The sequence below is a fragment of the Sprattus sprattus genome (assembly GCF_963457725.1).
Source record: "Sprattus sprattus genome assembly, chromosome: 1".
Lineage (NCBI taxonomy): Eukaryota > Metazoa > Chordata > Actinopteri > Clupeiformes > Clupeidae > Sprattus > Sprattus sprattus.
In genome coordinates, this window is record NC_137920.1 from 1,766,606 (window position 1) to 1,838,694 (window position 72,089).

At 41.9% G+C, this 72,089-nt stretch overlaps 1 protein-coding gene and 1 long non-coding RNA gene across 2 annotated transcripts; both read right to left on the reverse strand.

The window, feature by feature from the left end:
• Positions 1-15,515: 15,515 nt before the first annotated feature.
• Positions 15,516-17,667, reverse strand: LOC308369079 (uncharacterized protein; the record flags this gene model as incomplete). The annotated part of the gene is made up of 4 exons (XM_080843416.1): positions 17,467-17,667; positions 16,378-16,519; positions 15,751-15,896; positions 15,516-15,658 (listed from the first exon to the last, which is right to left on the reverse strand). Exons 1-4 carry the CDS (start codon positions 17,468-17,470, stop codon positions 15,516-15,518), a joined length of 435 nt encoding a protein of 144 aa, XP_080699542.1. The 5' UTR covers positions 17,471-17,667.
• Positions 17,668-38,627: 20,960 nt separating this feature from the next.
• LOC308363577 lies at positions 38,628-40,002 on the reverse strand. The gene is made up of 3 exons (XR_013968601.1): positions 39,935-40,002; positions 39,134-39,219; positions 38,628-38,827 (listed from the first exon to the last, which is right to left on the reverse strand). It is a non-coding gene; the product is annotated as an uncharacterized lncRNA (long non-coding RNA).
• Between the last annotated feature and the right edge of the window lie 32,087 nt (positions 40,003-72,089).

The following is a 72,089-nucleotide window of genomic DNA, read 5'->3' on the forward strand; positions in this document are numbered from 1 at the left end:
CGGCAATGTCAGTCAAATTAATCGTCACCAGCCAGGTACACCCCACCTGTACAGGAAGTTGTTTGGGATAGACGTTTCTGATAATAACAGAGGTAATGTGAATGAATGTAGAATATTTGTGTTGCCCTACAATTTCACTACAAGGTGTAAAATAATCAAAGTCAAGAGTAAAATAATCAAATGCTTGGTTTCTTCACATTCCACTTTATTCTGTATCTTTGTTGGCAGGAAGGTTACACAACATGCATAGACAGCGTAGAGAAACACATAAGAGTGCTGTGTTATTTCTGGGGTTTGTAGTTTTTTTCATACCTCTGCAGATAAGGGCAAACAGACAGAAGACTACATTTATACTCAATGCGTTTCACAATTTCTGTGAGAATGAGAAGGAAGGTGTGAATCTATGGAATCAGATCAATGCCATAAATATTTTGTAATCTGTAATATAGATTTTGTAGCCTGGATACCAGCCTGAACTCCGCCCACAACATTTTTGGTCTGGGAGATTCAGTCTGGAATCGAGTTAGTTGGGAGAGATTTAACGTTTCAAAAAGGTTGAAACGCAATCTAAACCAATCAAATTGTAAGGGCGGGCTTTATACGTTGATGGACAGATATAGATAGAATATACCGGAATATACATCGAACAAAGATGGCGCCGTCTCGGGAGCTTAGTGGGACATATTTTATATGATTTAAGCTATCTACACGACTTTTTTATGTCTACATTGACTCGCTTAGTTGTGTATACGCAAAACGAGTGTTGCCGAGGATTTTAGGTCCTAACTAAAGCACTCTAGACCATTATTGATCGGTTATGCTAACGCGTTGGCCAAAAAAATCATTGAAACTAATGGTAGCTTCTAGCCTTGAGTGCTAATTAAGTAACGTGAGCAGGCATATCTCAGCAGATATTGACAGCGCATTCATTTTGAAAGAGGAACAGAGAAACGCGATCAAGGCATTTGTCGATTGAAAAGATGTTTTTGCCGTCCTTCCTACGGGAGCAGGTAAAAGTTTAATCTGTCAGATGGTAATACTACGTTGCGCTGATTGGTTCTAGGTATCCAATTCAGCGAAGAGGAATTTTCTTTCCTGGTTCGTTGAAACACGCCCCATAATCACAGCCCAATTGTCCGGTCTCAGACTCATATTCTGACTAGAATTATGAGTATGACATCGTCAGGCTATAGATTTTGTATATGTAACATAGATTTAGTATCTGTGAAACCATCTACACTTTCAAAACTTATCTTCACTTTCAAATGTATTTACAGATACAGATTTCAAATACGAAATGTATCTACACTTTCAAAAATTATCTACACTTTCAAAAACTATTTACACTTTCAAAAACTATCTTCACTTTCAAAATCTATTTGCAGATACGGATTTCAGTTACGCATTACGGATAGGGATACGGATTTCTGTTACGAATTACAAAATCTTTTTGGCAATGTCTTTACTGCCTTTCTAAAGAGCCAATCAGAGCTTTTGGCAGATTTTCTAAAGCGCCAATCAACACATTGTATCCTCTACTGCAGTGGTTCTCAACCTTTTTTCAGTATTGTACCCCCTGTGAAATATTTTTTCAGCCAAGTACCCCCTAACCAGCGCAAAGCATTTTTGATTGAAAGAAATGTTATACACAGCGCTATGCCATCATTGTCTGATTTATTAAACTGTCAGCACTGAAGATTGAACATGGAATATTGTTGTATTGAACTGAGTGCGTTTGCAATTACATTTTAGTAAGAAACTTGTGCTTGTGCTTAGCTGAAAATCTTTGTCAGTCTTGGTGGCAAGGAGGCAACTGCTGTGATCAAGCTCTTCTCCAGGCACAGTCTGTTTCTCTGCTTTGTTTTGATCACAGTCATTGCAGAGGAGGAGGCCTCACATAAATATGTGAAGGCATAGGGTAGTAGCTGCTCCAAAGCTTTCTCTCCCAGGTCAGGGTGCTCCTGCTTCACACACATCCAAAACTGTGTGAGTGTGGATGTGGCAAACTTCATCTGGAGTCCACGGTCAGATGACACTTCCATGAGTGTTTCCTGATTAGTGACAGAGCTTCCACATGCTTCGGACAAGAGAAATGGGTTTTTCACCCAATCCAGCTGTGTAGATTTCTCCTCCATGTCAGGAAAGTAGGAAATTGAAAATTATAAAATGTAATCAAATTGGTCTAATGTCCCACAATGACCAACTGGACTGGAGCTCTGTCCACATCCTCACTAGAGAGAAAATCATCCATCTGCACCAAAGCAGGTAAAATCCCCCTGTGCAGAGGCTCTTCTCCACAGCTCTGCTTTCTTCAGGAAGCCTCCCACCTTGTCATACAGGTTTAAAATGCTGATGTCCTTTCCCTGCAGACATATTCAGTTCGTTCAGTTTGCTGAATATATCTGCCAGATAGCACATATTTGCAAGCCAGTCTGTGTGGCATTGGGGGATCTGTGCTCAATCAGAAAGGTCTGTACTTCAGATCGTAATTCCAACAGCCGTTTGAGTATTCTCCATCGAGAGAGCCAACGCACTTCTGTGTGCAGCAGCAGTTGTGTGTGTTCAGCTCCCATGTTTTTGCGAAAAAAAATCGCGCTTATTATACAGTTACTTGCCAAAACGATAGAAGACATTCCTCCAGAATACCTCTTTTGAATGAGTTTGTTGCCATTTCGTGATTTCCGCTAAGAAAAAAATAGTTCTGCACGCAAATGCTGAGCAATCCACCTTCTGACTTCAAGTTTCAATGACCTTCCGTTCCGTTTACTACGTTACTTGCGGAATGATATGCAAGGTGAATTAGAAGCAAAAAACCCGTTGCCAATGACAGCGGTGATAAACTTTCCGCAGCAGTTAATATCTAGGAATTACAAACCTGTGAACGCAGACATTTAACCCACATATGGCCCATACAAATCAACGTACATTTTGGAACATTCTGAAGAGCCGTATAATAAGTATTTTTAAATGATTTTTGAATGGAGGCTTATTTTAAATATATCTTTTTAAAAATCTCAAGTACCCCCTGGACTACCTTCACGTACCCCCAGGGGTACGCGGACCCCCGGTTGAGAACCACTGCTCTACTGACTAGCCAATCAGCGCTAGCTTGCTAGCAACTGCTGCTGGCCCGCTCATTATTCAATAGTTATAACCTAAAACTGCCACCGCTCTGCCTAGGGAGAGATCTGGGGTCTCCCCCGCACGGTTTGAATACAATTCGGTGTACGAACACCGTGGGGGAAGTTAAACAAGCATGCCTTATGTCTGGCCCAAAGGGCTGATGAACACCTGTACTATTTAGTTAATCTTAGGCTCTGGCGATTCAGAGATCGCTTGGCTGCAGAACGCATTGTAATTAAGAAATTGGTCTCATATATCTCTTCCACTGAGACGCTAGAAAATTCGCTTCCACACAAAATACACAATAAAACGTTTTCAAGGACTTCAGAAAAGGGTTACAAATAGCCTACCCCAAAGTGCCATGAAAAGAAACGAAAATGACATTACAAGGTGGTTTTGAAATCAGGCTGGTCATTATCCAGCTGTTGAGGATGCACTTAACGGTATACCCCCACCATCACTTTGCATGTGTCTGGAGAACAAGACAATAGCAGTCTGTCTGCTAAATGTTCTCATCGTGATAATTGGTCATATGAATACTGTTCATTGTTAACTTAATTAAATGTGAATAGGAGATCGGTCACGAAAATGCTAACGTTAGCTTTCGTTAGCTACCAAAGCAGATCCTAATATCTTCCATACAACGACAAGGATCTTTGAAACAGGTGTAACGAAGTGTGGAGTGAAAACCACTGACTATGATTGTGCGTTTTACAATGACTTTATTAACAACTCCAAATATAGGACTTCTTACTTGTGCCATTTCTCGGTCTCTGATCCATGATTGCTGCATACACCGTTTCACTCAACTTTCCCAGTTACCAGCAAGCTAGCGCCGCTGATTGGCTAGTCAGTACAGGATACAATGTGTTGATTGGCGCTTTAGAAAGGAAGTAAAGACAGTGCCAAAAAGATTTTGTAATTCGTAACAGAAATCCGTAACTCGTACTTGAAATCCATATCCGTCTCCGTATCCGTAATGCGTAACTGAAATCCGTATTTGAAATCCGTATCTGTAAATAGATTTTGAAAGTGAAGATGGTTTTTGAAAGTGTAGATACATTTCGTATTTTAAATCCGTATCTGTAGATAGGTTTTGAAAGTGTAGATGTTTTCACAGATACAAAATCTATATTACAGATTACAAAATATTTATGGCATTGATCTGATTCCATATGAATCCTAACTGGTCAGTGGAAGCGGACACACTTGCATCAGACCTGCCACAGCCAGGTGTACGTACGTGCCAACAATCATACAGACAACACAAACTTCCCCCTGCGCCGACCATACCTTTAGACGTCTTGGTATTCATTAATTAAAAGCCAGTTTTTATATAGTTTGATACAATTCTTGTTCAGTTCACGTGTTATCATTCCACAAATAAGAAACTCACAGAAGTTTTAGTTAAGTGTTTGATTACAGCCTACAGGCAGAAACTAAAATCTGCAAAGCCTGTGGTGAAAGCTGGAAAAGGACCAACCAGACAAGGCTGGAATTACAGGCCTGCTTTGACTACACTGACGGGTGTGTTTGAAGCTGCATCTACATCACTGGACGAACTCACTGACACTGACGTCATAGATCAGTTTTAAGTGTTTTATTTATACGAAATATTAAGAGAAGTAACCAATATCCTCATCGTGTGGTGATGGTTGATGATGATGATGATGTTGTGGTGGTGGCGCTGGTTGATGATGATGTTGTGGTGGTGGCGGCTGTTGTTGTTGATGATGCTGTGGTGGCGCAGGTTGATGATGTTGTTGATGTTGTGGTGGTGGCGGCTGTTGATGATGAAGTTGTGGTTGTGGCGGTGAGAATGTGTTTGGTTGAGGTAGAATGTTATCTATTCTCTGCATCAGCTTCTCAACCATACGGTCAGTGCTCTGGAGGATGCTGGCGATCATCCGTTCCTCCCGAGCCTCACTTCTTTCCATGTCCTCCATCCATTCTTGATACATGACCTGCATCTGGTTCACAAGCACATCCACGTCTCTCCTTTGCCCTGCTGGGTCCTTGTCCCTTAAGAAACAGCAGGTATACATACGGTCATTTGCCAATTAGGCACATGGTAGCAACACATACCATCTCTGTATTTTCTGTATTTATTATTCTGTGTACTGTTGATGTATATATTGTTTCTCAGGGAAGTACTTTAATCTATTCCACGGAACTTTTGTTGTAAGTACTTCATAATGATGCACTAAGAGCTTTGTTCAATTGTCAATTAATGAAGCTGTTCCTACTGTTTTTAGATAGTTGTAATATTGTTGAGTTATATGTTGTTGTGTTACATGTTGTCCCTCTTCGCACCAAAAAGAGAGCACTCCAAATTTCGTTGTATGCAAAAACAATGACAATAAAGGCATTTCTATTCTATTCTAACAGCCATGACATCAGCTGTTTGTGAGACTACACAGGATGAGTGGATGCATCGCATGAAGATTTTTTGTGATGCCCATATGTTATATTATGATTATTATAATATTGCATAACCTACCAGGTAGATACGCTGTAGTTGTAGTAGGCAGTGGAGTTCTTGAAGGTGGAGGAGTGCCAGATGGAGTCGCCCTAGGTGAGGAGGATCCAGGTGAGCCTACAAGAAGCCTGGTCTCAGTCTCTACCGGGTCCATTGTAGTATCTATAAGATGGTACAGCACAAAACGTTCATGATCAAAGTACACTTTATTACGTTTGTAACTAGCTTGCATCCTAAATTGAATTCCTTGCAAGTTAGGGGGAAGGTCTACGACACGTAAACACATTTGCTCAAACAATGGGCCAGCTAGCATGTGGCATCCATCAGTCAAAGTCAAAGTGTACTTTATTGTCAAAAATCTATGTAACAGGGTTAGCACAGAAGTTTGAAATTGCGTTTGACCAGTCTCCAATGTGCAGTTTAACTAAAAAACATTTAAATAAGACATTGACAATAATCTCTCTCTCTCTCACACACACACACACACACACACATAGCAGCAGAAGTACAATCAGTGGTCACAAGGTGCAACAGTAAAGTGCCAGTGGCATGGTGAAGTGACTTTGGAATGTTCATGTGGTTTTCTTCAGTGTTGATGAGTCTGATGGCTTGTGGAAAGAAGCTGTTACTCAGTCTGCCTGTGCGGGACCGCTGGCGTACGACTTACGTTTTATGATTGTACCTTGTTCACATCGTCGGTTTAATTCTGTAAGTTAGGGGATGGTACACGTGTTTCAAAACATATTTAGAACTGCTAACACGTTTTTCAAAATCAATGGGCCAGCTAGCCAGTGGCACCCCACGTCAGCTTCGAAAGTTGGGGTTAGCAAGTGGGACCTAGCCTTATGTTTTACGATTGTACCTTGTTTTCATCGTCGGTTTAATTCCTCGCAAGTTATAGGAATGTACACATGTTTCAACGCATATTTAGCACTGCTAACACGTCTCACAAACTCTATGGGTCAGCTAGCATGCACTTTTTTAGTGTGATGCAACTGAATCTAACTTACCCATGGTAGTTGCCAACTGAACACCCGAAACTACGCGGTTGTGCCTGACTAGGGGCCGGGGTAGGCTCACAAGAAGTTCATCAAGGACATCGTAGAACGGGCACGTAGTGCTACCACGGCCACTTGTCCCGTTTAGCCTTCAAGTACGCCTTCTTCAAATTCTGCCAGCGAAACAAGACCTGTTCATGGGCCCTGGCTGGAAAGCCGGCTTCCATCATCTTCAGAGCCGGCTTCCACCATCTTCAGAGCCGGCTTCCACCATCTTCAGGGCCACCTTCTTAGATATTTCGCCATTTCTGGTCAACCTCCCATCCAATAACCTTTAGATTTTCATCTCCTTTAGTTGATTGAGCATGAATCGCGTCTGTTCATCGGTCCAGAAATCCCTGTAGCCTCTTGGGTGTTCCATTGCGTTGTTTGTGTATCTCCCGGCCGCGACAACTTATCGTCTCTTTGAAGTCCCGTACAGTTTTACAGTGAAGATCTGCAACAGGCGTTTCTTCATCTCGGCATACTCATATGTCCTTATTCATCTTCGTTGATGTCCTATTCTGTCACTGTCAGCGTCAGGGGTAACTTTGTGTTTCATCACGGCTATACGGCAGTCCAAGATTCATGTTAGCAACGGGGCAGAAATGATCCCGTCCAGAGTTTACTATAAAGTCCGGAGAACAAAAAGGGAAACGGATGTTAAACTCTGTTTTCATAGATTAAAATGATAAAAAAGAACACAATAACAAACATTGCCACATTGCATTTCAGTATTATGGTTAGGTAACGATGTAGGTTAGTTATGATACTGTGACTAAAACGTACCTTACCTAAAGTCGCACACGGAGATTTGTTCATTTAGTGTAGTGATTATTCGTCTGACAGGACCTCGAGCAGTGTTTAACAAAATCGATGAAACTCAGTTTTTCTTCAACAAACAACGACGAAACTCCATAGGACACACGACTCTTCTGAAATGTTGTTACTTGTGAACATCCGGTAGTGGGCAAGCCAACCAGAAACCTATGCATTACTGCCACCGTCTGGATGGGAATGTGACCATAGACATGAATGTAGTTAAACGAGAGAGCGTACTGCAGTAACGCTCCTGTCCAGACAGTGGCAGTAATGTATATGTTTCTGGTTGGCTTGCCAGCTACCGGATGTTCACAAGTAAGAACATACACACTAGCATAGATATCTTGCACACATTCACAAGTAAGAACGTACCGGATACACACTGCTTGTCGTAAACGCTAACCTAACTAATCTTTATGTGATATCTTACTGCGACAATATAGAAGTGAATTCCTCCGTGAAAAATACGACGTGCCAGTCGATCTATGGAACTTTTGCAAAGAAGGAAGAACCCCGAGCCTGAAAGCCATTGTTTTTTTCTTTGTGGTGTTCCCCTGACCATATAGGGAACTCAGCACGGAATCATCTCTGGTTCTTTTTTTAACATGAATCTGGGACTGCCGTTGAGTCCTGGCTTTCATGAAACACACCAGGTACCCCTGAGACTGATTGTGAAAGAAGAGGACATAAAAGAAGAGGAATATGGACACATGATTACATGCCAAGATGAAGAAGAAAAGCCCATTGCAGATCTTCACTGTAAAACTGAATCAGACTGCACAGAGTCACTAAGCTCCGCTCATAATGAAACACTACAGACAGTCGAGGTTAAAGTGAAGAAAGAGGAGGATGAGCAGAAACACAATGATTGTCTTCTGGAAAGTAAGTTCTTCATAATGATTCACTAAGAGCTTTGTTCAATGGTCAATTAATGATGACGTCAGACTGCTGGCAGGGTCTAATACATAGACATGTATAGATAAATGTATAGATGCATTAAAGGCAATTTGATTGGCTGACGCTTGCTATGCCTCTCATGCTTGCGTTTCATTCATGATCTGGCAACTTTAGAACATTGACACACATTTTGATTTGATTATTAATAAAATACGTTTGTAACTCGTGAAATACGGGAGATTACCGGGAGATAGGACAAAACGGGAGGGCGGCAGGAGATGGATCAGAAAACGGGAGAAACCCGGGAAAAACGGGAGAGTTGGCAGCTCAGGGCAGAGGTACTCTTTGCCTCCAGTCTCTGGGCTTTTTCACTGCCGTCTTATGTAAGGTCAGCCATTCTAAATAGGTTCTACACGTGAAATACATTCCCTATTTAATGGATAGAGAGCAGCGCTCCCAGCATTACTCCATAGCAAATTAGAATGATTTAGAATGTTGAGGCCTGTTTAAATGAAATATAATTGTGTTGAAAGTGTCCCGTTGTCATTTTTGTTATTTTAATTGAAACTGTGAAATGAGCAATGTGACTGCATTAGATGGTGCGAGATCTAGCAAGGAGACCTGTGATGTTTTCAGACGACGCACAAATTAATGTCGATCTCCTAGCTAATCATCAACAAACTTTTGGTGCTAGGCTAACAAATGTGAGGATTCCATTGTATAGAAACAGACATACAGAGGGGGGATTATTTTCTCTGGGCTACTGAAATGCGATACACTGATACAACTATTTTGTCCTAAAAGGTAGCTTACTATTTATAATGTGGCTGGCAACCGTATTATAAAAGCAATAAGGTACTCGAGGCAGTACTGTATCGTCAATAATGTACTGTTCAAGGGTTTGCCGGCCCTCGGCTACGTGTCGGGCCTAACAAGTAGTGTAGTGGTGAAGGATTCTGGGAAAACCCCAGGTCACATGGGTGTTTCTGGTGTAGTGTCAATAAGGGGGACTGGGAGTGGAAAGAAGGTTGTTAATGAAGTCATTACTATTACAGGTTAAGGGGATAGAGTGGATGACTACATTTTGGCTCTTGGTTAGGCAGGGAATTGGGTTGAAGAGGAAAAGTGGAGAACGATTTATTTGTTTTTTTTGAATTATATAGGAATAATAAGTAGTGTTACCAAGATTCATCATTAGCGAAAGTAAAGACCTGGACATGCAGTATGCCATCTGCAAAAAATGGCACATGGAAATTAAGTACCGATGGAATACGACAAACTTTAGAGCCCATCTAACAAGGTACCATTTGGAGTTAGCGGTCCCTATACGGATAAATAGGATAGCAAAACAGAATGAGAACGGCAGAAACTAATTCAGGCCGTCAGACGATGAGACAGATCACAGTGACACAGGCTGTTTTTTTTCTTTATATGGGAAGAATGAGACGTTCATACCATTTAATTCGTTTAGCTGGTGGTCCTTTTGTATCAATGTAATGTTAGCGAACAAGGGGTGAGAAGCATAACTTCTAACTTCTAGCTATCACAATACTATCGAATCGTCACATTTTTGACGATTCTCACCCCTACTGGTTACTATGCCAATTAGTGTGGCGACTATGACAAATGCACAGTCAATTAGGGATGCACCGATCCGATATTTGTATCGGTATCGGTACCGATATTGAAGACATTTCTAGATCGGGTATCGGTGACAATGGGCCGATCCATATTTAAAAAAAAACAAAAAAAAAACTTTTTTTTTAATGTTTATTTTATGTATTTACATCGAGGCTTTGTTTAATTCATATCATGCTCTGGTATCATTGTTTTAAACGGACTGTTATTATATTGAAACACGCACATTCAAAGATTTAGGGTGGCGGGATGGCGGACAATCCAGAGAACAGCCATCAAAAGCCTTCCTGCACGTTAACGTGTATGAAAAACTATCTGTTGATAGTGACGTTGCCTAGTCACATTTTTGCCGATTCCCACCCCTACTGGTTACTATGCCAATTAGTGTGGTGACTATGCCAAATGCTAGCACAGTCAATGTGAGTAAGAAAATTGATTTTGTTTTACTAGTGAAGGGGTTAAGCCAGAAAAGCAAGTTTAATAATGACCAATGTAACTCTTCTAGGTATATCAAAACATCCAAACAATGGAATATTTCCTCATCGGGTAACAATGAATTGCTGCATCTACAACATCTGTCTGTCATTCTAAATCCATATGAATCTCTTTCAGGTGCAGAACATTCAGATGGAACCCAACAGAAGCTCCATGGACAGAATGATGAACTCAACCAGCAACTCAATGAAAGGCCTTACCACTGCACAGTCTGCAGGAAGTGTTTCACGGTCCTGAGAGAACTCGAGGAACACCAGGAAACACACACTCTTAGTGTTTATCAAAAGCAGAACACTGGTGAGAAGCTTCATAAATGTGCCCAGTGTGGGAAAGCATTTTCACAGTTTTCAAATCTTAAAACCCACATGCGAATACACACTGGAGAGAAGCCTCATAAATGTGTGCAGTGTGGAAAAACATTTAAATGTTCCTCAAGTCTTCAAAGGCATATACTAATACACACTGGTAAAAAGCGTCATGTATGTGCCGAGTGTGGGAAAGCATTTTCACACACTTCAAATCTTCAAACCCATATGTTAATACACAGTGGAGAGAAGCCTCATGAATGTGCCCAGTGTGGAAAAGCATTTTCACAGATTACATATCTTAAAACACATATGTTAATACACACTGGAGAGAAGCCTCATACATGTGCCCAGTGTGGAAAAGCATTTTCACAGATTCCACATCTTCAAACCCATATGTTAATACACACCGGAGAGAAGCCTCATAAATGTGCCCAGTGTGGAAAAGCATTTTCACAGTTTATAAATCTTAAACAGCATATGTTAACACACACTGGAGAGAAGCCTCATAAATGTGCCCAGTGTGGAAAAGCATTTTCACAGATTTCAAATCTTAAAATCCACATGCGAATACACACTGGAGAGACGCCTCATAAATGTGCCCAGTGTGGACAAACTTTTTCACAAACTTCAAGTCTTAAAATCCACATGCAAATACACACTGGAGAGAAGCCTCATAAATGTGCACAGTGTGGAAAAGCATTTACAAAGGTTTCAAATCTTAAAACACATATGTTAATACACACTGGAGAGAAGCCTCATAAATGTAACCAGTGTGGAAAAACATTTACATTTTCCTCTAGTCTTCAAAGGCATATACTAATACACACTGGAGAGAAGTCTCATGTATGTGCCGAGTGTGGAAAAGCATTTTCACAGATTTCAAAACTTAAAATCCACATGCAAATACACACTGGAGAGAAGTCTCATAAATGTGCCCAGTGTGGAAAAGCATTTTCACACACTTCGAGTCTTAAAACACATATGTTAATACACACTGGAGAGAAGCCTCATGTATGTGCCCAGTGTGGAAAAGCATTTTCACAGATTTCAAATCTTAAAACCCATATGCTAGTACACACTGGAGAGAAGCCTCATAAATGTGCCCAGTGTGGAAAAGCATTTTCACAGATTTCAAGTCTTAAAACCCATATGTTAAAACACACTGGAGAGAAGCCTCATAAATGTGCCCAGTGTGGAAAAGCATTTTCACAGATTTCAAATCTTAAAACCCATATGCTAGTACACACTGGAGAGAAGCCTCATAAATGTTCAGAGTGCGAGAAAACATTTGCACACCTTAATAACCTCAACAGGCATATGCTAACACACACTGAAGATAAAGCTCATAAATGTGTGTAGTGTGGAAAAGCATTTACAACCTCAAATCTTAAAACCCATGTATTAATACACACTGGAGAGGAGCAACATAATCTTAAGATCACACAGTATGAGGCTTGATCTTTCCCCTGTATTCTCTCAACCGACTGAATGGTATAAATGCCAACTCCTTCCTGCTAGCAACACCCCAAAGAAGCCCCATTAATGCACTCAGGAACTGATTTACTAACATTGAGACCGCATCTCAATCAGCGTCTTTGCCAAACCGCATTTGGCACACAGTGTTTTTCCCCATTTTGTGCGGTATTTTTCAAACCAGATCCTCGTTTGGCAATCAGTGCCTTACTCCGCCGTTGGGCAATCAGCTCCTTGTTCCGCCCATTGGCTTTGCATCCTGGCCTTCTGGCCCTTTTCTAGTGCAAAGACCTGCTGCCCATCAGCTCTCAAAGCACAATGGTGCCACACTGGTGGCTTTCTATCAATTTTATCCCTGCCTGTTATTTTGTACTGTAGTTCACAAAAACGCCCTGAAACTATTTGTATCTCACATTCTTATGCCACCAACAGAATAGGCAGGCCAATGGCAACCTAGCGCGCAGTCCTTCCTCCCTCACTTTAAAAACCACCAGCTGCCACTGATATACAGTGACAGGTACCTGCTTTTGTATTTGGTGAGGTTGGAGAGGTTCTGAGAACCTTATAGACGTCATGATATAACTGGAAATATGGTTGTTATTATTATAGTAATAACATTTACTGCTTGCTCTGTATCTGCAACTCACTTTGGCTGTGTACTCTGTCTCTCACTGAGATGCAAATTACATGTGACCCTCCCCTCCCCCTCTTCCTGCTAGAGACCTTTGTGTACTGGCATCAACCCCATCCCCCCAGAGGTCCAGTCTTCAACTTTAGCGTGCTTATTAATATTCTATCAGTCTCAAGACACCATATGGAAACTGATGTGTAACACTTGTAAACTTTTGTCAATCCGTTTCAAATTTTTACACACACTGTCAAGATGTTGGTGCATCGGGAAATGTTATTGTTAGTTTCCCCATGACATTCATTTTCTGACAAATGTTTAAGTTTTGCTGCTCTGAAATGTAAACTAAAATGACATAATAAAACAGTTTAACTGATTGCATTTGATGGACCAAGTGCCTTCTTTAATTTAAGCCAACCAATGTGTAGAACCATATATATTCAGGTAATTTAGACATTTCTAAAGGTTTCAAAAGCCTGCAGAAAGTGACATCAAATCTATTAGTCAACCAATGAGGACATCAGACTAATAGATTTGACTCAAAGATCTACAATAATGAATTGACCTTTGAACACAGCTCTGTTTTCTTATTTGTTAAATTTCCAGAGAGCGACTGGCAGTTAGAGTTGGAATAAAGATTTGTCCCAGTTCACTTTATTTGGCAGATCTACCAGACAAAATTGTCCAGAGACACAGGAAGGGTAAGGGGACACTCACCAGGTGCTGGACACAGGAAGGGTAAGGGGACACTCACCAGGTGCTTGACACAGGAAGGGTAAGGGGACACTCACCAGGTGCTGGACACAGGAAGGGTAAGGGTAAGGGGACACTCACCAGGTGCTGGACACAGGAAGGGTAAGGGGACACTCACCAGGTGCTGGACACAGGAAGGGTAAGGGGACACTCACCAGGTGCTGGACACAGGAAGGGTAAGGGGACATCCAAAAATGATGCAGATGAAGTTAAGGATTTGTCAGATAGCTGATATATTTAATGATGATGACTTGAGGGCTGTAATGTTGCACGTTCAACATTTTTGCAGTGCAAGTACAATGCGTGGATAGTTAACCTTTTAACAAAAAAAAATAAAATGATTTGAGTACAACATGCCATGTAAACCCATTTGTCTGATGGTAAGTAACCTTCATCTGGAAGACTTAACTCATATGAACCTTCACCCTGTGGTAACTATGGCGATTTCAGTCAAATTAATCTTCACCCTGTGGTAACTGTCGCTGCCAAATGTGAGTCCCTGCCTGATGTGAGTCCGCATGCGCAAACACAAACGGTTCACGCATAATGTGGGTTTATTTACTGGTATATTTAATTGTGTTGTAAACGGTGACAAGCGCATTTGTTTACGTTTGAAATCCACCAAGGTTTATGATGTTACGCTTCAAGTTGATTGAATTATTAGTTAAGCAGTGCATTCATTACTAGTAACAGTAATACAACATAGCCCCATATGTTGACGTTGAGCCTTATGCTGTTAACCGTTTACAACACAAATATAACATTAAATGTAAAGGTATTATGCGTTAAAACCAGCCCCATATGTTGACGGTGAGCCTTAGCTGGTCACCGTTTACAACACAATTAAATATACCAGTAAATAAACTTTAGGATATAAAACATGTCTTTACTAGGTAAATACATTTTTTTTCATACCTCTGCAGATGAGGGCAAACAGACAGAAGACTACATTTACACTTAAGGGCAACACAGACACTAGACTGTTTTAAGACTGGCCTAAAAACCTTTTTATTCATAAAGGCATTTCCTACTTTTTAAAAAATGTATATATTTTCTTAAACTGTCCTTTTGTCCTTTTGCACTCTGAGATTCTGCCTAGAATGAAGAGTGCTTAACAAATAAAATGAATTATTATTATTATTATTATTACTCAATGCGTTGCACAATTTCTGTGAGAATGAGAAGGAAGGTGTGAATCCTAACTGGTCAGTGGAAGCGGACAAATTTGCATCAGACCTGCCACAGCCAGGTGTACAATACCTGACAAAAGTCATGTCACTTATCCAAGTTGTAGGAACAACAGATAATAACTTGACTTGTAGTTGATCAATTGGAATCAGAAATTGGAAAGGCAAAGGCCTCTAGATTATGCTTATTATACCAACATAAAGTTGTGTATCATTAATTGAGTTTTATCATGTAATAAGGACAGACAGGTCAGATTGGGTTTGGACAAAAGTCTTGTCGCATACACAAAAATATTTTTTTTTTAAACTTCCCCCTGCGCCGACCAAACTTTTAGACGTCTTGGTATTCATTAATTAAATGACAGTTTTTATATAGTTTGATACAATTCTTGTTCAGTTCACGTGTTATCATTCCACAAATAAAGAAACTCACAGAAGTTTTAGTTAAGTGTTTGATTACAGGCTAAAGGCAGAAACTAAAATCTGCAAAGCCTGTGGTGAAAGCTGGAAAAGGACCAACCAGACAAGGCTGGAATTACAGGCCTGCTTTGACTGCACGGACGGGTGTTTTAGAGGCTGCATCTACATCACTGGACGAACTCACTGACACTGACGTCATAGATCAGTTTTAAGTGATTTATTTATACAAAATATTAAGAGAAGTAACCAATATCCTCATCGTGTGGTGATGGTTGATGATGATGATGATGTTGTGGTGGTGGCGCTGGTTGATGATGTTGTGGTGGTGGCGGCTGTTGTTGATGATAATGTTTTGGTGGCGCAGGTTGATGATGATGATGATGTTGTGGTGGTGGCGGCTGTTGATGATGAAGTTGTGGTTGTGGCGGTGAGAATGTGTTTGGTTGAGGTAGAATGTTATCTATTCTCTGCATCAGCTTCTCAACCATACGGTCAGTGCTCTGGAGGATGCTGGCGATCAACCGCTCCTCCCGAGCCTCACTTCTTTCCATGTCCTCCATCCATTCTTGATACATGACCTGCATCTGGTTCACAAGCACATCCACGTCTCTCCTTTGCCCTGCTGGGTCCTTGTCCCTTAAGAAACAGCAGGTATACATACGGTCATTTGCCAATTAGGCACATGGTAGCAACACATACCATCTCTGTATTTTCTGTATTTATTATTCTGTGTACTGTTGATGTATATATTGTTTCTCAGGGAAGTACTTTAATCTATTCCACGGATCTTTTGTTGTAAGTACTTCATAATGATGCACTAAGAGCTTTGTTCAATGGTCAATTAATGAAGCTGTTCCTACTGTTTTTAGATAGTTGCAATATTGTTGAGTTATATGTTGTTGTTGTGTTATATGTTGTCCCTCTTCGCACCAAAAAGAGAGCACTCCAAATTTCGTTGTATGCCAAAACAATGACAATAAAGGCATTTATATTCTATTCTAACAGCCATGACATCAGCTGTTTGTGAGACTACACAGGATGAGTGGGTGCATCGCATGAAGTTTTTTTGTGATGCCCATATGTTATATTATGATTATTATAATATTGCAGAACCTACCAGGTAGATACGCTGTAGTTGTAGTAGGCAATGTAGTTCTTGAAGGTGGAGGAGTGCCAGATGGAGTCGCCTCTAGGTGAGGAGGATCCAGGTGAGCCTCCCAGCAGCGTATTCTCAGTCTCCTCCGCGTCCATTGTAGTATCTATAAGATGGTACAGCACAAACAATCATGATCAAAGTACACTTTATTACGTTTTTAACGAGCTTGCATCCTAAATTGAATTCCTTGCAAGTTAGGGGGAAGGTCTACAACACGTTAACACATTTGCTCAAACAATTGGACAGCTAGCATGTGGCATCCATCAGTCAAAGTCAAAGTGTACTTTGTCAAAAATCTATGTAACAGGGTTAGCACAGAAGTTTGAAATTGCGTTTGACCAGTCTCCAATGTGCAGTTTAACTAAAAAACATTTAAATAAGACATTGACAATAATCTCTCTCTCACACACACACACACACACACACACACACACACACAAACAGCAGCAGAAGTACAATCATTTAAATAAGACATTGACAATAATCTCTCTCTCTCTCACACACACACACACACACACTCACACACACACACACACACACACACACATAGCAGCAGAAGTACAATCAGTGGTCACAAGGTTCAACAGTAAAGTGCCAGTGGCATGGTGAAGTGACTTTGGAATGTTCATGTGGTTTTCTTCAGTGTTGAGTCTGATGGCTTGTGGAAAGAAGCTGTTACTCAGTCTGCTTGTGCGGGACCGCTGGCGTACGACTTACGTTTTATGATTGTACCTTGTTCACATCGTCGGTTTAATTCTGTAAGTTAGGGGATGGTACACGTGTTTCAAAACATATTTAGAACTGCTTCAAAATCAATGGGCCAGCTAGCCAGTGGCACCCCACGTCAGCTTCGAAAGTTGGGGTTAGCAAGTGGGACCTAGCCTTATGTTTTACGATTGTACCTTGTTTTCATCGTCGGTTTAATTCCTCGCAAGTTATAGGAATGTACACATGTTTCAACGCATATTTAGCACTGCTAACACGTCTCACAAACACTATGGGTCAGCTAGCATGCACTTTTTTAGTGTGATGCAACTGAATCTAACTTACCCATGGTAGTTGCCAACTGAACACCCAAAACTACGCGGTTGTGCCTGACTAGGGGCCGGGGTAGGCTCACAAGAAGTTCCTCAATGACATCGTAGAACGGGCACGTAGTGCTACCACGGCCACTTGTCCCGTTTAGCCTTCAAGTACGCCTTCTTCAAATTCTGCCAGCGAAACAAGACCTGTTCATGGGCCCTGGCTAGAAAACCGGCTTCCACCATCTTCAGGGCCACCTTCTTAGATATTTCGCCATTTCTGGTCACCCTCCCATCCAATAACCTTTAGATTTTCATCTCATTTAGTTGATTGAGCATGAATCGCGTCTGTTCATCGGTCCAGAAATCCCTGTAGCCTCTTGGGTGTTCCATTGCGTTGTTTGTATGTATCTCCCGGCCGCGACAACTTATCGTCTCTTTGAAGTTCCGTACAGTTTTACAGTGAAGATCTGCAACAGGCGTTTCTTCATCTCGGCATGTACTCATATGTCCATATTCATCTTCGTTTATGTCCTATTCTGTCAGCGTCAGGGGTAACTTTGTGTTGCATCACGGCTATGATCCCGTCCAGAGTTTACTATAAAGTCCGGAGAACAAAAAGGGAAACGGATTTTAAACTCTGTTTTCATAGATTAAAATGATAAAAACGAACACAATAACAAACATTGCCACATTGCATTTCAGTATTATGGTTAGGTTACGATGTAGGTTAGTTATGATACTGTGACTAAAACGTACCTTACCTAAAGTCGCACACGGAGATTTGTTCATTTAGTGTAGTGATTATTCGTCTGACAGGACCTCGAGCAGTGTTTAACAAAATCGATGAAACCCTGTTTTTCTTGAACAAACAACGACGAAACTCCATAGGACACACGACTCTTCTGAAATGTTGTTACTTGTGAACATCCGGTAGTGGGCAAGCCAACCAGAAACCTATGCATTACTGCCACCGTCTGGATGGGAATGTGACCATAGACATGAATAGGTTAATCCTATGTAATGTAGTTAAACGAGAGAGCGTACTGCAGTCACGCTCCTGTCCAGACAGTGGCAGTAATGCATATGTTTCTGGTTGGCTTGCCAGCTACCGGATGTTCACAAGTAAGAACATGCACACTAGCATAGATATCTTGCACACTAGTATGTGTATGTTCACAAGTAAGAACGTACCGGATACACACTGCTTGTCGTAAATACTAACCTAACTGATCTTTATGTGCTATCTTACTGCGACAATATAGAAGTGATTTCCTCCGTGAAAAATACGACGTGCCAGTCGATCTATGGAACTTTTGCAAAGAAGGAAGAACCCCGAGCCTGAAAGCCATTGTTTTTCTCTTTGTGGCGTTTCCCTGACCATATAGGGAACTCTGGACGGGATCATCTCTGGTTCTTTTTTTAACATGAATCTGGGACTACCGTTGAGCTTTTGCGGTGATGAAACACACCAGGTACCCCTGAGACTGAGAGTGAAAGAAGAGGACATAAAAGAAGAGGAATATGGACACATGATTACATGCCAAGATGAAGAAGAAAAGCCCATTGCAGATCTTCACTGTAAAACTGAATCAGACTGCACAGAGTCACTAAGCTCCGCTCATAATGAAACACTACATACAGTCGAGGTTAAAGTGAAGAAAGAGGAGGATGAGAAGAAACACAATGATTGTCTTCTGGAAAGTAAGTTCTTCATAATGATTCACTAAGAGCTTTGTTCAATGGTCAATTAATGATGACGTCAGACTGCTGGCAGGGTCTAATACATAGACATGTATAGATAAATGTATAGATGCATTAAAGGCAATTTGATTGGCTGACGCTTGCTATGCCTCTCATGCTTGCGTTTCATTCATGATCTGGCAACTTTAGAACATTGACACACATTTTGATTTGATTATTAATAAAATACGTTTGTAACTCGTGAAATACGGGAGATTACCGGGAGATAGGACAAAACGGGAGGGCGGCAGGAGATGGATCAGAAAACGGGAGAAACCCGGGAAAAATGGGAGAGTTGGCAGCTCAGGGCAGAGGTACTCTTTGCCTCCAGTCTCTGGGCTTTTTCACTGCCGTCTTATGTAAGGTCAGCCATTCTAAATAGGTTCTACACGTGAAATACATTCCCTATTTAATGGATAGAGAGCAGCGCTCCCAGCATTACTCCATAGCAAATTAGAATGATTTAGAATGTTGAGGCCTGTTTAAATGAAATATAATTGTATTGAAAGTGTCCCATTGTCATTTTTGTTATTTTAATTGAAACTCTGAAATGAGCAATGTGACTGCATTAGATGGTGCGAGATCTAGCAAGGAGACCTGTGATGTTTTCAGACGACGCACAAATTAATGTCGATCTCCTAGCTAATCATCAACAAACTTTTGGTGCTAGGCTAACAAGTGTGAGGATTCCATTGTATAGAAACAGACACACAGAGGGGGATTATTTTCTCTGGGCTACTGAAATGCGATACACAACTATTTTGTCCTAAAAGGTAGCTTACTATTTATAATGTGGCTGGCAACCGTATTATAAAAGCAATAAGGTACTCGAGGCAGTACTGTATCGTCAATAATGTACTGCTCAAGGGTTTGCCGGCCCTCGGCTACGTGTCGGGCCTAACAAGTAGTGTAGTGGTGAAGGATTCTGGGAAAACCCCAGGTCACATGGGTGTTTCTGGTGTAGTGTCAGTAAGGGGGACTGGGAGTGTAAAGAAGGTTGTTAATGAAGTCATTACTATTACAGGTTAGAGGGATAGAGTGGATGACTACATTTGAGCTCTTGGCTTAATTAAGTACCGATGGAATACGACAAACTTTAGAGCCCATCTAACAAGGTACCATTTGGAGTTAGCGGTCCCTATACGGATAAATAGGATAGCAAAACAGAATGAGAACGGCAGAAACTAATTCAGGCCGTCAGACGATGAGACAGATCACAGTGACACGGGCTGTTTTTTTTCTTTATATGGGAAGAATGAGACATTCATACCATTTAATTCGTTTAGCTGGTGGTCCTTTTGTATCAATGTAATGTTAGCGAACAAGGGGTGAGAAGCATAACTTCTAACTTCTAGCTATCGCAATACTATCGAATCGTCACATTTTTGCAGATTCTCACCCCTACTGGTTACTATGCCAATTAGTGTGGCGACTATGACAAATGCACAGTCGATTAGGGATGCACCGATCCGATATTTGTATCGGTATCGGTACCGATATTGAAGACATTTCTAGATCGGGTATCGGTGACAATGGGCCGATCCATATTTAAAAAAAAAAAAAAAAAAAAAAAAACTTTTTTTTTAATGTTTATTTTATGTATTTACATCGAGGCTTTGTTTAATTCATATCATGCTCTGGTATCATTGTTTTAAACGGACTGTTATTATATTGAAACACGCACATTCAAAGATTTAGGGTGGCGGGATGGCGGACAATCCAGAGAACAGCCATCAAAAGCCTTCCTGCACGTTAACGTGTATGAAAAACTATCTGTTGATAGTGACGTTGCCTAGTCACATTTTTGCCGATTCCCACCCCTACTGGTTACTATGCCAATTAGTGTGGTGACTATGCCAAATGCTAGCACAGTCAATGTGAGTAAGAAAATTGATTTTGTTTTACTAGTGAAGGGGTTAAGCCAGAAAAGCAAGTTTAATAATGACCAATGTAACTCTTCTAGGTATATCAAAACATCCAAACAATGGAATATTTCCTCATCGGGTAACAATGAATTGCTGCATCTACAACATCTGTCTGTCATTCTAAATCCATATGAATCTCTTTCAGGTGCAGAACATTCAGATGGAACCCAACAGAAGCTCCATGGACAGAATGATGAACTCAACCAGCAACTCAATGAAAGGCCTTACCACTGCACAGTCTGCAGGAAGTGTTTCACGGTCCTGAGAGAACTCGAGGAACACCAGGAAACACACACTATTAGTGTTAATCAAAAGCAGAACACTGGTGAGAAGCTTCATAAATGTGCCCAGTGTGGAAAAGCATTTTCACAGTTTTCAAATCTTAAAATCCACATGCGAATACACACTGGAGAGAAGCCTCATAAATGTGTGCAGTGTGGAAAAACATTTAAATGTTCCTCAAGTCTTCAAAGGCATATACTAATACACACTGGTAAAAAGCGTCATGTATGTGCCGAGTGTGGGAAAGCATTTTCACACACTTCAAATCTTCAAACCCATATGTTAATACACAGTGGAGAGAAGCCTCATGAATGTGCCCAGTGTGGAAAAGCATTTTCACAGATTACATATCTTAAAACACATATGTTAATACACACTGGAGAGAAGCCTCATACATGTGCCCAGTGTGGAAAAGCATTTTCACAGATTCCACATCTTCAAACCCATATGTTAATACACACCGGAGAGAAGCCTCATAAATGTGCCCAGTGTGGAAAAGCATTTTCACAGTTTATAAATCTTAAACAGCATATGTTAACACACACTGGAGAGAAGCCTCATAAATGTGCCCAGTGTGGAAAAGCATTTTCACAGATTTCAAATCTTAAAATCCACATGCGAATACACACTGGAGAGACGCCTCATAAATGTGCCCAGTGTGGACAAACTTTTTCACAAACTTCAAGTCTTAAAATCCACATGCAAATACACACTGGAGAGAAGCCTCATAAATGTGCACAGTGTGGAAAAGCATTTACAAAGGTTTCAAATCTTAAAACACATATGTTAATACACACTGGAGAGAAGCCTCATAAATGTAACCAGTGTGGAAAAACATTTACATTTTCCTCTAGTCTTCAAAGGCATATACTAATACACACTGGAGAGAAGTCTCATGTATGTGCCGAGTGTGGAAAAGCATTTTCACAGATTTCAAAACTTAAAATCCACATGCAAATACACACTGGAGAGAAGTCTCATAAATGTGCCCAGTGTGGAAAAGCATTTTCACACACTTCAAGTCTTAAAACACATATGTTAATACACACTGGAGAGAAGCCTCATGTATGTGCCCAGTGTGGAAAAGCATTTTCACAGATTTCAAATCTTAAAACCCATATGCTAGTACACACTGGAGAGAAGCCTCATAAATGTGCCCAGTGTGGAAAAGCATTTTCACAGATTTCAAGTCTTAAAACCCATATGTTAAAACACACTGGAGAGAAGCCTCATAAATGTGCCCAGTGTGGAAAAGCATTTTCTCAGATTTCAAATCTTAAAACCCATATGCTAGTACACACTGGAGAGAAGCCTCATAAATGTTCAGAGTGCGAGAAAACATTTGCACACCTTAATAACCTCAACAGGCATATGCTAACACACACTGAAGAGAAAGCTCATACATGTGTGTAGTGTGGAAAAGCATTTACAACCTCAAATCTTAAAACCCTTGTATTAATACACACTGGAGAGGAGCAACATAATCTTAAGATCACACAGTATGAGGCTTGATCTTTCCCCTGTATTCTCTCAACCGACTGAATGGTATAAATGCCAACTCCTTCCTGCTATCAACACCCCAAAGAAGCCCCATTAATGCACTCAGGAACTGATTTACCTCCATTGCGACCATAGCCCAATCAGCGTCTTTGCCAAACCGCATTTGACGTTCAGTGTTTTTCCCCATTTTCTGCAGTATTTTTCAAACCAGATCCTCGTTTGGCAATCGGTGCCTTACTCCGCCGTTGGGCAATCAGCTCCTTGTTCCGCCCATTGGCTTTGCATCCTGGCCTTCTGGCCCTTGTCTAGTCCAAAGACCTGCTGCCCATCAGCTCTCAAAGCACAATGGTGCCCCACTGGTGGCTTTGTATCAATTTTATCCCTGCCTGCTATTTTGTACTTTAGTTCACAAAAACGCCCTGAAACAATTTGTATCTCACATTCTTATGCCACCAACAGAATAGGCAGGCCAATGGCAACCTAGCGAGCAGTCCTTCCTCCCTCACTTTAAAAACCACCAGCTGCCACTGATATACAGTGACAGGTACCTGCTTTTGTATTTGGTGAGGTTGGAGAGGTTCTGAGAACCTTATAGACGTCATGATATAACTGGAAATATGGTTGTTATTATTATAGTAATAACATTTACTGCTTGCTCTGTATCTGCAACTCACTTTGGCTGTGTACTCTGTCTCTCACTGAGATGCAAATTACATGTGACCCTCCCCTCCCCCTCTTCCTGCTAGAGACCTTTGTGTCCTGGCATCAACCCCATCCCCCCAGAGGTCCAGTCTCAAGACACCATATGGAAACTGATGTGTACCACTTGTAAACTTTTGTCAATCCGCTTCAAATTTTTACACACACTGTCAAGATGTTGGTGCATCGGGAAATGTTATTGTTAGTTTCCCATGACATTCATTTTCTGACAAATGTTTAAGTTTTGCTGCTCTGAAATGTAAACTAAAATGACATAATAAAACAGTTTAACTGATTGCATTTGATGGACCAAGTGCCTTCTTTAATTTAAGCCAACCAATGTGTAGAACCATATACAGCCGCGGAAAAAATTAAGAGACCACTTCAAAATGATCAGTTTCTCTGGTTTTACTATTTATTGGTATGTGTTAAAGTAAAATGTACATTTTTGTTTTATTCTATAACCTACTGGCAACATTCCTACCAAATTTCAAATACAAATATTGTCATTTAGATCATTTATTTGCAGAAAAATGACAATTGGTCAAAATAGCAAAAAAGATGCAGTGTCTTCAGATCTCGAATAATGCAAAGAAAACAAGCTCATATTCATTTTTAAACTACACAATACTAATGCTTACACTTAGGAAGAGTTCAGAAATCAATTTTATGGTGGAATAACCTTGATTTAAAATCACAACTTTCATGTGTCTTGGCATGCTCTCCACCAGTCTTTCACATTGCCGTTGGGTGACTTTATGCTACTCCTGGTGCAAGAATTCAAGCAGCTCGGCTTCTTTTCATGGCTTGTGACCATCCATCTTCCTCTTGATCACATTTCAGAGGTTTTTTATGGGATTCAGGTCTCGAAATTGGGCTGGCCATGACAGGGTCCTGATCTGGTGGTACTCCATCCACACCTTTACTGGCCTGGCTGTGTGGCATGGAGCATTGCCCTGCTGGAAAAAACATTTCTCAGAGTTGGGGGACATTGTCAGAGCTAAAGGAAGCAAGTTTTTCTTCCGGGACAACGTTGTACTTTGCCTGGCTGAGGTTTGTAAAAGACCATAAGGATTGAAAAAAGCGGACTGGAGGGTCTTCTAGTTCGTCTTACGGTCAGTGCTCTGGAGGATGCTGGCGATCAGCCGTTCCTCCCGAGCCTCACTTCTTTCCATGTCCTCCATCCATTCTTGATACATGACCTGCATCTGGTTCACAAGCACATCCACGTCTCTCCTTTGCCCTGCTGGGTCCTTGTCCCTTAAGAAACAGCAGGTATACATACGGTCATTTGCCAATTAGGCACATGGTAGCAACACATACCATCTCTGTATTTTCTGTATTTATTATTCTGTGTACTGTTGATGTATATATTGTTTCTCAGGGAAGTACTTTAATCTATTCCATGGAACTTTTGTTGTAAGTACTTCATAATGATGCACTAAGAGCTTTGTTCAATGGTCAATAAATGAAGCTGTTCCTACTGTTTTTAGATAGTTGTAATATTGTTGAGTTATATGTTGTTGTGTTATATGTTGTCCCTCTTCGCACCAAAAAGAGAGCACTTCAAATTTCGTTGTATGCAAAAACAATGACAATAAAGGCTTTTCTATTCTATTCTATTAGCCTTGACATCAGCTGTTTGTGAGACTAAACAGGATGAGTGGATGCATCGCATGAAGATTTTTTGTGATGCCCATATGTTATATTATAATTATTATATTATTGCAGAACTTACCAGGTAGATCAGCTGTAGTTGTAGTAGGCAGTGGAGTTCTTGAAGGTGGAGGAGTGCCAGATGAAGACGCCCTAGATGAGGAGGATTCAGATGAGCCTCCCAGCAGCATAGTCTCAGTCTCCTCCGGGTCCATTGTAGTATCTATAAGATGGTACAGCACAAAACGTTCATGATCAAAGTACACTTTATTACGTTTGTAACTAGCTTGCATCCTAAATTGAATTCCTTGCAAGTTAGGGGGAAGGTCTACAACACGTAAACACATTTGCTCAAACAATGGGCCAGCTAGCATGTGGCATCCATCAGTCAAAGTCAAAGTGTACTTTATTGTCAAAAATCTATGTAACAGGGTTAGCACAGAAGTTTGAAATTGCATTTGACCAGTCTCCAATGTGCAGTTTCACTAAAAAACATTTAAATAAGACATTGACAATAATCTCTCTCTCTCTCACAAACACACACACACACACAGCAGCAGAAGTACAATCATTAAAATAAGACATTGACAATAATCTCTCTTTCACACACACACACACACACACACACACACACATAGCAGCAGAAGTACAATCATTAAAATAAGACATTGACAATAATCTCTCTCTCACACACACACACACACACACACACACACACACACACACACACACACACACACACACACACACACATAGCAGCAGAAGTACAATCAGTGGTCACAAGGTGCAACAGTAAAGTGCCAGTGGCATGGTGAAGTGACTTTGGAATGTTCATGTGGTTTTCTTCAGTGTTGATGAGTCTGATGGCTTGTGGAAAGAAGCTGTTACTCAGTCTGCTTGTGCGGGACCGCTGGCGTACGACTTACGTTTTATGATTGTACCTTGTTCACATCGTCGGTTTAATTCTGTAAGTTAGGGGATGGTACACGTGTTTTAAAACATATTTAGAACTGCTAACACGTTTTTCAAAATCAATGGGCCAGCTAGCCAGTGGCACCCCACGTCAGCTTCGAAAGTTGGGGTTAGCAAGTGGGACCTAGCATTAAGTTTTACGATTGTACCTTGTTTTCATCGTCGGTATAATTCCTCGCAATTTATAGGAATGTACACATGTTTCAACACATATTTAGCACTGCTTACACGTCTCACAAACACTATGGGTCAGCTAGCATGCACTTTTTTAGTGTGATGCAACTGAATCTAACTTACCCATGGTAGTTGCAAACTGAACACCCGAAACTACGCGGTTGTGCCTGACTAGGGGCCGGGGTAGGCTCACAAGAAGTTCATCAAGGACATCGTAGAACGGGCACGTAGTGCTACCACGGCCACTTGTCCCGTTTAGCCTTCAAGTACGCCTTCTTCAAATTCTGCCAGCGAAACAAGACCTGTTCATGGGCCCTGGCTGGAAAGCCGGCTTCCACCATCTTCAGGGCCACCTTCTTAGATATTTCGCCATTTCTGGTCACCCTCCCATCCAATAACCTTTAGATTTTCATCTCATTTAGTTGATTGAGCATGAATCGCATCTGTTCATCGGTCCAGAAATCCCTGTAGCCTCTTGGGTGTTCCATTGCGTTGTTTGTATATCTCCCGGCCGCGACAACTTATCGTCTCTTTGAAGTTCCGTACAGTTTTACAGTGAAGATCTGCAACAGGCGTTTCTTCATCTCGGCATGTACTCATATGTCCATATTCATCTTCGTTTATGTCCTATTCTGTCAGCGTCAGGGGTAACTTTGTGTTTCATCACGGCTATACGGCAGTCCAAGATTCATGTTAGCAACGGGGCAGAAATGATCCCGTCCAGAGTTTACTATAAAGTCCGGAGAACAAAAAGGGAAACGGATTTTAAACTCTGTTTTCATAGATTAAAATGATAAAAACGAACACAATAACAAACATTGCCACATTGCATTTCAGTATTATGGTTAGGTTACGATGTAGGTTAGTTATGATACTGTGACTAAAACGTACCTTACCTAAAGTCGCACACGGAGATTTGTTCATTTAGTGTAGTGATTATTCGTCTGACAGGACCTCGAGCAGTGTTTAACAAAATCGATGAAACTCTGTTTTTCTTGAACAAACAACGACGAAACTCCATAGGACACACGACTCTTCTGAAATGTTGTTACTTGTGAACATCCGGTACATCCGGAAACCTATGCATTACTGCCACCGTCTGGATGGGAATGTGACCATAGACATGAAAAGGTTAATCCTATGTAATGTAGTTAAACGAGAGAGCGTACTGCAGTCACGCTCCTGTCCAGACAGTGGCAGTAATGCATATGTTTCTGGTTGGCTTGCCAGCTACCGGATGTTCACAAGTAAGAACATACACACTAGCATAGATATCTTGCACACTAGTATGTGTATGTTCACAAGTAAGAACGTACCGGATACACACTGCTTGTCGTAAATACTAACCTAACTGATCTTTATGTGCTATCTTACTGCGACAATATAGAAGTGAATTCCTCCGTGAAAAATACGACGTGCCAGTCGATCTATGGAACTTTTGCAAAGAAGGAAGACCCCGAGCCTGAAAGCCATTGTTTTTCTCTTTGTGGCGTTTCCCTGACCATATAGGGAACTCAGCACGGAATCATCTCTGGTTCTTTTTTTAACATGAATCTGGGACTACCGTTGAGCTTTTGCGGTGATGAAACACACCAGGTACCCCTGAGACTGAGAGTGAAAGAAGAGGACATAAAAGAAGAGGAATATGGACACATGATTACATGCCAAGATGAAGAAGAAAAGCCCATTGCAGATCTTCACTGTAAAACTGAATCAGACTGCACAGAGTCACTAAGCTCCGCTCATAATGAAACACTACAGACAGTCGAGGTTAAAGTGAAGAAAGAGGAGGATGAGCAGCAACACAATGATTGTCTTCTGGAAAGTAAGTTCTTCATAATGATTCACTAAGAGCTTTTGTAACGGTTCTATTGCAGTCAGGGACGGAGACGGATTTGCAGCTTTTCAACTTTATTCTGATGATAAACAAACAACGGATGACATACGAGTATCGCTGACAGGCATATTTCTTCTGTCCCGCTATATACACATTATCACACAAAAGCAAACCAGTGCACAAACAAACAATTAAAACAACAATGCACGCATAACACACACATGTTGGCATTGGAGCGTCATACCTGATGATAAACAAACAACGGATGACATACGAGTATCTGCACAAGTGAAACAAAATAGAAAACACGTCAGGTTCAGTATGGCTATTAGTATACTATTCTATATTTAGCTAGCTTCGGAACGTGAGTAGTGGAAGGTTCCCAGTGTTCTAGCTTGCTAATCTCCGTGTGAACAATGAACCTCGTGTTCAAGAAATATTATATAATCAAACTTTCTGCCCATTAACAAACTTACATTACAAATCATCACATTACATACTTATTATAGAAAATACAAATTACATGTCGAACTTCTCGACATTTATTGCATCTAGCTATCTAAAAATGTACAAATTGTGATGGTCATTTTTCGTTATGGACCTACCGCTGACAGGCATATTTCTTCTGTCTGATTATGACAACGACATATGAATATAATAACTTGCAGACCTGCAGTACGTCACATCCCCAAAGGTGGCTCCAAAACACCAACAGTAATAAAACACCCTTATTTATGGCGAAACTCAAACTCTATTTACATTTAATCTATTTGCATTTATAACTCCGTTACACCCACCCCCTCTGAAATTCGCCAAATACAATCAGTGACCGCAAAGCATTTCCAAAGGGAAACCAGTACATTCCCTGTCAACACTAGTCAAAGGGTCACCAATTACAGGACAGCCAACCACGAAGGTATCCAAGACGGATGAAGTGGAGGAAGAGCGCATAAACTCTCCAACCAACCACTGGCAGCAGGGTGCCTTATACACCCCACAAGACCCATTTACAGTGTACTTAAAGTCAATAGCCAAGCCAATCTCCTCAAAACTATCCAGACTTGGACTACATCACATTACTAAATGTGTTTGAACATGACTTCAAACGACACTGACTAGTCATGAAATACCTGAAAGACTGACCTGCAAACAGTCTGCATGGATGGATGTGTGTGAACGATGTCTTGTCTTGACATAGTTTGGATCAGTCTGTCAACTGGCTTGATAATGCGGCCAAACCTAGATCTCACCTGTGTGGATAAACTGGGATTTTGAGACTGTGAGACAGTAGCTAAAGTGTCAATACTATGTGTGTCGGTAGCCTTGTCTGTCTGTGTCACAACAGTCCGTCCATCAGTCTGTGTAGGTGTGAGCATGTCTGAGTCACAACTATCTGACTGTCCATCTGTGTGTCTAACAACATCTGTACAAACATCAGTGTCGGTCACTAGTCTTGGGCCAGAGGTGACAGAATGGTCTGTGGGGCCTTCAGACATCTCTGGATTGTTCTGAGGGATAAGGGGGGCTGGTTCTGTTCCTCCATTTCCAACTGACTCAACTTCAGATGGTTCGGGGAATGGTGATTGAACGACCCACTCGACAGTTCTTCCCTCAGCATCCACAGGCTCTTGACCAGTCTTCCTCTGCGTTCGCTCAGATCCTGAGCTAGGAACCCGACCATCACGGTCTCCATCCATACCATCCGGCAAGGAGTCTTGTCCATTAACTGAGGCAGAGTCGTCGCTTGACTTGGACACTTGAACAGAAGGCAGGGATGAACCTGGGTCAGAGAACACACTTGTGTCGTCTACAGGCAGGAAATTCACCAACATCAAGAGGTTTCGGTGGACCACTCTTTCCCGTCTAGTGACCGTGTCCTGTATCTTGTAAGTGTGCGTTTCAGTGTTCCTACCCACCACGGTATACACAGTTGATTCCCAGCGATCAGCAACCTTTCTCTTTCCTCTCTCCCTCTTGTTGGCTACCAACACACGGTCACCAACATCGATGGTGGGCCCTTTTGCTCTCTTGTTGTAGAGCTCAGTGTGACGGTGCTGTTCTTTTGTGACGTGTGCCTGGGCTATCAGCATGGCATCCTTTAGATCTTTTGTAAGGGACACCACATACTTGTCATAACTGACCACAGCTGAATCATTCAGGACAGTGCGGAAAAGCACATCAACTGGTAGACGAGGAGTCCGTCCGAACATCAAAAAGAAAGGAGCATATCCTGTTGTCTCATGAACCGTGCTGTTGTACATGAATGTCAACGTCTGAAGACGCCTTGGCCAGTTGGCTTTCGTGACAGGAGTCAGTGCACGGATCATGTTGCCTAGAGTCCTGTTAAAACGTTCCACGCTTCCATTGCCCATAGGATGATAAGGGGTGGTATGTGATTTCCTTATACCAGACACTCTGAGCAGCTCACTGATCAGCTGACTCTCAAAGCTGGCCCCTTGGTCGCTATGGATACGCTCTGGGAACCCGTACACACAGAAGAACTTGTCCCAGAGAATTCTGGCCACCTGCTTGGCTGACTGGTCTTTGCAGAGGAACGCCTGGGCCATTCTTGTAAAATGGTCGGTCAACACCAGTACATCGACCGACTTGTTGCTTGCATCTTCAGCCGACCAAAAATCAATGCAAACGAGCTGGAGTGGCCTGGTGGACGTGATGCTCTCCAGGGGCGCCCTGTCAGCAGGTTCGGCTGCCTTGCTGACAATGCAACGCTTGCAGCTGCGGACATAGTCCCTCACCTCTCTGTCGAGACTGAGCCAAAAGAATCTCTGCCTAGCCAGCCCGAGACTTCTGAATTGGCCCTGGTGACCAGCATCGTCGTGGATACCCCTGAGGACAGCAGCTTTAAGTGACTCAGGAACCACGTATTGATGACGTTTAGTCTTGTTAGACAGGTCTCTTGAAACTCTGAAGAGTATTCCATTGTTCAAAACAAGCTTCTCCCAGTGCTTCAGGTATCTTAAAGCTGTGACTGATTCTCTAGCTCGTTCTCTCCTCGAGGGTCTACGACGTCTTTCTACATAATACAAGACTCGAGAAAGGGGTCTGTCTTTGAGCTGTTCATCACGTAGTTCCTTCTCTGTATAGGCCGGGAGTGAATCTTGACCTCCTGGGATCAGCTGTGGCACATGGTGCAGAGCAGCAACGGCACGGGTTCTTGCTCCAGTCTCCCACTCGTTGTGTGACTGCAGAACAGCAGATATCTCATCCCTTCCAATGGACTGAGTGTAGACCTGTAGAGCAGCGGGCATACTCTCAGAACTGTCTGGTTGTGGGTCCCCATCACGGGCAGCAGAGCAGCGGAAGGTGTCCTGAACAGAATCACTTGTCACACCCTGGACCTCAGAAAGAAGACTTCTGAAAGGCTCTTGAACAAGTCTGAGACCGACTCTCTGCTTCACAAAGGGCACACGGCTTAGAGCATCTGCAACAACATTCTGTGGACCTGGAACGTACTTGATATCGAAGTTGTAGCCGGCTAACTTGGCCACCCAGCGTTGCTCACAGCAATCCAACTTTGGCTTTGTCATGATGTGAGTCAACGGATTGTTGTCTGTCCACACCGTGAATGTATGGCCTTTCAACCAATGGCTGAACTTTTCGCAAATGGCCCATTTTAAGGCTAAAAATTCTAAACGGTGTGCTGGGTAATTTTTCTGAGACTGAGAGAGTGACTTGCTGGCAAATGCAATGGGCCTTGCCCTGGTTTCTCCCTCCCTGATCTGTGACAAGACGGCGCCAATGCCGTCAAGGGATGCATCGACAGACAACATGAAAGGACGGGTAAAGTCAGGGTGGGCCAATACAACTGTGTCAGCCAGTGACGATCTCAGCTTCTGGAAAGCCTGTTCCATGTCGGGGGTCCAGTCAGATGCACTTAACTTCCTGCTTTGTGATCTTTGTTTATGTTTCTGTTTATCTTTACTTTTACGTTTCTGTCCTGACAACAGAGAGAAGAGGGGTTTGGCAATGGCAGAGTAATTGGGTACAAAGTGTTGGTAATAATTGATCATTCCCAGGAAAGACCTGACCCGTTTTGCTGAGGGCGTCACGCCATCTGCTTCCATGAGGTCAGCACTCGCCATCTTCATGATGCCCTCAATCTTACTAGGGTCAGTTGACACACCTGATTCATCAACTATGTGGCCAAGGAATTTTACAGACTTGCGCAGGAAAAAGCACTTCTTGGGGGCTAGTTTCAAGTTGTGGTTGCGCAGTCTGCTAAACACCATCTCCAAGCGTTGCAGAGCAGTCTCCTCATCTGGAGCGAAGACAAGCAAATCATCTAAGTAGCAAAGCAGACTCAGATAGTTTTGATCCCCAAAAATGCTAGTCATCATGCGCATAAAACTTCCAGGGCTGTTGCAGAGCCCTTGGGGCAAACGATTGTACTCATACAAGCCTGTTGGAGTGGTGAAGGCAGAGTACTTTTTGTCATCTTCGTGCAACGGCATGTTGTAGAACCCAGAGGTCAAGTCCATTGTACTGAAAAGTGAGTTTCCCCCAAGCGCCGCTAAGCAGTCTGCCTGGTGAGGGAGAGGGTGGGCATCTTTAAGAGTACGCTTGTTTAACCAGCGGAAATCGGTACAGACACGAAGATCCCCATTCTTCTTCCATACTAGAACTAATGGAGATGCATACTCACTGGTGGACTTCCTGATAATCTCTTTCTCCTCCATCTCACTCAGTACTTGGCGCAGCTTCTGATATTGACTGGGAGGCACACGTCTGAATGGTAGGCGGAACGGCCTGTTGTCTGAGAGGTGTATACGGTGGACGAACCCCTTTGCCTCTCCGCAATCTAGATGATGGCGTGAAAAGATGTCACTATAGCGCACAACCAGTTCAGTCAGTTTGTCTTTACACTGTCCAGACACATCATTAAAGCTTATGTCAACCTCACTCAGTCCGACTGACTTGAGCCTTTCTTCAGCAGAATACGATTTGTTCTCAGAGGGACTTTCCACCAATGAACAACTGTTTAATGGGAGTTCTGCTGTGTGTGTGTCATCCATGTCTTCAAGAGCAATGCAGGGGAAAACGTCAGCTAACTTAGCGTTGCGTCTCACCAAGACCGGCTTGTCTGAGGTGTTAATGAGCTTTAATGGAATCCATCTGTCGCCCCACAACGACGTCACCATTCTCGCCACCAGAATCCCTCTCGGAGCTGAGCGGCATGAAGTGAGCTCTGTCATCACAGTACTACCAGGGGACACAGGAGTAGACTTGGGCAGCTTCCCCCACAACAGGTACTCACGACCAGGTTCAAGGCACACAGCTGAGTTGCTTCTGACAGTGCCTATCTTGTATGGAACCTCCTCACCTCTCCAGCGGTCCATACCAGCGAGCATAGAGAGGAACCGCTCAGACTCTGGGTCGCCAGCAGGACAAGGGGCAGATACAGCTTTCCAGTAGGCGTGACATTGCTTATACTGGCGAAGAATATGCTTGATGACGTTGGTGCCCAATATCATCTCATCATGCTGGCCTTGGACGACGAGAGTGGGAACCGTGACCTTGCAGCCATACACCTCCATCTGCAGATAGACAGCTGACTTAGGCATGACACGGCGACCACCACAGCCAATGAGGACGACATCTGTGCTGAACCGATCATGTGCTTCAATTACACCAGCTTCTCTTAGCTTAATTTCGGCAGTCTCACTGATGGTGCAAGCCATAGAGCCACTGTCTAGCATTGCATTCAAAGGCACTTTATCACCGATTGACACAGGTGTGTAGAAAAGACTGTCACTGCCACCAACTTTGTGTATGTTCTGAAAGACAACTTGAGTGTTATTACATGAAATCTTGTTTGTTGCATAGATGATCTCTGCATCTGAAATATCTTCACAGTGGGAGGACGAATTAAGACCCATACTTTCTCCCCTTGAATATGAGTCAACTAGTTTCCCTTAAACTGAGAGGAAGACTTGGTGGGGCATACTGTCTTTGTATGACCCGGGGCTAGACAGGCAAAACACAGCTTCTCTGACATGCAGTGGGTTACGGTGGAGTGCTTACTGTCATTACAGACACGACAGGCCTTCTCACGATTACCACTCTGGAATCTTCCTCCACGGGGAGCGATACCACGCTGCTCCACTCTGCCCATCATCTGCTCTAACATCGACATCATGCGAGAAACAATCCTTTCCTCAGCCTCTTGAGTGTTCTGTAAGATAGCTGGCATAGAAGAGTTAGAGGGAGGGCCTGGTGTCTGAGGTGAGGCATGGCTCTGACTCAGGGCGGTGATGGAGGGGGAACCCTGTGTGTGGCTCACTGGGCTAGTAGCTGTGGCAGAGGTAAGAACGGGGCACTGAGTGTCACACTGCTCAGGCAAAGTCCAACTGTATGCTGCCGGGCTACACTGGCTGGCTAATGTTGCAGTATTGCTTTTTAACCCTCCACAGGCTCTGCGGGAGGCTCTCAACTCCCTTTGATGTTCATTAATTCTCAATTGTATGTCCTGAGCACTCCACTCATGAATGGGCTTACACTTGAACATAGATGAAAGTTCAGGGTCGGGGCAATGCTTGACAAACATGCGAGCTATCTCCTCATCTGAGCTGTCCATCTGCCTACCTTGTCTACGGAGGCCTTCGTCAGCAAGGTCAGCAGCTCTGTTTATCCTCAACCAGTAGTCAACTGGGCTCTCGCTAGGTCGAGGCAGGGTGGAGTAAAAATCTGCTAATGGAAGACATGACGATGCATCACTGAAATACTGAAGGAGAATATCAAAAATATGGGTGGGGTTCAGAGTCACATCAAGAGTTTTGTCGCTACGCAAGGCAACCTTCACAATATCTCTTGCTTTTCCCATCAGCTTCCCCATTATCTCTTCAGCCTGCTCTGCCACGGGACACTTCTGCTTCTTGAGATAAGCTTTAGTCATGTCAATCCAGTCCTGGACAGGGTATTTGTCAGAACTGTCACCTCTGAATAACTTAGGCTCTTTGTCTGATTTTACATGCACAGTAACGTGTGAGTCTGTCTGTCTAACAGTGCTTGAGTCACTGCCTGTGTGTTTGGGTGATGTGTTGAGAGGTGCGCCACTCTGGTGTACACTGTCTACATTAACTACACCAGCAGACAACAACCTGGCTACAATGGACTCACCAATCTGAGCACCCAACTGCCCCATCATACCTGTGAGATGGTCAATAGCGGCGGCATCAACATTGCTACCGGGTGTGGATGTGAGAGGACCCTCCCCCATGAACTGGCCAACAGGAGTACAACCTGGGTTTTGACTTAACCCTGTACCCCTACCGCTGTCAGCTAATGACTGGGAATAACCTGCCTCCCCACTGAACAACCCACGTCCCACAGCACCACTATCAAAACCTTGCCAGGCACCCAACATACCCCTCCCTTTTGGTAGAACTGGACTAGCAAAGTTATCTCCTACATTACTGTAACCTAGTTTCTCAGCCATAATGGCAAGTATCTGCGTTGTGTATTTTTTGTTTTGTTTTGTAAAACGAAAATAATTAATGCCAGAGAAAATAAATTCTATATTACTGGATAATTACATAAAAACTATTTTTCTTTTATCCAAAAATTAGAACAATATATACATATCCCTACACTGCACAACCATATACAAAGTTAATTCGAACCACACTTGATCTTGCACCCTTGATGTTGGATCTCCACACAGCATCCACGGCGATCGGCGTTCAGGCTGATCTTTGAGATCGACGGGTCACGGCACCAGTGTAACGGTTCTATTGCAGTCAGGGACGGAGACGGATTTGCAGCTTTTCAACTTTATTCTGATGATAAACAAACAACGGATGACATACGAGTATCGCTGACAGGCATATTTCTTCTGTCCCGCTATATACACATTATCACACAAAAGCAAACCAGTGCACAAACAAACAATTAAAACAACAATGCACGCATAACACACACATGTTGGCATTGGAGCGTCATACCTGATGATAAACAAACAACGGATGACATACGAGTATCTGCACAAGTGAAACAAAATAGAAAACACGTCAGGTTCAGTATGGCTATTAGTATACTATTCTATATTTAGCTAGCTTCGGAACGTGAGTAGTGGAAGGTTCCCAGTGTTCTAGCTTGCTAATCTCCGTGTGAACAATGAACCTCGTGTTCAAGAAATATTATATAATCAAACTTTCTGCCCATTAACAAACTTACATTACAAATCATCACATTACATACTTATTATAGAAAATACAAATTACATGTCGAACTTCTCGACATTTATTGCATCTAGCTATCTAAAAATGTACAAATTGTGATGGTCATTTTTCGTTATGGACCTACCGCTGACAGGCATATTTCTTCTGTCTGATTATGACAACGACATATGAATATAATAACTTGCAGACCTGCAGTACGTCACATCCCCAAAGGTGGCTCCAAAACACCAACAGTAATAAAACACCCTTATTTATGGCGAAACTCAAACTCTATTTACATTTAATCTATTTGCATTTATAACTCCGTTACACCTTGTTCAATGGTCAATTAATGATGACGTCAGACTGCTGGCAGGGTCTAATACATAGACACATAGACATTCTATTACGTAGACGCAGCATCGAACGTAACTGCCGACAGGCGAGACGAGACACAGGGCCGCCATCTTGGAATGGTGATACGTTCCATTCAGTGTACCTGGTGTAATACGTTTGACAGATGCAACGAACTAAATACCACTGACATTCACGCGGTTTTTTTGTCAACCGTGTTGCTATAATATAGGCTAGGACACATTATGTTGAATCGGCCCGATGCCGGATCCCCGAATCTACTTTTCCCCGCTTATATATGCGGCATAGGCTAGGTGCACGAAATAGGCTACTCAGTGTGGGCAGTTTGTTTTCTGTTTAGCCAGGGGTGTTTGAACCTGCCACTATTCTGAATGTAATTAGTGTCTCCACATCCTTCTTTATCGTAACGCTGATTCACTAGGTGCAACACCCAACCAGGTCCGTAGACGCTAATTACATTCAGAAATAGCGGCAGGTTCAAATACACCTAGCTAAACAGGGAACAAACAGCACACTGAGCATTTTCGTGCACCAAGCCTATTGGGAGGACAATATGAAATACGTACAACCAAGCAGTTTCATACAAAACTTTTACTGCAACAGCAACAGTAGCCTACATGTCAGTCATTACAGATGAATTTAACTAAATACTGTACATTATAAAATTAACAACTTCATATTTCATTTTAATATGGGCTTCAAGGGTTTCAAATCTGAACTCTTCAAATACAATGGTCAGTATAATCTGTTTGTTAAAAAAAAAGTCAGTATCATCATTGCTATTTCTGAAATGGCATACTGCTGGGAAGTGTCGTTTTGAATCAAGAGAATGTGTGCTGGTCATGTTGCATCTATACAGTATGTATGGCAGTGTGCAATTTCAGAAATAGCAATTGTGGTGGTGCATGAGAGATGTACAACAGTGCATGACAATCATGAAATAAAACATTTCAATATTTTTATATTTGTCTGTCAAGAGGCAGTAACTACAGAGTTCAGATGCAAAACACTCTCAGTCCATTTGCAGCGACTTTAACGAAATACTATACATTTATATAATTAACAACCTCATTTTTGATTTTTTTTTGGGGGGAATATGGACTTCAAGGGTTTCACATCTGAACTCTTCAAAATACAATGGTCAGTATAATCTGTTTGCTAAAGAAAACAAAACATAAAGGTCAGTGACGATTTCCCCTCCGACCTCCATCCCGATCAGAGGCCAGTTAGAGCCAGCGGGTGATCAATCGCTCAATGTCCTTGTCCGTAGCGTCTTTAGTTGGTGTGTGTGTGTTTTATTGTTGAAGGGCTTGTGGCAGTGACTGAAGCGGTGAACTCTGACGATTTCCCATCCGACTCCGACCTCCATCCCGATCAGAGGCCAGTTGGAGCCAGCGGGTGATCAATCGCTCAATTTCCTTGTCCGTAGCGTCTTTAGTCATAACATTTCTTCTTACAGCATCTGAGCACAAACAAACAAGAAGCAAAAGAGAGTGCTACATGACAATTCATGCTAATGAATTATGCACTCCAATGTCTGCAATAATTAAGTAACTTAGTAGCTATAGCTTACCTATTACCACACACTTCAATGTCGTGCTTTTGAAGGCTGTTTTTTCATTTGCACCGCTCCAGTTCACTGCCTTTGCAAAATGTTGTTGTCATCGTTCGCGTCATAATACACCACACAGTCTCCTTCACAGTAAGGCCTCCTACAATTCCAAGGTGTGTGGTCTAAAAGAAAAGCATGTATCTCACTACTCATTACTGACTGAATGATTAGTTTGTGATAATTCAACAATTAGGTCTGGGCACACTATTAAGAAAGTCATATTTTGCTCACCAATTTCTTTCTTTCCTGTGGGTTTATTAAAAGCTCCTCCAGGCTAGACAGGTCTTCCTGGGTGGAAAGTGGAAGTTTAAAATTTGCCATAGTAGGCAGTGCATCAGTGTGTTGGTGAGTGCTTGAGAGTCTTTGTAGCTGAACCAGAATGAGCGTCTGCTGTTCCTTCAGGGAGTTCAACTGGATCAATATCTCCCTGAGAATAGCTGCAAAAAGAAAAGATAAAGACATTGGTAGAAGCAACATTCATACATACATTACTGTTAACAGTCCACCATTATAGAATACTGTCGTGTAGGCATCGCCTCCCCAGAAACATGAGTGTTTTGCACATTCGGTTCTCATGGAGTGTTCTAAAAAAAAATATAAGAGAAAATAGATATCACCACATTCTCACTCTAAAACTGATAACAAGTTTAACCCTTTCCCACCTGTGATTAATCCCAAATAACTACATCATTTCCAGGCAATGGCCAGGCTAACTGTCGGTTTGCTGTTTTTGAAAATCTTACACGGTCTACGGTTGAGATCAGAAGCACTGGATTCCTTCCAACTTGTGAATAGCTCCTAATTTGGCAAGTAGGAAAACGACTTGAACCTGCGGGGAGAATGGTAACAGTGTCTGTGGTGTTCATGGCATGAGTTGCAGAAGACTGATCAGCTGCTGTGAAGGTCATATCATCAGAAAAAAAATCTGCTGCTGTGATGTTCATTGCATGGAATGGAGAAAACTGATCAGCTGTGATGTTTGTAGCAGTTCTTGAGGACCAACGTGCCATGATGTCTGTTGCAGAGGAGGGAGATAACAGATTTCCTCCGGCTAGAGCTATATTGACATTTTAACATTACTTTCATTCATTTAATTCAGACACCATTGTAAAGATGTATGGAAATAATTGTGCAAAAATGATTGCAGTCCAATGGGCCAAGAATGGGTCTCTTTAAAGCAGCAGTCATTTTTCGCAGGGTAAGCACAGGTGTTATTAATGACTTCCAATAATATTCTGATTCAGTTTAACAGAATCAGGTCCTTATTGGATGTCATCAATGACACTTGTGCTTCTTGGAAAAAACGGCTGCTGTGAAATAGGCCCATAACTAAAGATTTTAAAATGTTACAGGAACACTGTCATCTTCTGCTTGTTTGCAGATCAGACTGTACAGTTGCCACAGGCAACTTGGCCAGGGCATGTTCATATGATTCTGTTAGCATAAATACAAGACGATACAGATTAGGTTAAGATGGGCGGATAAATGCTTGCTATTTCAGTAAGAAAACATTAATAACTAACAGGGTAAAAGCATTACTATACCATGAGAATAAAGCACTCGTATTTTGTACACAGCCCACAAAGAGGTAGGTTCATCTTGTCTTTGCGCAGCCTTGCGGGACAGCTATTGTTTTGCATGGAGGCCAGAAACTTGTTCCCATTGAGCCATTTTGATGGCACAACTTCGACTTCGTTCCTCTTGACAAATTCGACAACGTGATACATTCTAGAAGAAAATAAAATTATGCAGCTTAGGCTAGTCTTTTCAATGTAATCACAAGCAGATGAAACAACGATCGCCTCACTATGAGTCTGTGTAATGCTCGAGCTCGACCTCGACATTCACAGGCAGCTCAAAGTAAATGCATGAGATGCAGTCAATGAGCACGAGTGAAAAACTGAAAGAGAACATAACCTGGCTGCATTGGAGCATAGTTGCTACTGTGAGCAAGGTCAAACCGAGCCTACGTGTCTGACACTGCCTTGATCAAATTAGAATTTGCATAACACCAGCCAGAGCGTGCAAAAAAGAAAAAATCAAATCGGCATGTCCATGAAAAGCTAATAAAATATGATATGAAACAGCTAACGCTGCTAATCGTTTCAAACTGCAGCAACACAACTCTCGCTAGCTAGTGTTCTTTAAGCAACATAGCTGTTAGCCCTCATTAAGCCTGACGTTACTCGAGGACAATTTACGCTCAGAAAACAAAATGCTGTAAATGTAACTTGCAATTATTCACCTGACAGTTAAATGTACTCCTACATCTGTGCAGAAAAGTGGCGGTCTCTAGTCAACTGGGCTATGCTACATGCTAGCTAGTTTGCAAAGTTGGCTTTAGAATCTCTGGTTGAGGCGAGGCCCTAGGTAAGATAAGAGGCGGCATGGCTAGCCGGCAGTTGCCAACAGTACATTATGCTTGGACACCCCATTTATTTGTTATAAGAGCTAGACGCTGTTAAGTCCTTTATATGCTATGTAGAAACAAGTCAACATCCACTATCTGAATCAACTTCAGTTTAAGTTAGGCTACAGCGCAACACACTTGGGCTAAGCTGTTCGTTTTCCCAACTTGCAGTAGATCAAAAATAACGTTCGACTGCGTAGGGATAATAACCTGATTGCAACGTTTATTGTCCTTGGCCAACAATAGTTCAAGTTCAAGTTTTTTGTACATAGCACATTTCATGTTATACATAGAATAGACTAAAACTAGATAGCAGCATAATGAAACATGTCTTACCTTTGGGAGAGCTTGCATCTAATGGCGGCAATCCACCCATGCCGCGAAATGCCGTTAGAGGAAATGTAACTACTTGATTAAAACAACGATCTCCACATGAGTAAAATGTACTAATTTTCTGTATCGTGAAATTCAATTAAATACTACTGAGTGATTCAAAGCTAATTTTAGTCACACAAAACTGAGTAAAATGCAATTAATAAATTATTATATTATTTTATGTCACATTCAAAGCGTGAGGCTTGGCAGCTTTGGATACAGTTACAGTAGACACTCACCACTCCAAGATGGCCGCCGTATTTCTCGCGTCCTGGCAACCAATGCTGCGTCTACGTAATAGGATGTCTATGCATAGACATGTATAGAGCTCCTGCGTCACGTGACTTTTGATTGTCGGACGCCATTTTGGCAGTAAACATTACGACCGGCGCCAGCCTTGAAGAGTTCATACCGAGCGAATATACGTATATAACTAATAATAATAAATAAATAAAATATAAATTAAGGTTGAAAATGACAGCCACTTAGGTTGGGTACGTTCAAAAACACAAACTAGCAAGTTACAGATGCACTGTAGTAGCTACCCAAGATAATAAACAAACATGCTAACGTGACACTGCCGTACCTAGTCAAGCTAATAAACAAACAATGCTAACGTGACACTGTCTATCAAACTGGGATAATTGAATACTTACCCTTGCAGTGATGATGCCAAAATTACAGAGATTAAATATAAGTGACCCATATAACGCTCCTGGGGTGCTTTTCAAGAGCATAACATCCTACAACGAAGAATATATTTACCTGACTTGCGCTACGCTGACATCCACAGCTATCTGCTCAATTTTCCCTTAGTTTATACTGGGGACTCCCTAGCATACAAGCATACAAAGGGTTGGAGGCTTATAAATGGTGTCAGTCCGGCTTCGTAACACAACTTCGACTGTGGAGTCTTGCATCCAAATACTTCGGCATCATCACTGCAAGGGTAAGTATTAAATGATCCCAGTTTGATAGACAGTGTCACGTTAGCATTGCTTGTTTATTAGCTTAACTAGGTACGGCAGTGTCACGTTAGCATGTTTGGGTAGCTACTGCAGTGCATCTGTAACTTGGTAGTTTGTGTTTTTGAACGTACCCAACCTAAGTGGCTGTGATTTTCAACCTTAATTCATATTTTTTTGAATTTCATACATAGGTTAATCACTCCCAACGGCTAAATGACAGTCAACTGAAGCCATGACTGCCAGTCAGTGCCTGTCAGATTACGATTACTGCCAAAATGGCTACGCCCATCGTTTTTCGGCACGCGACCAGCAACTATGACGACAGGCACAGGAACTCTATAGATAAATTGGTCTATAGATGCATTAAAGGCAATTTGATTGGCTGACGCTTGCTATGCCTCTCATGCTTGCGTTTCATTCATGATCTGGCAACTTTAGAACATTGACACACATTTTGATTTGATTATTAATAAAATACGTTTGTAACTCGTGAAATACGGGAGATTACCGGGAGATAGGACAAAACGGGAGGGCGGCAGGAGATGGATCAGAAAACGGGAGAAACACGGGAAAAACGGGAGAGTTGGCAGCTCAGGGCAGAGGTACTCTTTGCCTCCAGTCTCTGGGCTTTTTCACTGCCGTCTTATGTAAGGTCAGCCATTCTAAATAGGTTCTACACGTGAAATACATTCCCTATTTAATGGATAGAGAGCAGCGCTCCCAGCATTACTCCATAGCAAATTAGAATGATTTAGAATGTTGAGGCCTGTTTAAATGAAATATAATTGCATTGAAAGTGTCCCATTGTCATTTTTGTTATTTTAATTGAAACTCTGAAATGAGCAATGTGACTGCATTAGATGGTGCGAGATCTAGCAAGGAGACCTGTGATGTTTTCAGACGACGCACAACTTAATGTCGATCTCCTAGCTAATCATCAACAAACTTTTGGTGCTAGGCTAACAAATGTGAGGTTTCCATTGTATAGAAACAGACATACAGAGGGGGGATTATTTTCTCTGGGCTACTGAAATGCGATACACAACTATTTTGTCCTAAAAGGTAGCTTACTATTTATAATGTGGCTGGCAACCGTATTATAAAAGCAATAAGGTACTCGAGGCAGTACTGTATCGTCAATAATGTACTGTTCAAGGGTTTGCCGGCCCTCGGCTACGTGTCGGGCCTAACAAGTAGTGTAGTGGTGAAGGATTCTGGGAAAACCCCAGGTCACATGGGTGTTTCTGGTGTAGTGTCAATAAGGGGGACTGGGAGTGGAAAGAAGGTTGTTAATGAAGTCATTACTATTACAGGTTAAGGGGATAGAGTGGATGACTACATTTTGGCTCTTGGTTAGGCAGGGAATTGGGTTGAAGAGGAAACGTGGAGAACGATTTATTTGTTTTTGTGAATTATATAGGAATAATAAGTAGTGTTACCAAGATTCATCATAAGCGAAAGTAAAGACCTGGACATGCAGTATGCCATCTGCAAAAAATGGTACATGGAAATTAAGTACCGATGGAATACGACAAACTTTAGAGCCCATCTAACAAGGTACCATTTGGAGTTAGCGGTCCCTATACGGATAAATAGGATAGCAAAACAGAATGAGAACGGCAGAAACTAATTCAGGCCGTCAGACGATGAGACAGATCACAGTGACACAGGCTGTTTTTCTTTATATGGGAAGAATGAGACATTCATACCATTTCATTCGTTTAGCTGGTGGTCCTTTTGTATCAATGTAATGTTAGCGAACAAGGGGTGAGAAGCATAACTTCTAGCTTTGTTTGAAACTTCTTTTTGTTTTTCATGCTCTGCCTCCCCTGATCGCACATCCGTGGTGCAAATACCTATAAAACAAGTTTTGCACTTGTTTTTAATGTGTAGAAGATAATATTGTACACAGAATTAAATGTGGCATTTGAAGTGAGTTTAGCAGTCTTACTTTCCTCATTTTTTGTAATGCCTTCTAAATAATATGGGGTACATGAATCGCAATATATCGCAGAATCGAATCGCAATACTCGCTGTATCGCAATATGTCAAGAATCGCAATAATATTGAATCGTGGCCCAAATATCGCAATACTATCGAATCGTCACATTTTTGCCGATTCCCACCCCTACTGGTTACTATGCCAACTAGTGTGGTGACTATGCCAAATGCACAGTCAATGTGAGTAAGAAAATTGATTTTGTTTTACTAGTGAAGGGGTTAAGCCAGAAAAGCAAGTTTAATAATGACCAATGTAACTCTTCTAGGTGTATCAAAACATCCAAACAATGGAATATTTCCTCATCGGGTAACAATGAATTGCTGCATCTACAACATCTGTCGGTCATTCTAAATCCATATGAATCTCTTTCAGGTGCCGAACATTCAGATGGAACCCAACAGAAGCTCCATGGACAGAATGATGAACTCAACCAGCAACTCAATGAAAGGCCTTACCACTGCACAGTCTGCAGGAAGAGTTTCACGGCCCTGAGAGAACTCGAGGAACACCAGGAAACACACACACTTTGTGTTAATCAAAAGCAGAACACTGGTGAGAAGCTTCATAAATGTGCCCAGTGTGGAAAAGTATTTTCACAGTTTTCAAATCTTAAAATCCACATGCGAATACACACTGGAGAGAAGCCTCATAAATGTGTGCAGTGTGGAAAAACATTTAAATGTTCCTCAAGTCTTGAAAGGCATATACTAATACACACTGGTAAGAAGCGTCATGTATGTGCCGAGTGTGGGAAAGCATTTTCACAGATTCATAACCTTAAAAGCCACATGCGAATACACACTGGAGAGAAGTCTCATGAATGTGCCCAGTGTGGAAAAGCATTTTCACACACTTCAAATCTTCAAACCCATATGTTAATACACAGTGGAGAGAAGCCTCATGAATGTGCCCAGTGTGGAAAAGCATTTTCACAGATTACATATCTTAAAACACATATGCTAATACACACTGGAGAGAAGCCTCATAAATGTGCCCAGTGTGGAAAAGCATTTTCACAGATTCCACATCTTCAAACCCATATGTTAATACACACCGGAGAGAAGCCTCATAAATGTGCCCAGTGTGGAAAAGCATTTTCACAGTTTATAAATCTTAAACAGCATATGTTAACACACACTGGAGAGAAGCCTCATAAATGTGCCCAGTGTGGAAAAGCATTTTCACAGATTTCAAATCTTAAAATCCACATGCGAATACACACTGGAGAGAAGCCTCATAAATGTGTCCAGTGTGGAAAACCATTTACAGCTGTTTCAAATCTTCAAAGGCATATGCGAATACACACTGGAGAGATGCCTCATAAATGTGCCCAGTGTGGACAAACTTTTTCACATACTTCAAGTCTTAAAATCCACATGCAAATACACACTGGAGAGAAGCCTCATAAATGTGCCCAGTGTGGAAAAGCATTTTCACAGATTTCAAGTCTTAAAACCCATATGCGAATACACACTGGAGAGAAGCCTCATAAATGTGCCCAGTGTGGAAAATCATTTTCACAGTTTATAAATCTTAAACAGCATATGTTAATACACACTGGAGAGAAGCCTCATAAATGTGCCCAGTGTGGAAAAGCATTTTCACAGATTTCAAATCTCAATACTCATATACTTAAACACACTAGAGAGAAGCCTCATAAATGTGCCCAGTGTGGAAAAGCATTTACAGGTGTTTCAGATCTTCAAAGGCATATGCGAATACACACTGGAGAGAAGCCTTATATATGTGCCGAGTGTGGAAAATCATTTGTAAGTTCCTCAAATCTTAAACAGCATATGTTAATACACACTGGAGAGAAGCCTCATATATGTGGCCAGTGTGGAAAACCATTTTCACAGATTTCAAGTCTTAAAACCCATATGTTAATACACACTGGAGAGAAGCCTCATAAATGTGCCCAGTGTGGAAAAGCATTTTCAGGTGTTTCAGATCTTCAAAGGCATATGCGAATACACACTGGAGAGAAGCCTTATATATGTGCCGAGTGTGGAAAATCATTTACACAGATTTCAAGTCTTAAAACCCATATGTTAATACACACTGGAGAGAAGCCTCATGTATGTGCCCAGTGTGGAAAAGCATTTTCACGCATTAGTATTCTTAAAACACATATGCTAGTACACACTGGAGAAAAGCCTCAATAATGAACAGAGAGTGGGAACACATTTGCACACCTTAATAAATTCAACAGGCATATGCTAACACACACTGGAGAGAAGCCTCATAAATGTGTTTAGTGTGGAAAAGCATTTTTACGCGTTTCACCATTTAAAAACCATATCCTAATATACACTGGATAGCAGCTTCATAAATATGCCCAGTGTGGAAAAGCCTTTACATCCTTCTCAAATTTTAAAACCCATATATTAATACAACATAAACTTACGATCACACAGTATGAGGCTTGATCTTGCCCCTGTATTATCCCAACTGACTGAATGGTATAAATGCCAACTCCTTCCTGCTATTAACACCAAACCGCATTTAGCGCACAGTGTTTTCCCCCATTTTACTCTGTATTTTTCAAACCAAATCGTCTATGGGCAATCAGCGCCTTACTCAGCCCATTGGCTTTGAATCCTTTCTATTTGGCCTTGTCTAGTCCAAAGACATGCTGCCCACCAGCTTTCAAAGCACAATGGTGCCACACTGGTGGCTTTGTATCAATTTTATCCCTGTCTGCTATTTTGTACTGTAGTTCACAAAAACGCCCTGAAACAACTTGTATCTCACATTCTTATGCCACCAACAGAATAGGCAGGCTAATGACATCCTAGCGTGCAGTCCTTCCTCCCTAACTTTAAAAACCACCAGCTGCCAGTGATATACAGTGACAAATACCTGCTTTTGTATTGGGTTGAGGTTGAAGAGGTTATGAGAACCTTGGAGACGTCTAAAGACACCATATGGAAACTGATGTGCAACACTTGTAAACTTTTGTCTATCTGCTTCAAATGTTTACACACACGGTCAATATGTTGGTGCATCAGGAAATGTTATTGTTAGTTTCCTATGGTATTCAAAACCCAGTTCTACACTGCAACATAAAGAAAAACACTAGGCGTTTTATGTTTTTTTCTGACAAATGTTTAAGTTTTGCTACTCTGAAATGTAAACTAAAATGACATAATAAAACACTTTAACTGATTGCATTTGATGGCCCAAGTGTCTTCTTTAATTTAAGCCATGAATGGTTATTATGCAATGTGTAGAACCAAACAATCTCTCACAAATTCAGCCCTATAGAACATGGGTGCACTCCAATCTGGCTAATTTACGACTGCTATTAAGCGTTATAGGCTATCTTTTGCACACAAATGCACAATTCCAGGGCTTAACTTTCCATGGAAAGTTTCTGGAAAGTTAGAGAGAGAGGGAGCACAGGGAGAGGGAGGGAGAGAGAGAGGGAGCGAAAGTGGCTGAGAGAGGGAGGAAGAGAGGAAGTGAGAGGAAATGAGAGCGAGAGAAAGAGAGGCTGAGAGAGAGAGAGAGAGAGGGAAAGAGAGGCTGAGAGAAAGGGGAAGAGAGAGGAAGAGAGAAAAAGCCTCCTGGCATGCCTCCGACTCCCAGCATGCACAGCAAGAAGCATCTGACAGTCTAACCACCCTTTGCCGACTTGTCTTATTTAATACATGCAGTACCTGTAGATTGCCTGCAGGAGTCACACCACATCAATACAATGTGTGTCTGGGACCTGTTCGGCGTACAACTGAAACTAAGATAATTCATTTAGCTCGCGACATGAGATAAACTAGTTTGCTAAATGAGAACAGGTCAAGCCGGTCTGGCGACGGGCGCTAATTTATTTATTTTAAGTTAATTTGTCCCAGGCTAAAATCATCAACTAAGTTGCGCGTCCACGTCCTGCTTCAAAAGGCAGGAAAGGTTGATCACCAAAACCATGATTTTGTTTTACCGGCACATTTAATGAAGTGGTAGATATGGCTGTTGGATTCTACTGAAGTGGTAGATATGGCTGTTGGGGTCTACTGAAGTGGTAGATATGGCTGTTGGATTTTACTGAAGTGGTAGACACGTTGGGGTCTACTGAAGTGGTAGATATGGCTGTTGGGTTCTACTGAAGTGGTAGATATGGCTGTTGGGGTCTACTGAAGTGGTAGATATGGCTGTTGGGTTCTACTGAAGTGGTAGATATGGCTGTTGGGGTCTACTGAAGTGGTAGATATGGCTGTTGGGTTCTACTGAAGTGGTAGATATGGCTGTTGGGTTCTACTGAAGTGGTAGATATGGCTGTTGGGTTCTACTGAAGTGGTAGATATGGCTGTTGGGGTCTACTGAAGTGGTAGATATGGCTGTTGGGTTCTACTGAAGTGGTAGATATGGCTGTTGGGGTCTCATGAAGTGGTAGATATGGCTGTTGGGGTCTACTGAAGTGGTAGATATGGCTGTTGGGTTCTACTGAAGTGGTAGATATGGCTGTTGGGTTCTACTGAAGTGGTAGATATGGCTGTTGGGTTCTACTGAAGTGGTAGATATGGCTGTTCGGGTCTACTGAAGTGGTGGACAGATATGGCTGTTGGGTTCTACTGAAGTGGTAGATATGGCTGTTGGGTTCTACTGAAGTGGTAGATATGGCTGTTCGGGTCTACTGAAGTGGTGGACAGATATGGCTGTTGGGTTCTACTGAAGTGGTAGATATGGCTGTTGGGTTCTACTGAAGTGGTAGATATGGCTGTTCGGGTCTACTGAAGTGGTAGATATGGCTGTTGGGTTCTACTGAAGTGGTAGATATGGCTGTTGGGTTCTACTGAAGTGGTAGATATGGCTGTTCGGGTCTACTGAAGTGGTAGATATGGCTGTTGGGTTCTACTGAAGTGGTAGATATGGCTGTTGGGTTCTACTGAAGTGGTAGATATGGCTGTTGGGTTCTACTGAAGTGGTAGATATGGCTGTTCGGGTCTACTGAAGTGGTAGATATGGCTGTTGGGTTCTACTGAAGTGGTAGATATGGCTGTTGGGTTCTACTGAAGTGGTAGATATGGCTGTTGGGGTCTACTGAAGTGGTAGATATGGCTGTTGGGTTCTACTGAAGTGGTAGATATGGCTGTTGGGTTCTACTGAAGTGGTAGATATGGCTGTTGGGTTCTACTGAAGTGGTAGATATGGCTGTTGGGGTCTCAAGAAGTGGCAGATATGGCTGTTGGGTTCTACTGAAGTGGTAGATATGGCTGTTGGGGTCTACTGAAGTGGTAGATATGGTTGTTGGGGTCTACTGAAGTGGTAGATATGGCTGTTGGGTTCTACTGAAGTGGTAGATATGGCTGTTCGGGTCTACTGAAGTGGTAGATATGGCTGTTGGGTTCTACTGAAGTGGTAGATATGGCTGTTGGGTTCTACTGAAGTGGTAGATATGGCTGTTCGGGTCTACTGAAGTGGTAGATATGGCTGTTGGGTTCTACTGAAGTGGTAGATATGGCTGTTGGGTTTTACTGAAGTGGTAGATATGGCTGTTGGGTTCTACTGAAGTGGTAGATATGGCTGTTGGGGTCTACTGAAGTGGTAGATATGGCTGTTGGGTTCTACTGAAGTGGTAGATATGGCTGTTGGGTTCTACTGAAGTGGTAGATATGGCTGTTGGGGTCTCAAGAAGTGGCAGATATGGCTGTTGGGTTCTACTGAAGTGGTAGATATGGCTGTTCGGGTCTACTGAAGTGGTAGATATGGCTGTTGGGTTCTACTGAAGTGGTAGATATGGCTGTTGGGTTCTACTGAAGTGGTAGATATGGCTGTTGGGTTCTACTGAAGTGGTAGATATGGCTGTTGGGGTCTCATGAAGTGGTAGATATGGCTGTTGTGGTTCTACTGAAGTGGTAGATATGGCTGTTGGGTTCTTCTGAAGTGGTAGATATGGCTGTTGGGTTCTACTGAAGTGGTAGATATGGCTGTTGGGGTCTCATGAAGTGGTAGATATGGCTGTTGGGTTCTACTGAAGTGGTAGTTATGGCTGTTGGGGTCTACTGAAGTGGTAGATATGGCTGTTGGTGTTTACTGAAGTGGTAGATATGGCTGTTGGGGTCTACTGAAGTGGTAGATATGGCTGTTGGGTTCTACTGAAGTGGTAGTTATGGCTGTTGGGGTCTACTGAAGTGGTAGATATGGCTGTTGGGGTCTCATGAAGTGGTAGATATGGCTGTTGGGGTCTACTGAAGTGGTAGATATGGCTGTTGGGTTCTACTGAAGTGGTAGATATGGCTGTTGGGGTCTACTGAAGTGGTAGATATGGCTGTTGGGTTCTACTGAAGTGGTAGATATGGCTGTTGGGGTCTACTGAAGTGGTAGATATGGCTGTTGGGTTCTACTGAAGTGGTAGTGTGGCTGTTGGGGTCTAATGAAGTGGTAGATATGGCTGTTGGGTTCTACTGAAGTGGTAGATATGGCTGTTGGGGTCTACTGAAGTGGTAGATATGGCTGTTGGGTTCTACTGAAGTGGTAGATATGGCTGTTGGGTTCTACTGAAGTGGTAGATATGGCTGTTGGGTTATACTGAAGTGGTAGATATGGCTGTTGGATTCTACTGAAGTGGTAGATATGGCTGTTGGATTCTACTGAAGTGGTAGATATGGCTGTTGGTGTCTACTGAAGTGGTAGATATGGCTGTTGGGTTCTACTGAAGTGGTAGTGTGGCTGTTGGGGTCTAATGAAGTGGTAGATATGGCTGTTGGGTTCTACTGAAGTGGTAGATATGGCTGTTGGGGTCTACTGAAGTGGTAGATATGGCTGTTGGGTTCTACTGAAGTGGTAGATATGGCTGTTGGATTCTACTGAAGTGGTAGATATGGCTGTTGGGTTCTACTGAAGTGGTAGTGTGGCTGTTGGGGTCTAATGAAGTGGTAGATATGGCTGTTGGGTTCTACTGAAGTGGTAGATATGGCTGTTGGGGTCTACTGAAGTGGTAGATATGGCTGTTGGGTTCTACTGAAGTGGTAGATATGGCTGTTGGTGCTTACTGAAGTGGTAGATATGGCTGTTGGGTTCTACTGAAGTGGTAGATATGGCTGTTGGATTCTACTGAAGTGGTAGATATGGCTGTTGGGGTCTAATGAAGTGGTAGATATGGCTGTTGGGTTCTACTGAAGTGGTAGATATGGCTGTTGGATTCTACTGAAGTGGTAGATATGGCTGTTGGTGTCTACTGAAGTGGTAGATATGGCTGTTTGGTTCTACTGAAGTGGTAGATATGGCTGTTGGGGTCTCAAGAAGTGTTAGATATGGCTGTTGGGTTTTACTGAAGTGGTAGATATGGCTGTTGGTGTCTACTGAAGTGGTAAATATGGCTGTTGGGTTTTACTGAAGTGGTAGATATGGCTGTTGGGTTCTACTGAAGTGGTAGATATGGCTGTTGGGGTCTACTGAAGTGGTAGATATGGCTGTTGGGTTCTACTGAAGTGGTAGATATGGCTGTTGGGGTCTACTGAAGTGGTGGACAGATATGGCTGTTGGGTTCTACTGAAGTGGTAGATATGGCTGTTGGGTTCTACTGAAGTGGTAGATATGGCTGTTGGGGTCTACTGAAGTGGTAGATATGGCTGTTGGGTTCTACTGAAGTGGTAGATATGGCTGTTGGGGTCTACTGAAGTGGTAGATATGGCTGTTGGGTTCTACTGAAGTGGTAGATATGGCTGTTGGGGTCTACTGAAGTGGTAGATATGGTTGTTGGGGTCTACTGAAGTGGTAGATATGGCTGTTGGGTTCTACTGAAGTGGTAGATATGGCTGTTCGGGTCTACTGAAGTGGTAGATATGGCTGTTGGGTTCTACTGAAGTGGTAGATATGGCTGTTGGGTTCTACTGAAGTGGTAGATATGGCTGTTCGGGTCTACTGAAGTGGTAGATATGGCTGTTGGGTTCTACTGAAGTGGTAGATATGGCTGTTGGGTTTTACTGAAGTGGTAGATATGGCTGTTGGGTTCTACTGAAGTGGTAGATATGGCTGTTGGGGTCTACTGAAGTGGTAGATATGGCTGTTGGGTTCTACTGAAGTGGTAGATATGGCTGTTGGGTTCTACTGAAGTGGTAGATATGGCTGTTGGGGTCTCAAGAAGTGGCAGATATGGCTGTTGGGTTCTACTGAAGTGGTAGATATGGCTGTTCGGGTCTACTGAAGTGGTAGATATGGCTGTTCGGGTCTACTGAAGTGGTAGATATGGCTGTTGGGTTCTACTGAAGTGGTAGATATGGCTGTTCGGGTCTACTGAAGTGGTAGATATGGCTGTTGGGGTCTCATGAAGTGGTAGATATGGCTGTTGGGTTCTACTGAAGTGGTAGTTATGGCTGTTGGGGTCTACTGAAGTGGTAGATATGGCTGTTGGTGTTTACTGAAGTGGTAGATATGGCTGTTGGGGTCTACTGAAGTGGTAGATATGGCTGTTGGGTTCTACTGAAGTGGTAGTTATGGCTGTTGGGGTCTACTGAAGTGGTAGATATGGCTGTTGGGGTCTCATGAAGTGGTAGATATGGCTGTTGGGGTCTACTGAAGTGGTAGATATGGCTGTTGGGTTCTACTGAAGTGGTAGATATGGCTGTTGGGGTCTACTGAAGTGGTAGATATGGCTGTTGGGTTCTACTGAAGTGGTAGATATGGCTGTTGGGGTCTACTGAAGTGGTAGATATGGCTGTTGGGTTCTACTGAAGTGGTAGTGTGGCTGTTGGGGTCTAATGAAGTGGTAGATATGGCTGTTGGGTTCTACTGAAGTGGTAGATATGGCTGTTGGGGTCTACTGAAGTGGTAGATATGGCTGTTGGGTTCTACTGAAGTGGTAGATATGGCTGTTGGATTCTACTGAAGTGGTAGATATGGCTGTTGGGTTCTACTGAAGTGGTAGATATGGCTGTTGGGTTCTACTGAAGTGGTAGATATGGCTGTTGGGGTCTACTGAAGTGGTAGATATGGCTGTTGGGTTTTACTGAAGTGGTAGATATGGCTGTTGGTGTCTACTGAAGTGGTAGATATGGCTGTTGGGTTCTACTGAAGTGGTAAATATGGCTGTTGGGTTTTACTGAAGTGGTAGATATGGCTGTTGGTGTCTACTGAAGTGGTAGATATGGCTGTTGGGGTCTCATGAAGTGGTAGATATGGCTGTTGGGGTCTACTGAAGTGGTAAATATGGCTGTTGGTGTCTACTGAAGTGGTAGATATGGCTGTTGGGGTCTCATGAAGTGGTAGATATGGCTGTTGGATTCTACTGAAGTGGTAGATATGGCTGTTGGGGTCTACTGAAGTGGTAGATATGGCTGTTGGGTTCTACTGAAGTGGTAGATATGGCTGTTGGGGTCTACTGAAGTGGTAGATATGGCTGTTGGGGTCTCATGAAGTGGTAGATATGGCTGTTGGGTTCTACTGAAGTGGTAGATATGGCTGTTGGTGTCTACTGAAGTGGTAGATATGGCTGTTGGGGTCTACTGAAGTGGTAGATATGGCTGTTGGGGTCTCAAGAAGTGGTAGATATGGCTGTTGGGTTCTACTGAAGTGGTAAATATGGCTGTTGGTGTCTACTGAAGTGGTAGATATGGCTGTTGGGGTCTACTGAAGTGGTAAATATGGCTGTTGGGGTCTACTGAAGTGGTAAATATGGCTGTTGGGTTTTACTGAAGTGGTAGATATGGCTGTTGGGTTCTACTGAAGTGGTAGATATGGCTGTTGGGGTCTACTGAAGTGGTAGATATGGCTGTTGGGTTCTACTGAAGTGGTAGATATGGCTGTTGGGTTCTACTGAAGTGGTAGATATGGCTGTTGGGTTCTACTGAAGTGGTAGATATGGCTGTTGGGTTCTACTGAAGTGGTAGATATGGCTGTTGGGGTCTACTGAAGTGGTAGATATGGCTGTTGGGTTCTACTGAAGTGGTAGATATGGCTGTTGGGGTCTACTGAAGTGGTGGACAGATATGGCTGTTGGGTTCTACTGAAGTGGTAGATATGGCTGTTGGGTTCTACTGAAGTGGTAGATATGGCTGTTGGGGTCTCATGAAGTGGTAGATATGGCTGTTGTGGTTCTACTGAAGTGGTAGATATGGCTGTTGGGTTCTTCTGAAGTGGTAGATATGGCTGTTGGGTTCTACTGAAGTGGTAGATATGGCTGTTGGGGTCTCATGAAGTGGTAGATATGGCTGTTGGGTTCTACTGAAGTGGTAGTTATGGCTGTTGGGGTCTACTGAAGTGGTAGATATGGCTGTTGGTGTTTACTGAAGTGGTAGATATGGCTGTTGGGGTCTACTGAAGTGGTAGATATGGCTGTTGGGTTCTACTGAAGTGGTAGTTATGGCTGTTGGGGTCTACTGAAGTGGTAGATATGGCTGTTGGGGTCTCATGAAGTGGTAGATATGGCTGTTGGGGTCTACTGAAGTGGTAGATATGGCTGTTGGGTTCTACTGAAGTGGTAGATATGGCTGTTGGGTTCTACTGAAGTGGTAGATATGGCTGTTGGTGTCTACTGAAGTGGTAGATATGGCTGTTGGGTTCTACTGAAGTGGTAGATATGGCTGTTGGGGTCTACTGAAGTGGTAGATATGGCTGTTGGGGTCTACTGAAGTGGTAGATATGGCTGTTGGGGTCTACTGAAGTGGTAGATATGGCTGTTGGGGTCTACTGAAGTGGTAGATATGGCTGTTGGGGTCTACTGAAGTGGTAGATATGGCTGTTGGGGTCTACTGAAGTGGTAGATATGGCTGTTGGGGTCTACTGAAGTGGTAGATATGGCTGTTGGGGTCTACTGAAGTGGTAGATATGGCTGTTGGGGTCTACTGAAGTGGTAGATATGGCTGTTGGGGTCTACTGAAGTGGTAGATATGGCTGTTGGGTTCTACTGAAGTGGTAGATATGGCTGTTGGGTTCTACTGAAGTGGTAGATATGGCTGTTGGGTTCTACTGAAGTGGTAGATATGGCTGTTGGGGTCTACTGAAGTGGTAGATATGGCTGTTGGGTTCTACTGAAGTGGTAGATATGGCTGTTGGGGTCTACTGAAGTGGTGGACAGATATGGCTGTTGGGTTCTACTGAAGTGGTAGATATGGCTGTTGGGTTCTACTGAAGTGGTAGATATGGCTGTTGGGGTCTCATGAAGTGGTAGATATGGCTGTTGTGGTTCTACTGAAGTGGTAGATATGGCTGTTGGGTTCTTCTGAAGTGGTAGATATGGCTGTTGGGTTCTACTGAAGTGGTAGATATGGCTGTTGGGGTCTCATGAAGTGGTAGATATGGCTGTTGGGTTCTACTGAAGTGGTAGATATGGCTGTTGGATTCTACTGAAGTGGTAGATATGGCTGTTGGTGTCTACTGAAGTGGTAGATATGGCTGTTTGGTTCTACTGAAGTGGTAGATATGGCTGTTGGGTTCTACTGAAGTGGTAGATATGGCTGTTGGGTTCTACTGAAGTGGTAGATATGGCTGTTGGGTTCTACTGAAGTGGTAGATATGGCTGTTGGGGTCTCAAGAAGTGTTAGATATGGCTGTTGGGTTTTACTGAAGTGGTAGATATGGCTGTTGGTGTCTACTGAAGTGGTAAATATGGCTGTTGGGTTTTACTGAAGTGGTAGATATGGCTGTTGGGGTCTACTGAAGTGGTAGATATGGCTGTTGGGGTCTACTGAAGTGGTGGACAGATATGGCTGTTGGGGTCTACTGAAGTGGTAGATATGGCTGTTGGGTTCTACTGAAGTGGTAGATATGGCTGTTGGGGTCTACTGAAGTGGTAGATATGGCTGTTGGGTTTTACTGAAGTGGTAGATATGGCTGTTGGGGTCTACTGAAGTGGTAGATATGGCTGTTGGGGTCTACTGAAGTGGTGGACAGATATGGCTGTTGGGTTCTACTGAAGTGGTAGATATGGCTGTTGGGTTCTACTGAAGTGGTAGATATGGCTGTTGGGGTCTACTGAAGTGGTAGATATGGCTGTTGGGTTCTACTGAAGTGGTAGATATGGCTGTTGGGGTCTACTGAAGTGGTAGATATGGCTGTTGGGTTCTACTGAAGTGGTAGATATGGCTGTTGGGGTCTAATGAAGTGGTAGATATGGCTGTTGGGTTCTACTGAAGTGGTAGATATGGCTGTTGGGGTCTACTGAAGTGGTAGATATGGCTGTTGGGTTCTAATGAAGTGGTAGATATGGCTGTTGGGGTCTACTGAAGTGGTAGATATGGCTGTTTGGTTCTACTGAAGTGGTAGATATGGCTGTTGGGTTCTACTGAAGTGGTAGATATGGCTGTTGGGTTCTACTGAAGTGGTAGATATGGCTGTTGGATTCTACTGAAGTGGTAGATATGGCTGTTGGTGTCTACTGAAGTGGTAGATATGGCTGTTTGGTTCTACTGAAGTGGTAGATATGGCTGTTGGGTTCTACTGAAGTGGTAGATATGGCTGTTTGGTTCTACTGAAGTGGTAGATATGGCTGTTGGATTCTACTGAAGTGGTAGATATGGCTGTTGGTGTCTACTGAAGTGGTAGATATGGCTGTTTGGTTCTACTGAAGTGGTAGATATGGCTGTTGGGTTCTACTGAAGTGGTAGATATGGCTGTTTGGTTCTACTGAAGTGGTAGATATGGCTGTTGGATTCTACTGAAGTGGTAGATATGGCTGTTGGTGTCTACTGGTTCTACTGAAGTGGTAGATATGGCTGTTGGGGTCTACTGAAGTGGTAGATATGGCTGTTGGTGCTTACTGAAGTGGTAGATATGGCTGTTGGGGTCTACTGAAGTGGTAGATATGGCTGTTGGTGCTTACTGAAGTGGTAGATATGGCTGTTGGGGTCTACTGAAGTGGTAGATATGGCTGTTGGTGCTTACTGAAGTGGTAGATATGGCTGTTGGGGTCTACTGAAGTGGTAGATATGGCTGTTGGGGTCTACTGAAGTGGTAGATATGGCTGTTGGGTTCTACTGAAGTGGTAGATATGGCTGTTGGGGTCTACTGAAGTGGTAGATATGGCTGTTGGGTTCTACTGAAGTGGTAGATATGGCTGTTGGGGTCTACTGAAGTGGTAGATATGGCTGTTGGGTTCTACTGAAGTGGTAGATATGGCTGTTGGGTTCTACTGAAGTGGTAGATATGGCTGTTGGGGTCTACTGAAGTGGTAGATATGGCTGTTGGGTTTTACTGAAGTGGTAGATATGGCTGTTGGTGTCTACTGAAGTGGTAAATATGGCTGTTGGGTTTTACTGAAGTGGTAGATATGGCTGCTGGGGTCTCATGAATTGTTCAGGTTGTGGCCAAACCCTACCTAACCCAAGCCTAACAATTGGAAGGTTGCTAGTTAGATCCTGACTCCTCATCAAGTGTTGGAAGTTTCCTCGAGCGACTTAAAAGGATGTATACACATTTTGACTGAAGTCACACTGCACCTCAGGAGCAATTGAGGTTCAGTGTCTTGCTCAAGGACACTTTGACATGGAATTGAACTAGCAACCTTCTGATTACTAAATTACTTCTCTACCTCCTGTATCATTGTCACCCGGTAGCAGAGCAACTCTCTGAAGCCCCAATCGGTCCTGATTCACAGGTTGCCACCTATGATAGTAGCCTCTGCCATCAGTGTGTGAATGGGTAGATGTCTGAAACATTCATCTGTAAAGCGATTGAGTGCTCTATGAGTAGAAAAGTGGAATACCAATGCAATCCATTTACTTAATTTTTGCAACAGGTGATGCCAGCTAGTTTTGCTAAATTTGTTTAGTTTTGTTGCTCTCTCCAAAAATATGGGAGTTTTTCTTCCTATTTCAGTATCTAGAATTGAGGTATAATTTGTCTGAATCTTTCGAAAATCTAAATTTCTGATCAAGATGTAATCTATATTTCTGATTGAGAAGTAATCTATATTTCTGATCGAGGTGTAATCTATTTTTCTCATTGAGAAGTAATCTATATTTCTGATCAAGGTGTAATCTATATTTCTCATTGAGGTGTGATCTATATTTCTGATTGAGATGTGATCTATATTTCTGATTGAGGTGTGATCTATATTTCTGATCGAGGTGTAATCTATTTTTCTCATTGAGAAGTAATCTATATTTCTCATTGAGGTGTGATCTATATTTCTGATTGAGGTGTGATCTATATTTCTCATTGAGATGTGATCTATATTTATCATTGAGATGTAATCTATTTTTCTCATTGAGAAGTAATCTATATTTCTGATCAAGGTGTAATCTATATTTCTCATTGAGGTGTGATCTATATTTCTGATCGAGGTGTGATCTATATTTCTGATTGAGGTGTGATCTATATTTCTGATTGAGATGTGATCTATATTTATCATTGAGGTGTAATCTATTTTTCTCACTGAGAAGTAATCTATATTTCTGATCAAGGTGTAATCTATATTTCTGATTGAGGTGTGATCTATATTCCTGATTGAGATGTGATCTATATTTATCATTGAGGTGTAATCTATTTTTCTCATTGAGAAGTAATCTATATTTCTGATCAAGGTGTAATCTATATTTCTCATTGAGAAGTAATCTATATTTCTGATCGAAGTGTGATCTATATTTCTGATTGAGATGTAATCTATATTTCTCATTGAGGTGTAATGTTTTTCTGTGTTGGTTTTGTAATATTTTTAAACGAGGAAAACAGAGCTTGAAATCCGTTTTTGTTTGTGTTCCCCTGACTTTATAGGGAACTCTGGACGGGATCCTCTCTGCTCTGTTACTAACATAAATCTTGGACTGCCGTTGAGCTCTGGCTGTGATGAAACACACCAGGTACCCCTGAGACTGAAAGTGAAGGAAGAGGACATAAAAGAAGAGGAATATGGACACATGATTACATGCCAAGATGAAAAAGAGAAGCCCATTGCAGATCTTCACTGTAAAACTGAATTAGACTGCACAGAGTCACTAAGCTCCACTTATAATGAAACACTACAGACAGTGGAGGTTAAAGTGAAGAAAGAGGAGGATGAGCAGGAACACATCCATTTTCTTCTGGAAAGTAAGTCATTTTAAAATCAAATCAAATCTAATGCACTTAGAGTAATGCGATACACAACGTTTGGTGGCTACAACTATTTTGTGCTAAAAGGCAGCTTGCGTGTCGTTGCCAAGCGTATTTTAAAAGCAGTAAGGTACTCGAGGCAGCATTGTATCGTCAATAATATACTGTTCGAGGGTGTTGTAAGGCCCGAGTTAATGAAGTCATTACTATTACAGGTTAAAGGTGTAAGTGCCAGTTTAATAAAAATGGTAAAGTAACTTCAAGCCTCTAGGGGGCAGTATCTGGGGAAATGTTTGCAACCAGCCTTAAAATTGGGGTACATGAACAAGACTAGGTTGTAAGCATGGCTGTAAGATTGGAGCTACACCTTTTTTGACCCTAGTGGTAAAAGGATAGGAAGATAGGATAAAAACAAGATATTACAGGAATTACGAACCAACCTTTTTTGTATTGTATGTTTTGTGCAACAGTGAAAATAAATATTTTGTTTTGGAAACTTTACCACACGAGTCAGAACATTGCTAAAAGAAGCCAGCTCTACAAAAGGCTTAGATTGGACGGCTACATTGTGGCTCTTGGTTAGGCAGGAAATTGCGTTGAAGAGGAAATGTGGAGAAGGATTGTTTTGTTTTTGTGAATTATATAGGAATAATAAGTAAAGTGCTACCAAGCCTTTCTTACATTTTTGTGGGGTTTCCTTCTCAGGCCACAGAATCGCCGGTAGTTGAAATGGTAGTTGTGTTTGTGTCCTTTGCACGACCATACCATCAAACTTTTTGAAGATAATACATAAACAGGTCATCTGTGATAAAACTTAAAAAATATAAAAATGTCTGCACGCAGTTGCTATAAGTAGTGGCAAGACCAATCAGAGAAGTGATGTGGTTACTGTGCCGATTAGTGTGGTTACTATGCCAAATGGTGTGGTTACTATGCCAAATGGTGTGGTTAGTAGAGCTAAGGTCCGGGACGCGATCAGGCACAATTTGCGTGGGCGAGAGTAGCCACTTCGCTTCACGCAATTCAGGCACGATTCGCTTCACGGGAATCATGCACAATTCGAGTGGGCGAGACTCGCCACTTTGTGAATGAAGCGCACTTCACCAAGGACGCGATCTAAATTGCACAGAGACGGTCGCATATGAGACATATACGTTGTTGAGACTCTTATTAAAGATCTTACTCATTCTCACAAAGACAAAACAAATAGCTACACGTAGCCTATAAACGTTATTGAGACCCTTATTAAAGATCTTACTCATTCTCGTGGTTGAAAGCCGGTAACAAAACAGAGAAAAATAGCTACACGGTCAAGCAATGTCATTTAATGTAATTTACTTCAGAAACCCAAAAACCAACAATCAGAGTCTAATGGCTATGGTTCCAAGACACAAAAACCAGGTCTGATGGCCCATCAACCTAGACAAAAGGCCAGGAGCCGCCTTGATGGTTCTAAACTGGTGCTGTGTAAACTACCTTGTGGGGGTTGAATTGGTATTTTGCTATTTTTTTTGTTCAGCCACTTACCATTTAATAGTGTATTCATATCCATATCTACTTATTTAACATTGTTGTCCCTATTCATTGTATTTATATCATATCATGCCTCCTACCTCATATTCATTGTATATATATATCATGCCTCTTACCTCATATTTATAATTTCTTTCAGGTGCAGAACATTCAGATGGAACCCACAAGAAGCTCCATGGACAGAATGATGAACTCAACCAGCAACTCAATGAATGGCCTTATCACTGCACAGTCTGCAGGAAGAGTTTCACGGTCCTGAGAGAACTCGAGGAACACCAGGGAACACACACTCTTAGTGTTAATCAAAAGCAGAACACTTGTGAGAAGCCGCCTAAATGTGTGCAGTGTGGAAAAGCATTTTCACGCGTTTCATATCTTCAAACCCATATGTTAATACACACTGGAGAGAAGCCTCATAAATGTAACCAATGTGGAAAAACATTTACATTTTCTTCTAGTCTTCAAAGGCATATACTAATACACACTGGAAAGAAGCTTCATGTATGTGCCGAGTGTGGAAAAGCATTTTCACAGATTTCAAAACTTAAAATCCACATGCGAATACACACTGGAGAGAAGTCTCATAAATGTGCCCAGTGTGGAAAAGCATTTTCACACACTTTGAGTCTTAAAACACATATGTTAATACATACTGGAAAGAAGCCTCATAAATGTACAGAGTGTGGGAAAACATTTGCACACCTTAATGCCCTCAACAGACATATGCTAATACACACTGGAGAGAAGCCTCATAAATGTGCCCAGTGTGGAAAAGCATTTTCACGCATTTCAAGTCTTAAATCACATATGCGAATACACACAGGAAAGAAGCCTCATAAATGTACAGAGTGTGAGAAAATATTTGCACACCTTAATGCCCTCAACAGACATATGCTAGTACACACTGGAGAGAGGCCTCATAAATGTGCCCAGTGTGGAAAAGCATTTAGACGTGCTTCAGATCTTCAAACGCATATGCGAATACACACTGGAGAGAAGCCTCATAAATGTGCCCAGTGTGGAAAAGCATTTACACAGATTTCAAGTCTTCAAAGGCATATACTCATACACACTGGAGAGAAGCCTCATATATGTGTCCAGTGTGGAAAAGCATTTAAACATTCCTCGAGTCTTCAAAGGCATATACTCATACACACTGGAGAGAAGTCTCATAAATGTGCCCAGTGTGGAAAAGCATTTTCACAGATTTCAAGACTTAAAACCCATATGTTAATACACACTGGAGAGAAGCCTCATAAATGTGCTCAGTGTGGAAAAGCATTTTCACGCTTTAGTTTTCTTAAAATACATATGCTAGTACACACTGGAGAAAAGCCTCATAAATGTGCCCAGTGTAGAAAAGCATTTGCACAGATTTCAAGTCTTAAAACCCATATGTTAATACACACTGGAGAGAAGCCTCATGTATGTGCCCAGTGTGGAAAAGCATTTTCACGCATTAGTATTCTTAAAATACATATGCTAGTACACACTGGAGAAAAGCCTCATGAATGTGTTTCACATCTTTAAAACCATATGCTAGTACACACTGGAGAGAAGCTTCATAAATGTGCCCAGTGTGGAAAAAGCCTTTACAACCTCCTCAAATCTTATCTTACTCTGCCCATTGACTTTGCATCCTTTCCTTCTGGCCTTGTCTAGTCCAAAGACATGCTGCCCACCAGCTTTCAAAGCACAATGGTGCCACACTGGTGGCTTTGTATCGATTTTAAACCTGCCTGCTATTTTGTACTGTAGTTCACAAAAACGCCCTGAAACAACTTGTATCTCACATCCTTATGCCACCAACAGAATAGGCAGGCTACTGGCAACCTAGCGCGCAGTCCTTCGTGCCTCACTTTAAAAACCACCAGCTGCCACTGATATACAGTGTCAAGTGCCTGCTTTTGTATTTGGTGAGGTTGGAGAGGTTATGAGACACTTGGAGACGTCTAAAGATTAATATGGAAACTGATGTGTAACACTTGTAAACTTTTGTCTATCTGCTTCAAATTTGTGCACACACTGTCAAGATGTTGGTACATCAGGAAATGTTTTGTGAAATATATAGGAATAATAAGTAAAGTGTTACCAAGCTTTTCTTACATTTTTGTGTGGTTTCCTTCTCAGTCCGCAGCACTGCCGCTAGTTGGAATGGCAGTTGTGTTTGTGTCCTTTGCACGACCATACCATCAAACTTTTTGAAGATAATACATAAACAGGTCACCTTTGAAAAAAATCTTAAAAAATATAGCAACTGTGTGCAAACATTTTTATAAGTCGTTGCAAGACCAATCAGAGAATGTATGTGTTTCTATGCCACTTATTGTGGTTACTATGCCAAATGGTGTGGTTAGTATGCCAAATGCTAGTGCACAGTCAATGTCGATTTAATTTTACTATTGAAGGGGGTTGAAACTAGTGTTGCACCGATTCCGATACCAGTACCGGATAGGGCCCCGATACAGCACTAAAATGGTGGTATCGGTATCGGCGAGTACCAATGTATCAATGGTTTGGTCCCCAAACAAAACAAACACACAAAGAAACAATACAGGGAAAGAAAAAAAAAAAAAACTGACCAAACTTTAACTCTATTGTGTTCAAAATCAGAAAAGCCACAGTGCTGCTCAGTACGGTAAACCATCAATTATAGAGGACTAGTCCTCAGTTATGTCTGAAGTGCTGAAACTGTCAAGAAATGTAATTTGACTTTCTTACTGTTACACTAGTATTATACATGGGACCAAACCATTGATAAAAAAAAAATAAAAAATAAAAAAAAGTATTTTTCAAATTTCAAACAGAGTGGTATCGGTATGGTATCTGTATCGGCCGATACTGCACAGCCAGGTATCGGTATCGGTATCGGAGCCAAAAAATGGCATCGGTGCAACACTAGTTGAAACACAAACATGCTCCCATGCAGAGCCAGAAAATCAAGTTTAATGACCCATCTAACTCTTCTAGGTGTATTAGAGCATCCAAACAACGGAATATTTCCTTATCGGGTAACAATTAATTGCTGTATCTAGAACATCTGTCTGTCATTCTAAATCCATATGAATCTCTTTCAGGTGCAGAACATTCAGATGAAACCCAACAGAATCTCCATGGACAGAATGATGAACTCAACCAGCAACTCAATGAATGGCCTTACCACTGCACAGTCTGCAAAAAGTGTTTCATGGTCCTGAGAGAACTTGAGGAACACCAGGAAACACACACTCTTAGTGTTAATCGAAAGCATAACACTGGTGAGAAACTTCATAAATGTGTCCAATGTGGGAAAGAATATCCATTTTCTTCAAGTCTTCAAAGGCATATACTAGTACACACTGGAGAGAAGCCTCATAAATGTGCCCAGTGTGGAAAAGCATTTTCACATATTTCAGATCGTCAAAGGCATATGCTAGTACACACTGGAGAGAAGCCTCATAAATGTGCCCAGTGTGGAAAAGCATTTTCAAATATTTCAGATCTTCAAAGGCATATGCGAATACACACTGGAGAGAAGCCTCATAAATGTGCCCAGTGTGGACAAGCATTTTCAAATATTTCAGATCTTCAAAGGCATATGCGAATACACACGGGAGAGAAGCCTCATAAATGCACCCAGTGTGGACAAGCATTTTCACAGATTTCAAGTCTTAAAACCCATATGTTAATTCACACTGGAGAGAAGCCTCATAAATGTGCCCAGTGTGGAAAAGCATTTTCACATATTTCAGATCTTCGAAGGCATATGCGAATACACACTGGAGAGAAGCCTCATAAATGTGCCCAGTGTGGACAAGCATTTTCACAGACTTCATGTCTTAAAACCCATATGTTAATACACAGTGGAGAGACGCTTCATAGATGTGCCCAGTGTGAAAAAACATTTTCATGCATTTCACATCTTAAAACCCATATGTTAATACATACTGGAGAGAAGCCTCATAAATGTGCTCAGTGTGGAAAAGCATTTTCACGCATTAGTGTTCTTAAAACACATATGCTAGTACACACTGGAGAAAAGCCTCATAAATGTGCCCAGTGTGGAAAAGCATTTACACAGGTTTCAAGTCTTAAAACCCATATGTTAATACACACTGGAGAGAAGCCTCATCAATGTGCTCATTGTGAAAAAGCCTTTACAACCTCCTCAAATCTTAAAACCCATATACTAAAACACACTGGAGATGGTCAACATAATCTTAAGATCACACAGTATAAGGCTTGATATTTCCCCTGTATTCTCTCACCTGACTGAATGGTATAAATGCCAACTCCTTCCTGCTATCAACACCCCAAAGAAGCCCCATTAATGCACCCAGGAACTGATTTACTAACATTGTGACCGCAGCCCAATCAGTGTCTTTGCCAAACCTCATTTAGTGCACAGTGGTTTTCCCGATTTTGTGCGGTATTTTTCAAACCAGATCCTCGTTGGGCAATCAGCGCCTTATTCCGCCCATTGGCTTTGCATCCTTTCCTTCTGGCCTTGTCTAGTCCAAAGACATGCTGCCCACCAGATTTCAATGCACAATGGTGCCACACTGGTGGCTTTTTATAAATGATATCCCTGCCTGCTATTTTTTGTACTGTAGTTCTCAAAAACGCCCTGAAACAACTTGTATCTCACATTCTTATGCCACCAACAGAATAGGCAGACCAATGGCAGCCTAGTGCGCAGTCCTTCGTGCCTCACTTTAAAAACTACCAGCTGCCACTGATGTACAGTGACAGGTACCTGCTTTTGTATTTGGTGAGGTTGAAGAGGCTATGAGACACTTGGAGACGTCTAAAGACACCAATGGAAAGTGATGTGTAACACTTTTGTCAATCTGCTTCAAATTTGTACACACACGGTCAAGATGTTGGTGCATCAGGAAATGTTATTTTTAGTTTCCAATGACATTGAAAACCCAGTTCTACAATGTTTTACTACTCTGAAATGTAAACTAAAATGACATAATAAAACACTTTAACTGATTGCATTTGATGGCCCAAGTGTCTTCTTTAATTTAAGCCATGAATGGTTATTATGCAATGTGTAGACCCATACAATTCCTCACAAATTCAGCCCTATAGAACATGGGTGCACTCCAATCTGGCTTATTTAAGACTGCTATTAAACATTATAGGCTATCTTTTGCAAAAAAAATGAAAGTTTCCCGAGGGAGGGAAGAGAGAGAGAAAGAGCCGAGGGAGGGAGAGGGAGAGAAAGGGAAGGAGGGGGATGGAGAGAGAGAGGAGCCAGTGAAGGAGAGAGAGGGAGAGAGAGGAAGTGAGAGAGGGAGAAAGGAAATGAGAGGGAGGGAAAGAGAGGCTGAGAGAGAGAGAGGGAGGGAGAGAGAGGTAGAGCGGGAAGGAGAGAGGGAGAAAAAGCCTCCTGGCATGCCTCCGACTCCCAGCATGCACAGCAAGAAGCATCTGACAGTCTAACCTCCCTTTGCTGACGTGTCATATTTAATACCTGCAGTACCTGTAGATTGCCTGCAGGAGTCACACCACATCAATACAAGGTGTGTGTGTGTGTGTGTGTGTGTGTGTGTGTGTGTGTGTGTGTGTGTGTGTGTGTGTGTGTGATTGTGAACAAATGCTTGGTTCCTTCACATTCCACTTTATTCTGTATCTTTAATGTTAGGAAGGTTACATAACATGCATAGACAGTGTAGAGAAAAACATATCAGTTAGCTGTGTTATATAAACTCAATGACCCTTGACCTCTGCAGATGAAACACACAGAAGACTACATTTATACTCAATGACCCTTGACCTCTGCAGATGAAACACACGTAAGACTACATTTATACTCAATGACCCTTGACCTCTGCAGATGAGGGTTAACACAGAAGACTACATTTAAATGAAAAAAAAAAAAAAAGGTATTTCCCACAACTTATAGAATAACATATAGTGGGGAAAATAAGTATTTGATGCCCAGCCGATTTCGCAAGTTTGGCCACTTGCAAAGAAATATGTGATCTATAATTGTAATGGTAGGTGTATATTCACCAAAAAAAATCCAGAAAAATGTATTTTATAACATTTATATGACCTTATTTGCATTTGATGCAGAACATAAGTATTTGAACCCCTAGCAAAACATGACTTAGCACTTGGTGGAATAAGCCTCTTCATTTAAGTTCTCTTCTTTCACTCTCAGTCTCAGAGGTACCTGATGTGTTTCATCACAGCAAGAGCTCAACGGCAGTCCAAGATTCATGATTAGCAACGGACCACAGATGATCCCAGCCACAGTTTCCGATATAGTCCGGGAAATCCACAAAGAAAAAAAATTGAATCTCAGTTTTCTTCTTTGTAAAAGTTCCAGAGCGCAATACTAAATAAATAAATAAATAACCGTCACATTTCGCGCGGAGGAGTTCACTTCTTATCGTCACGGTCTCCGCATCTCTCACTTGCCTAGGGCTGCTTCATTCTAGTACGAGCTAATGAAGATTGGTACGATGTTATAATACTGTGCGATCTTAGGCTACTGTGTGATCTAACGAAGACGGCTAAGATGTCATGATACTGTGACTAAAACGTATTTTAAATAAGTTAGCAGTCTCTGTATAAGATCTGTTAGGTTGGTGTTAGCGGCAAGCAGTGTTTATCACAAAAAAAATACGAAGACAAAATTGTATTAACAGAGGGAACTTTGTCAACATGGTGATCTTCTCCCGTGGACTCTTTTCTTATTGCAGGGATCTGCAGTTCGGTCTGTGGAGTAAAAAGAGAGAGCATACTGCAGTCACACTCCTGTCCAGAGAGTGGCAGTAATGCGAAGTTTTCTGATGGTTTACAATACCAACTACTGGGAGTTCACAAGTAAGAACATTGGAGAGGAGTCTGTCCACGTGAGAAGTCTGCCGTGTTAGTATTGTTGCTTCTGTAAAGGTAATTTCGTCCTCATATTTTGCTGTGATAAACGCTGCTTGACGTAAACACAACCGATCTGTATAGTGACTAACTGCGACAATATAGAAGTGAATTCCTCCGTGCAAAATGCGACGTGCCAGTCGCTCTATGAAACTTTTACAAAGTAGGAAGAAAACCGAGCTTGAAAGCCATTGTTTTTTTTCTTTGTGATGTTCCCCTGACCATATAGGGAACTCTGGACGGGATCATCTCTGTTTCTTTTTAAACATGAATCTTGGACTGCCGTTGAGTCTCGGCTGTGATGAAACACACCAGGTACCCCTGAGACTGATAGTGAAAGAAGAGGACATAAAAGAAGAGGAATATGGACACATGATTACATGCCAAGATGAAGAAGAAAAGCCCATTGCAGATCTTCACTGTAAAACTGAATCAGACTTCACAGAGTCACTTAGCTCCACTTATAATGAAACACTACAGATAGTGGAGGTTAAAGTGAAGAAAGAGGAGGATGAGCAGGAACACAACGATTGTCTTCTGGAAAGTAAGTACTTCATAATGATGCACTAAGAGCTTTGTTCAATGGTCAATTAATGATGACGTCAGACTGCTGGCAGGGTCTAACAGGCATGTTGAGGATTAGTTTGATGTCATCATTAATTGACTTATAGATTTGTTTTTTTCAACTCCAGGCTTTTGCAACCTTTAGAAATGTCACAAAATGTGACCTCTGGAGATAGAGAGGTGTGTGTGTGTGACTTGTTTAAGTTCTGATCTGGGGATAGAGAGGTGTATGTGTGTGACGTGTTCAAGTTCTGTTTCAGTGGGTTTGGAGTGGGTTAGTGATTGTGATCAAATAAAAACTTGAAAACCATAAGTGAATAAATAATACATTAATCATTTTCATCCTTAATTGCAATTTAATTTTTTTAAGCAAGATAAATGTTCTAGAAAAGTGTGATTTCAAAATGGTGGCTGACATTTTTTAATAATAATGAAAAACTAAATATATATTTAAAAACATTTTAGAGCTCTGAAGCCTGACTGGAAGACTGGTCTGTAATGAGTAATCAGAGCCAAAGCTTGGCTTTTTAAGAGATGGTTAAATGATCGCTGTCTTGATGAGATATTGGAACATATCCTGATGTCAGAGTTAATTATTAGGCTATTAGCAATTATTATTATTATGATTATGATTATTATTATTATTATTAACTATTTACTGCCGGGAAATATCAGACTAAGGTTTTAACCAAACGATTAGCTACGTGACGGGCCTAACAACACCCTCGAACGTTATTGACGAACCAGTACTGCCTGTCGTATCTTATTGCTTAAGTAAAGTCTCATCAAGTAGACTGTGCTTAAGACGGTGTTCTAGAGAGTGTTCTTTAGATGGTGTTCTAGAGTGTTCTTAAGATGGTGTTCTAGAGTGTTTTTAAGCAGATTTTCGAGGACAGGGTCTAATAGGCATGTTGAGGATTTTGATGAGAAGATCAGGGAGGTATATTTGGGGATATCAGTAGTGGTGAAGGATTCTGGGAAAACCCCAGGTCACATGGGTGTTTCTGGTGTAGTGTCAGTAAGGGGAACTGGGAGTGGAAAGAAGGTTGTTAATCTTTTTTTTTTTTTTAAGTTAATGAAGTCGTTACTTTTACAGGTTAAAAGGATAGAGTGGACGGCTACATTGTGGCTCTTGGTTAGGCAGGAAATTGTGTTGAAGAGGAAATGTGTAGAAGGATTTTTTATTTTTGTGAATGATATAGGAATGATAAGTAAAGTGTTACCAAGCTTTTCTTACATTTTTGTGGGGTTTCCTTCTCAGACCGCAGAATCGCCGCTAGTTTGAATGAGTGTTTGTGTCCTTTGCACGACCATACCATCAAACTTTTTGAAGATAATACATAATCACGTCACCTGTGAAAAAACCTAAAAATTATAAAAATGTCTGCACACAGTTACTATAAGTAGTGGCAAGACCAATCAGAGAATTGATGTTTTTCAATGCCAATTATTGTGGTTATGCCAAATGGTGTGGTTAGTATGCCAAATGCTAGTGCACAGTCAATGTGAGTAAGAAAATTGATTTAGTTTTACTAGTGAAGGGGGTTCAAACACAAACATGCTCCATGCAGAGCCAGAAAATCAAGTTTAATGACCAATCTATCTCTTCTAGGTGTATCAGAACATCCAAACAATGGAATATTTCCTCATCGGGTAACAATGAATTGCTGCATCTAGAACATCTGTCATTCTAAATCCATATGAATCTCTTTCAGGTGCAGAACATTCAGATGGAACCCAACAGAAGCTCCATGGACAGAATGATGAACTCAACTTGCAACTCAATGAAAGGCCTTACCACTGCACAGTCTGCAGGAAGAGTTTCATGGCCCTGAGAGAACTCGAGGAACACCAGGAAACCCACACTCTTAGTGTTAATCAAAAGCAGAACATTGGTGAGAAGCCTCATAAATGTGCCCAGTGTGGAAAAGCATTTTCACGCGTTTCAAATCTTAAACAGCATATGCGAAAACACACTGGAGAGAAGCTTCATAAATGTCCCCGGTGTGGAAAAGCATTTACAGGTGTTTCACATCTTAAAACACATATGTTAATACACACTGGAGAGAAGCCCCATAAATGTGCCCAGTGTGGAAAATCATTTAGAGTTGTTGCAGATCTTCAAAGGCATATGCGAATACACACTGGAGAGAAGCCTCATATATGTGCCCAGTGTGGACAAGCGTTTTCACAGATTTCAAGTCTTAAAACCCATATGTTAATACACACTGGAGAGAAGCCTCATAAATGTGCTCAGTGTGGAAAAGCATTTTCACGCATTAGTGTTCTTAAAACACATATGCTAGTACACACTGGAGAAAAGCCTCATAAATGTGCCCATTGTGGAAAAGCATTTACAGGTGTTTCAGATCTTCAAAGTCATATGCGAATACACACTGGAGAGAAGCCCCATAAATGTGCCCAGTGTGGAAAATCATTTAGAGATGTTGCAGATCTTCAAAGGCATATGCGAATACACACTGGAGATAAACCTCATATATGTGCCCAGTGTGGACAAGCGTTTTCACAGATTTCAAGTCTTAAAATCCATATGTTAATACACACTGGAGAGAAGCCTCATAAATGTGCTCAGTGTGGAAAAGCATTTTCACGCATTAGTGTTCTTAAAACACATATGCTAGTACACACTGGAGAAAAGCCTCATAAATGTGCCCAGTGTGGAAAAGCATTTTCACAGATTTCAAGTGTTAAAACCCATATGTTAATACACAGTGGAGAGAAGCCTCATAAATGTGCACAGTGTGGAAAAGCATTTACAAAGGTTTCAAATCTTAAAGCACATATGTTAATACACACTGGAGAGAAGCCTCATAAATGTGCCCAGTGTGAAAAAGCCTTTACATACTCCTTTAATCTTAAAACCCATGTACTAATACACACTGGAGAGGGGCAACATAATCTTAAGATCACACAGTATAAGGCTTGATCTTTCCCCTGTATTTTCTCACCTGACTGAATGGTATAAATGGCAACTCCTTCCTGCTATCAACACCCCAAAGAAGCCCCATTAATGCACTCAGGAACTGATTTACTAACATTGTGACCGCAGCCCAATCAGCGTCTTTGCCAAACCTCATTTAGTGCACAGTGTTTTTCCCCATTTTGTGCGGTATTTTTCAAACCAGATCCTCGTTGGGGAATCAGCGCCTTATTCCGCCCATTGGATTTGCATCCTTTCCTTCTGGCCTTGTCTAGTCCAAAGACATGCTGCCCACCAGATTTCAATGCACAATGGTGCCACACTGGTGGCTTTTTATAAATTATATCCCTGCCTGCTATTTTTTGTACTGTAGTTCTCAAAAACGCCCTGAAACAATTTGTATCTCACATTCTTATGCCACCAACAGAATAGGCAGGCCAATGGCAGCCTAGTGCACAGTCCTTCCTCTCTCACTTTAAAAACCACCAGCTGCCACTGATGTACAGTGACAGGTACCTGCTTTTGTATTTGGTGAGGTTGGAGAGGTTCTGAGAACCTTGGAGACGTCTAAAGACACCAATGGAAAGTGATGTGTAACACTTTTGTCAATCTGCTTCAAATTTGTACACACAAGGTCAAGATGTTGGTGCATCAGGAAATGTTATTTTTAGTTTCCAATGACATTGAAAACCCAGTTCTACAATGTTTTACTACTCTGAAATGTAAACTAAAATTACATAATAAAACACTTTAACTGATTGCATTTGATGGCCCAAGTGTCTTCTTTAATTTAAGCCATGAATGGTTATTATGCAATGTGTAGAACCATACAATTCCTCACAAATTCAGCCCTATAGGATGTGGGTGCACTCCAATCTGGCTTATTTAAGACTGCTATTAAACATTATAGGCTATATTTTGCAAAAAAAATGAAAGTTTCCCGAGGGAGGGAAGAGAGAGAGAAAGAGCCGAGGGAGGGAGAGGGAGAGAAAGGGAAGGAGGGGGATGGAGAGAGAGAGGAGCCAGTGAAGGAGAGAGGGAGAGTAAGGGAAGGAGGGGGATGGAGAGA